Source organism: Pavona decussata, unplaced genomic scaffold (genome assembly GCF_977016875.1).
Source record: "Pavona decussata unplaced genomic scaffold, jaPavDecu1.1 SCAFFOLD_149, whole genome shotgun sequence".
Classification (NCBI taxonomy): domain Eukaryota; kingdom Metazoa; phylum Cnidaria; class Anthozoa; order Scleractinia; family Agariciidae; genus Pavona; species Pavona decussata.
Window position 1 is genome coordinate 33,892 of NW_028145561.1, and position 63,609 is coordinate 97,500.

At 39.8% G+C, this 63,609-nt stretch overlaps 3 protein-coding genes and 1 long non-coding RNA gene across 5 annotated transcripts; 1 reads left to right on the forward strand and 3 right to left on the reverse strand.

Annotated features, from left to right (window-relative positions):
* Window positions 1-3,046: 3,046 nt before the first annotated feature.
* Window positions 3,047-16,472, reverse strand: LOC146466217 (uncharacterized). Of its 2 annotated transcripts, none has more exons than XR_014868079.1 (3): window positions 16,334-16,472; window positions 15,431-15,572; window positions 3,047-3,561 (listed from the first exon to the last, which is right to left on the reverse strand). It is a non-coding gene; the product is annotated as an uncharacterized LOC146466217 (long non-coding RNA). The 2 variants fall into 2 exon arrangements; XR_014868080.1 differs by lacking the exon at window positions 3,047-3,561 and adding an exon at window positions 13,225-14,343.
* On the forward strand, window positions 9,722-45,762 carry LOC146466218 (uncharacterized). Its single transcript, XM_085127607.1, has 6 exons — window positions 9,722-9,845; window positions 11,155-11,491; window positions 42,394-42,590; window positions 42,897-42,944; window positions 44,788-44,910; window positions 45,670-45,762. Exons 1-5 carry the CDS (start codon window positions 9,831-9,833, stop codon window positions 44,908-44,910), a joined length of 720 nt encoding a protein of 239 aa, XP_084983733.1. The 5' UTR covers window positions 9,722-9,830; the 3' UTR covers window positions 45,670-45,762.
* Window positions 37,187-42,475, reverse strand: LOC146466219 (NADH dehydrogenase [ubiquinone] 1 alpha subcomplex subunit 7-like). The gene is made up of 4 exons (XM_085127608.1): window positions 42,385-42,475; window positions 42,260-42,306; window positions 39,864-40,010; window positions 37,187-37,574 (listed from the first exon to the last, which is right to left on the reverse strand). The coding sequence occupies exons 1-4, from the start codon at window positions 42,433-42,435 to the stop codon at window positions 37,508-37,510; spliced, it is 312 nt and encodes a 103-aa protein (XP_084983734.1). The 5' UTR covers window positions 42,436-42,475; the 3' UTR covers window positions 37,187-37,507.
* Window positions 45,763-47,344: 1,582 nt separating the features above from the next.
* LOC146466220 (ubiquitin-like-conjugating enzyme ATG10) lies at window positions 47,345-57,481 on the reverse strand. The gene is made up of 6 exons (XM_085127609.1): window positions 57,304-57,481; window positions 56,964-57,089; window positions 54,869-54,992; window positions 50,997-51,094; window positions 49,845-49,936; window positions 47,345-47,619 (listed from the first exon to the last, which is right to left on the reverse strand). The coding sequence occupies exons 1-6, from the start codon at window positions 57,409-57,411 to the stop codon at window positions 47,538-47,540; spliced, it is 630 nt and encodes a 209-aa protein (XP_084983735.1). The 5' UTR covers window positions 57,412-57,481; the 3' UTR covers window positions 47,345-47,537.
* Window positions 57,482-63,609: the final 6,128 nt, after the last annotated feature.

Here is a 63,609-nt window from a genome sequence, read left to right on the forward strand (position 1 = left end):
CCTTCTTTAGAAACGTGGAAATCATGGCCGAGGCCAGAGAAGTTAATCCTGGAAATTCTGGAAACAACGAGGCGGAATACATCATTAATTGCGTAGCTTTTTTCTACGAAGAAGGAAAAGGTGGCGAAAACTACCAGTCGAAATATAAATTCAGATGTCGTGTCAACAGGGAAGAAAGACGGCTTTGTAAGCTAAGGGAGTGCATTTGGTAAGTTTGTAACGTTTACTAACAGGCGCGTATGAGGGGGGTTCGAGGGGTTCGAACGAACCCCCTTTGAAGATCAATAATGGCGAAAGAAAAACTTTTAAATAAAGTTCCTGTGGTCGAAATACATGAACCAAAGAAAAATAGAGATATAAACCCGTTCTTTAGGCCTTATGTCTTATCCTCAGTAAAAATCAGAATTGTTAAGAACCCTTGGAGATTAATTTTAATAACGTTTCATTTTTGCGGTAAAACCGCATCCGCCCGAAAAAGCCATAGAAAAGCATGCTTTGCGATACGTTTTGTTCTCTGAATGCGATTCACTTCAAACTTGATAGTTCAAGCCTTTTTGAGTTTCACGCGCAATTACGTACAAGTTCTCCTGAGAACATTCACTTGTGAATGTGAACGTTCCATAAGCGCAATGTGGAGGTTGAACAACTATGAGGTGTACCATGAGAGAGAGTAGACTGTCCGCCCTGGCTCTAATGCATATCAAATATGATATGCCTGTCAATCTTTACGAGATAGTCAATTTGTTCGAAAGCCTACACCCGAGAATGATGTAGTCTACCAGCTTGTAGCCTCCCACGCAGACGTTCTTAGGGGTTCGTCACGCGTGCAGGAACGCGTGACGAACCCCAAAGAACGTCTGCGTGGGAGGCTAACCAGCTTGGTGTATGACTATCAGCATATCGAATAGCTATCAGAACTTGACAGGGCACGGAATGTACATGGAACTTTCTTGTTTAAGTGGAAACAATTATGCCGTCGAAGTGATGTATATAGCTTAAAAAGCTGCTGTAAAAAAAGTTGTGATTTGCCTAAAATGGGTCTCAAAATGCAGGAAATGAGGTTTCTGGGAACCTAAATTTTCAAAAATTCCCGGGGGAGCATGCCCCCGGACCCCCCTAGTAAGAGCGCGCCTCCGGCGCTCAGGAAGATTTGGGGCTCAACGAACACCCCTATCGAAACCTTAGCTACGCGCCTGACTAAGAGGATGCTCGACGCTCTGGAAATGTTGTTTTATCACTTGGCAGCTTTTCGGGTCAACTTCCCAGTAGTGTTCATGGACCTTCATACAAACGAGCTCTCCCGGTAAGTACAAGAAAACTGATTTACGGGTATCAACAGTATCGACGCGCAGGCATGCATTGACAAGCGTACGTACGCTTTGATGTGTTTATTTTGTGGAAAATTGTTTAGGTATTACGTCAAGTGTAGACGGTAAAATCATGCAGCTAAAAATAACTGTTGCGGTGACGGTGTTTCGTTGACTTTTCTTGCGGTGATGTGGTGTTTGTTAATTTTTTTGCGATGTTGCGGTGTTCAGGGCCCCCCCATGTCCCCCTCCTTGCGTAACGGGGCTAATCAAACCAATATATCGATGCAAAATCTTATACTGATACAAGCTAAGTTTAACTAAGCTATTGGTAACTGGTATGTAAGTTTATTTAGATCTCCTGTGAACTGTTTGGAATTCTGTGAACTAAAACCAGCGGTAATGTAATACTTATATGCGTTTACTAAATTACCTGAAGTTTTCCGAGGCACGATCGACAGCCGGGCCTTGTTGTACTTCTGGTTGTACTTGGTCATCCTCGCTGGATCCAGTCATCGAGTTTTCTAATTGCTGCAATGCATTCCTTGCATTGCGTAAAATCTCTGTAGTTCTGTAGAGAACATTTTTCTCGGTAGGTTGCTCCGATTTCTAAAAGCAGACGACGCGAAAAGCAAGTCATATCACGTGATGTCAACTTCCCGCCTTTTCTCGTAAAAAAAACCGCTGACAATGCTGTTCGCCGGCATCCAGACGTTTAAGACATTGCATCACCGGGTAGGATATGGTTACTTGGGTAGATTATAGATAAGCATTCTCCTTAGCTAGACACCGCAGCAACCGGAAAATCGAAAATGTTCACCAGTCGCGGGTAACGGACATCCGCCGAAGGTGCGTCTTCCACCCACTATGATTCACGAATTCTCTAAAGTGAATGTGTTCGGGATGGGAGTGGCTGGGTTTCTTCGGGGGAAAGCTCACTACATCAGTGCGTGCGAAATTGTGGTACTCTCTGAAGAGTCTTTCCCATTCGAGTAAGTTGGCCTGTTCCAGTTAAGTATTTTTGAGTTGCACTGTCAAAATTTCTTTCGTATTGTTCGCCCTATTTGAAAACTGATGACGAATTTCGTACAATTTGTGCACATTTTAGGCGTTGTAATGGTGTACACAGGCATGTATGTTCCAGTTTATAACTAAATTGTTATGTTGCACTGAGCTGCTACATTATAATTTTTAAAGTTGTGAAATTTGCGTGCAGATAGTTTAATATAACTGACTAAAATTATAACGACTGGTGTTATTCAGAAAAAAAAAAACCATTGTTGTGTATAAAGTTGATATCCACTGCCCAAATTTGAGTCCATTCCATTTATATTTAATGATGAGGCGATCGGGGATCATTTGCGGTCCAATCTGGGGATCATTTCCCGTCCGGGGATCATTGCGGTTCAAATTTGGGGATCATTTCCGGTCCGGGGATCATTTGCAGCCTGTACAACGATCAGTATTTGTTCTTAAATTTATTCAGCGCGTAAAAAGCGCCTTCTTTACTTTTGTGTTGGGTTAATTCCAATCTAAAATACATGACTGCCCTGTGATGAGAATGTGCCTAGGAGCTCTTTTATTACCGGTAGCTCAAACTTTCAGATTGTTCCATTCTGTCCCCATGTGAAGTTCGCGCTTCCGTCGCCGTCGCAGTTGCTCAGAGTCCCTAGTGTTTACCATCGGGCCGGGTTGAGGGGGGGGGGGGGGGGGTGGTTGGCCTCAGGACCAGTGGATGGAGAGGGGTAGGTTAATCTCTTAAACTTGAAGTTGAGTAAATAAGGGCGTTAAATTTGGGTATTTTAGCAGATTGGGGGTTCCAAATAAATTTTAAAGGTAATCCGTTAATAAGGAATTGCGACGAACAGTAGATATGAACTTCACGATTGTCAATTTGCCAGTCCAGGTAACAAACCTTGTTGATTCTTTTAACGCGAGATTCCTCTCTTATCTTGAACACTGAGATTAACCATGAGAACTGGATTCAATTTACATTACGTGGGAGGCTTTTATTGCCTATACTCCACTTGATAAATTGAATGGGAAAATCAAAGCAACAAATCTTTTTAATTCACTCATATCATTTACGGTAACAGTAATTAGACATTTTAAACTATTACAAACTATCTTAGCTACAGAGTATTAGTTCATTGTAATTAATCTCATCAGTTCGAAATTCGATGTAATCTATATAATAGTGTGCCATCGTCTTGTTGTTTTCCACTTTTGATTCAGTGTTGCTGATAGATCTGATCTGCAAAAAGTAAAAAAAAAACTTTGACAATCATATAGAGTGTTTTCACATGACGTCGCAACTGGGGCTATGTTACGTTGGTGGCCCAAAATAAAGAATTGGCGGCCATCTTGGTGTCCCAAACTAAACCTCTGGGAATTGAACTCTATTTTAATGCAAATACTTTCCTTTCCAATATGGCCAGAAGTCACATGAATGAAAACACTCTATAGATTTACCCTCACAATATTACCAGTTCCCTGTCACCTTGATAGCTCGGTTGGTAGAGCACTGCACCGGTATCGCAGGGGTCATGGGTTCGATTCCGGTTCAAAACTGAATTTTTGTTCTGGCTTTCTTTCCGCAACAAGTGCAGTTATATTCACAACTGCGACTGTCTTTCATTCACATAATTCTTTCATGTACAATACCAACATGCAATATGTTCAGATATTTACCCTTGCAGTGCCAAGTTGGTTGTTTTGATTTGTTGGAAGCTGTTTAAGAGCGGCTGTCCGTAAAAAAACAAACAACGCGGCAAGAGTGGAAAATTCGATTTATTTCTTTTTTCATAATGTTAGATAGGCTAGGATATAACTAAAATCACTGTGCAGTTTTTTCGGTGAAATATCCTTTTATTTTAAAGAAAATGCAAACAACGAAAATCCGTTAAAATCGCCATTTGAGGCGCTAAATTATTACACGGATTTGAGAGCCTCGCGTGCAAAAACAATTCATTCTACTATACCGCCTTTAAAACGCTCAAATCTTTTCTTAGAATCTCTAAATATCTGTTGGAATGACTTGGGGAAATATTGCGTTGTTCTGTGTATGCGAAATAATTTAATTTCAAAGGCATACAATTCACTGCAGTAAAAGTACTTCGTGAATAAAACTAATTTTCGCCATGTGCGAAACCTTCAAATCGATTAAGCTTCTGGTGGTTGATGTTAGAAGGATGGTCTAAAGATTCCTGAAAAAAAGTCTTTGGGCAGAGGACTAAGAGCGACGCGAGAGCTTTACAAAGTCCGTAAAAACTGCAAATATTTGACCCTCCGCAGTAAACTTTGAAGTTGCGGGTCAGACAAAATATGAAAGAAATCGAATTTTCCACCCTTGCCGCGAAATTTAAAATTTGTCTGATTTTTACAGACAGGCGCTCTTAAATGGACTCTTGTGACCCATTCATCAGCGAAAAACTCTTTTAACAAGAAGCTGTTTTCATCTTAAACTCGGGCCATATTTGACTGCGTGGTGCGTAAGCCTACAATCTTTTAGCAGTGATAACCTCCAGCATCGCTAATTCCCCCAAAAAGATAGATACAGAGATAAAGTGAGGCAATAAGTAACCACCAGATAGAATTGCATTTCTTGCAGTCAGAATGAAATACAGGGGAAAACGACATTTGTCATACGAATGCTTTTTATAATCCCCGGGCTTTAATCCTTACGTTTTCACCTTTCGTTTAGAGACAAAAATCACTTCTACGGTCCTGATATGTATGTGACGCCGGGTCAATGACGGATCGTAATTCCGGTATGATCTAGGGTAACGTTACGTATCACGCGTACGTCATCCTAGTACGTTTTTCAATGTTTTTAAATGAAATTCAGGGGAAAGCATTTGTTATTTACCTTTCATTTGAAGATAGGAACCGTTTCTACATGATTGTTTTTCTATAGTAAACGTGAGACATCTTTATCTATCTTGGCCTGGGGGTCATAGACTGATTTAGTTGCCAAATTTTCGGTTAAACAAAACTAACCTAAAAAACACTCCGGTTAGCCTAAAGAGCACTCCGGTTAGCCTAAATAGCACTCAGGTTAGCTTAAATAGCTCATCCCCGGTTAGCTTAACGGTTAGCAGTTTATGTTGGGGTTGTTCATGCCTCGCATGTTTTGTTCATGCCTCGCACGTCTGCCTCGCATGCTTCGCATGCCTCGCTGGCTCGCATATTGTATACACTCCTCACGGCCCGAGTGCAAAGAACGCGACCGAGAATTTAAAGAATTTTATAACGCGACAAAAACTTAACTCGTGCCAGCCGAGTCAAAGAACGAGACCGAGAACAATAACTCGTGGCCCGAAGTCTTATCTCTCGGCCCATCGCGACCCCAAAAAGAAAAAAGAATTTGATAATGCTACCGAAACCTTAACTCGTGCCGCCTTACGGCCCGAGTAACAAATGCTAAGTTTACAGCAAGATTGGGCTCCTTGAATAGTTTTCTATTTTTAAAGAAAGTTTTCATTTGGAAAATTGTTTGGAGCCTATGGAGTGGTTGGTTTTTAAAGGCTAAAAAGAGAAAAGCAAATTAAAAGCAAAAAACGAAAACATATTCTCCTTTATCTCGGGAGTCTATCTGGCACCCGTCACGCTACGATTTTAAAAAATTATAATGTTGTTGTAAATGTTTGTACTTGCATTAAAATATAAAACAAGCGAAAAAAGAATACGTGAATGAGCAGGGAACACCGTCAGACGTTTCTCCATCGTATTTTCTCCTTCCATTTTGCGCGAAATCCCTGTTGACTTGGAGGACAGTCTCGGCCTTGAGTGGCTTTCTACGCGGCGCTTTTAGTCACCAAAATAAAGACGTACGAAGACTATATACATCGGTCGAGTTTTCTTTAGGCTATTTCTTTTAATTTCGAACTCCAAAAGACGTGAAATTTTATAATTGAAGAAGGACAGAACCTAACGCGAGCCGTGAGGAGAGTACGCCACATTTGAAAGTTCACGACAGATCGACCAACCGATCGACCGAGTGACATGTACCCCACATTACGATAACTCGTTCATTGCGCATACGCGCGTTCACGAGTTAAAAGCGCTACAGGAAAGTGGTCGCATACAGGTCAGTGTGTACAGAAAACCAACACACACAGATAAATAACTCGATTACAACTCCCACCACCCATCGCAGTACAAGAGGTCAGTCGTTAATACACTCCTTCGCTGGGCCCAAGAAATTCCATCATCAAATGCGGGGCGGTCTAGAGAGAGGACACACGTCAGCAAAGTGCTAAGAGATAACAATTACCCTCTGCGTTTTATTCGGAGCTGCAAGTCCTACCACAGCGCTCTCCGCCGCGATTCAAATACCAACGACGCTTCCAGCGCTAGTGCCCCTTCAACGTCAACATTTGTCGTTCTTCCGTATGTTAGAGGCGTCTCTGAGAGAATTTCGCGAGTACTACGCAACAATGGTGTTAAAGTGGGTTACAAACCTTGCAATGTTTTGCGCACGCGTTTCCCGAGACCAAAGGACAAACCTTCTGCTTTGCAGTGCCGAGGTGTAGTTTACAAAGTCGGCTGCCTTGATTGCAACTTCGTGTACTATGGACAGACTGACAGAGCCTTGGAAACAAGGTTAAAAGAACATAAACGGGAAAATTAGTTTTCATTCGTATGCAAACAAAACTTATTTTGATAAGAATATTTTTGCACTTGGCCTCGTTTTCATAGTGAGGCTCACAGCAAATCGGAAATGGCCTATTTATTAGGAAATTTAATTAAGAGCTACTAAAAACTTGGACGTAGACAGAACTAATTTTCGTTTTCATTTAAGAATTGTTTCATGCTTAGCGTGCGTATATCGAGTTATGGATGCACGCTGGAAGTTTGGAGAGCACGAGAGAAGCGTAAGAGTTGCTCGAGGCGTAGCCGAGAGCAACTCTAGCTTCTTGAGTGCTCTCCAAACTTCCCAAGTGCATCCATAACTCGATATACGCACAGCTAAAAGCATGAACCAATTCTTTTATAACATAGATAACATAGTGAAAATAAAGTAAACGATTCCTGGAAAACAGGTTTTGTTCCTGATAAATTACAAAATTCTCTGAAAATAAAGGTGAAAGTGGTTTCTCATATCGGTTTAATCTTAACGTTTCATTAACTTCGACAAGCTCTTATAAATATACATTTTTACGGTGTTGTGTCTCTGTAAAAAGTTTTTTTATAACATAGCGCGCGCATGCTTCCTTCACCTGACTTGCACACGTCATCGGATGGACGCACGGCCGTGCGTATGTTGAGAAATGTACCATGATGACGCCAATAGAAATTAGATTAGGATGCGCGCGCGCTATGTTATAATTCGAACTATAATAAATGTCTCGTTCCTCCTTCCTATCCCCGATAACGCTTGCTACGAAACCTAGTAGAGCTACAAACATCATCAGCTGATAACATTTAAATTACGAATTGGAGCGTGGCTTGTCCACTGCAGCTGTTAAAGCAGTAGATAGTTAAATAAATTGGAACTGACCACCTGAATCAACAGAAACTGTCCCGGCCATAGAATCAATTAACGTCAATTGGTTGTTATTATTATTGATATTTTTAATGAGAATGTATTTAATGTGAAAAACACAGAAAAATAAAAATTTGCAAACATTCAACTAACGGCAAAACCTTTTAGAACTTTTAAATAAAACTATTTTCAAAAGAATACTTTACCGACAAAAAGCTAAACCAAAACACTTTCAAGGAGAACGCAATTCCTCTTTGGCTGGGTAAACTATTTTCCGTTCAAATTATTGTGTTCATTTCGAAAACAGAATAGGCACCTAAAGCCCACGGAAATTATTTATTTTGTGAATTAATTCTCATCCGGGATAGTTCCAAAAGAACACTTCCTAAGTAACATTGTCTGATTAAATCAGTTATATGTCACCGTTAAGCGGGCCTGATCACACTAGGGCGAACTCAATTGTTGAGAAAAAAAACTTGGGCGAGAAAACAAGTTGGAAGAAAGTTGGAAGGTTCTCATTTTTGGTGCCGGTTGCATTGGACCAAAATGTGTTTCCCCAAATCTGTTGGCTTGATACAAATTTAGTGCCAATCACATAGCACTTTTGTTACTCAGAGAGTTATAACAAATGCAGTTTTTGAAGCTTAACACTGCTAATATTTTTCGTTTCTTTCTTGGTTTCTTTCGTTGTTGTTGTTGTTGTTGTTGTTGTTGTTTTTTTGTGTGCTGTTGTATTCGAAATAAATTATATGAGGGAACGGTCAAGGGCGATTCAAGAAAGTGATTGGTCCGCCTTCCTACCCAATATGAGGAGAAAAGAGTACGCATTTCAGCTAAGGATGAATATGGGCTGAATATGCTTGCGACGATTAACTATTCAACGGTGTGACTAAGCCACGAGGTTAAGCAAAGACACGATCATGTATACAAGACGAAAGTCAACTAGGTTATTTATTTATTTAGTTATTTGTTTATTTAAAAAAACCAAAAACGTGTATCGTTGAGTTACCGCTTTTGTGGTGGGAATTCTCAGGCGAACTTGTACGTAATTGCACGTGAAACTCAAGAAGGCTTGAACTATCAAGTTTGAAGAGAATCTCCTTTCAGAACAATGCCCAATTCAGAGAACAAAACGTATCGCAAAGCATGCTTTTCTATAGCTTTTTCGGGCGGATGCAGTTTTAGCGCAAAAATGAAACGCTATTAAAATTTTGAATCTCCAAGGGTTCTTGACAATTTTTATTTTTACTGAGGATACGACATAAGACCTAAAGAACGGGTTTATATATCTGTTTTTCTTTGGTTGATGTATTTCGACCACAGGAACTTTATTTAAAAGTTTTTCTTCCGCCATTATTGATCTTCAAAGGGGGTTCGTTCGAACCCCTCGAACCCCCCTCTCCTACGCGCCTGTGAGCATTCCTTGTTCCCTTAAAAAATACTATAGTGATCATAGGAGCAGCCAGACCAGGAAAAAGATATTTTTTTTCCTGAAAGTTCAATTCAGACCATTATCATGACAGCTCTTAAGCTCTTCTTTTTCTGTTTGTTCTGATTTGCCTTGCAAAAATGACGGTTTAATAGTTAAGGAAAAATTTGGTTGCGTTGAAGCGGCGCATTAGTTTCTTTAAAGTTTTGGCATAATTGCAAAACAAGTTTGGCACAAAATTTGTAACCTTATGGCCTTAATTCACGGCCATTGGTTATAATTTTATAATGTTGGCTTTCACCTTGTCATAAACTTGCCTAGTGAAAGACGCATTTAAACTATTTTCCTTATGGGCTTTTTCGGCTTTTGTTTGTGAATGTCATTCGAAACCAAATGAAAATGAACATTATTTTTTTAATTGGTATTTAATTATCACACTTCAAGTTGTTTGTTCCATTAACAGTAAATTAAGTTCAGTTTTAAATTGAAGGTTATTAAATTTTGAGTCAATCGACTATAAATTTACTCATTTTAATTTGCTTATTCATATGAAGTTTTTTCTTCGAGCGATTTAGGTCTACTAAACTTCTACATAAGAAACCGAGAGATGTCTGTGACTTTGGTGAGTAAACCTTCAACACTATAATTCGATTTCCTTGTTAAGGAAACTTTGTAAGTCTCTGTTCAATGAAGAACGCAGGATACACAGATTCAGGATCCAGAAATTTGCGAGTCCAAATTTTACCTCAGTTTTACACAGCAGATCACTCACAAAGGAAATTTCATTTCACGCGACATAATAGTACATTATAGGAAATTAATTTCTATACACCGTTACCGTCATTTTGCGTGTCAGAGTAAAATTATTACTCAAACACTGCTCACTTGTGTCAGGTGATAAATACTGCACAAAATTCGTCAGTTTGAATGTCAAATTGTAGGCAACATGATGCGGTGTGCCTTGTTCAATGTCAGAAGCAAGAATTATGGCTGAACCTCAGCAAATTTGAAATAGTTGATAAAACTATTCTTATTTTCTTTATTTCCCATTGACGAAAGACGAGACAAAAGTGTTACATACAGACATGTATCATTAAACACGTTGCATTATCAGTACACAAGGACTACACAAGTTTTTCGACATAGCATTTATAATCAACTTTGCTAAACAATTCTCCAGCGTCTAACTTCTTTTGAATACATTTTTTATTATACAGATAGTATTTGGCACACACAACACAAAAGTTAAGTTTCCTATGAAGTTTGCAAAACTGTGTGATCCGGTCCTGTGGAAAGAGCTTTAACAAAGATAATTTCTGAATCACTCAGTTTGAAGGAAGTGGCATTATCTTCATTGATTGGAAATTTGCATTTTTTTGTCAAAAATTTATTAAAATGTCTACGGCGTTCTTTCTCTTCAAGTTGAGATTCGAAGGGGCAGGAATCTGTCATAAACTCCAACAAAATAATATTTGAAAGCACAAAAGGGCCGTGAAAAGCTTTCTTTTCAATGCCATGATGAAATAGAATCTTTGTGTATATACAAACACTTACTCAAGTTTTACCGATATATAATTTTTGTCTTGCAAGAGATAAACTGTACAAGCCCAAAACCAAACGGAGATATTTTAAACCAAATAATACTAATACGAATAAAAACAGTCATGTGTATTTACCTATTTATCTAGGCCTCTATTTTCTTTATTATTTTCTATTTTCTAATTTATTTATAGTCGCTAATTTGTACGGCTTAACCGAGCGCCAAATTGGTTTTGAGCTTTTCTATTGAGTTAAAGTTGGATTCGCAGACTGCCTTTTTTATGCTCACAAAATGTTTCAACTTTATTTCCCTTACTGATAATGGAACCTATAAAAGTTTAATTTGTCATTTCAAGATTCTCAGTTTAGTTTTCATCGTTTTCTTCCTACAGGTGTTGTGTCTTCTGTGCGGTTTTGTGGCCAATCTTCCAACATCCTTCAGCCTGAATTGTTATACATGCCATGATTATCCAGGCTCTAGCGAGCCCTGCAGCAGTCCGACAGTGGAGCACTGTGAGTCCTACTACGACTCCTGCATGTCCTTTTCTGCCACAGTAGAGTACTATGGAATGACTATCCCAACAACCTATAAGGACTGCATGATGTCTCAGGTATGCAACTCAACCGCACTTTGCCAGCAAATGAAAGACAACCTGCCTGACTCTGCGGTCCTGAAGCATTGTTCCGTAGACTGTTGCCATGGCGACCTTTGTAATGCGCAAGCTGGAGGTAGGCACTTCAATTTACTTCACTTCATTTCAACCCTTTGCTCTGCATTCCATTCCAAGTCCACCCTCACCCCATTGCACACCACTGCATTGCATTCCATTCTGCTTCATTTCTATTTACACCACTCCACGACACTTCGTTCCATTCACCTTCACTCTACCCGCCTCGTTGGCTATCTGTCATCTCATATCCAACGCGCTCGTGAAATAATCGTTTAATGGTCATTGGTGTGACAGAGGGTATTCTTCGCACTTTTTAAAAATAGCTGGATAGCGAACCCACTAGGTTTCCTAACATATGTACACGATTGTTTTGAAAAGGTGGTCGATGAACTTTCAACGCTTTTCGTGAATTGGCTCCGAAACAGGGATTTTTGGCCCCGAGAAAGTTCAGAATGGCACGAAATAGAAAAGAATGGAGAAAAAAAGAAAGGCGTAACTAATTTTATTGTTTTATAGTGGCGACTTTCGCACTCTCAAACAAACATGACTTGAACGTGCCGATAGTACGTGCAAGTACGCTTTCCTTAACATAAGGCATAAAATTAAATTTGCTGTTGCAGTTGTTCAGGACTTTCGGTAATTTTTATTCAAGCCTTTAAGGCTGTATTTTTTTTGTCGAGCCTATCACCGTTTTGAGCGGCAGAATGTCCGTCCTCCACGGAACATGCAACAATTAGCCCATCCCTTCCTGAAATAAGCCGCTTAAACGTTTTGAAGGAATACAAGCACACAAGGAAAATGTTTGGAATCTCACTGCAGGCTACTATCAGAATAATGCTTAATAAATTATTATCTTTTGATAGGTCAAGCCAAGAGGGACACTCTGTTGAAACTGCAGGAAAAGAAGCGTGAAGCCAAAGGTCGTATGCTGATGAGGAAGACTGCAAAAGCGATCAGTGAATACTTGGCCAACATGGCGCTGACAAAAAATTGATTTGATTGGTAAGGATGGCAGAATCGAAAACCTTTATTTCCTTATCAACACAGATTTATAAGAAAGCTAGAGACATTAAAACCCCTTGAGAATCTTCCATGACAAATTTTCGTTGACAAATGATTTCTTCATGTGTACGGATAAGCAAACCTTCTTTGATTAATCCGAAAAAGGGTGCTACCGAGGACAGGTAGGAAACTCTTGCAGGAGATTACCCAGAGTGCATTTGCCGGGGAATATAGCTTTTTCACTTAACGTTGTCGGATCAAAGCTTAAAGCTTAAATACATCTTCGAAGAGGCTGCCACCTCATCCATTTGATATCCTAACATTTCTTTCATCCAAATGGCTCGCCATCGTATATCTTCACTTGATGGACGAGGCATAGCTGATTTTGATGAACGTATTCATAAAAAAAATCGATAGAATCTTGTGATCTTGAGGTCTTGTCTTATAGCTTTATACTTTGATCCGACAACTTGAATTGAAATAGCTGTATATAATTGAATAATGTAGGGAGAAAAGGAATCCAAAGACTCTTGATAGGTTTTCAATGAGGAATTTTCTAAAAATCCTTGGCATCAAATTTCTGGTTCCGTTTACACAGGAAAATTTCGGATTTGACAAATGTTCTTTTACAAATAAAAACTGCGTGGCACTTTTCCAGTAGTTGTCATTGACGCGAAAAGAACACATTTTAACAGAGATTTGCTCGCGAATTTGGGACTTAATTCTATACAAAGATTAAGATTGTTTTAATAACAAGTGTCTGCAATTCGTATCCTTTTTTCTTCCGCAGGCGAGATTCTGAAACAATCTGCAATGGACTAGACCAGAAATGATAGAGTTGGGACAAAGGCGTTAGAATGAACTGCTTTTTCTGCCCAAAACTTATAACATTTGGGATTTAGATATTGAACTAGAAGTACGAGTAAGGGAAACTAAATAAAATGATTTTATTCAAAACGTTTCATTCTTTAGCTGTGCTATACATTTGCTGTAGTCTAATTGATGCACCCATCCGATCAGTATTTGTTCGGCGCTTAAAATGCGCCTTCTTTGCTTTTGGCTAAAACTATAGTCGTGTCCTCGCTTCCGTTGATGCCTTGGTTTTCCCTTAGCCGGAAGTAAGTCGTTCAGAGAATGTGTTGGATTGTTTCTAATCTAAAATACATGACTGCTCTTTGATGTGAGTGTGCCTTCAGTTACTAGGAGCTCTTTTATTACCGGTAGCTCAAACTGTCAGATTGCTACACTCTATCCTCATGTGACGTTCGCGCTTCCGTCGCCGTCGCAGTTGCTCAGAGTCCCTGTGTTTGATATCGGGGTGGGAGTGGGGGGGGGGGGGGGGGGGGCGGGGTTGGCCTCAGGTTTATCGGATGGGAAGAGGAGGAGGTTAATGTCTTGAACTTGAAGTTGAGTAAAAAGAGCGTTAAATTTGGGTATTTTAGCAGATTCAGGGTTTCAAATAAATTTTAAAGGTAATCCGTTAATAAGGAATTAGGACGAACAGTAGATATGAACTTCACGATTGTCAATTTGTCAGTCCAGCTAACAAACCTTGTTGATTTTTTTAACGCGAGATCCCTCTCTTATCTAGAACATTGAGATTAAACATGAGAACTGGATTCAATGTAATGTGATTATAAAAACTACATTACGTGGGATGCTTTTATTGCCTATACTCCACTTGATAAATTGAATGGGAAAATTAAAGAAACAAATCTTTTTAATTCACTCATATCATTTACGGTAACAGTAATTAGACATTTTAAACTATTACACACTATCTTAGCTACAGAGTATTAGTTCATTGTAATTAATCTCATCAGTTCGAAATTCGATGTAATCTATATAATAGTGTGCCATCGTCTTGTTGTTTTCCACTTTTGATTCAATGTTGCTGATAGATCTGATCTGCAAAAAGCAAAAAAAAACTTTGACAATCATATAGAGTGTTTTCACATGACGTCGCAACGGCCATGTTGGTGGCCCAAAATAAAGAAATGGCGGCCATGTTGGTGTCCCAAACTAAACCTCTGGGAATTGAACTCTATTTTAATGCAAATACTTTCCTTTGTGTCAGTAAATCAATTTGGCCAGTAGTCACATGAATGAAAACACTCTATAGATTTATCCTCACAATATTACCAGTTCCCTGTCGCCTTGATAGCTCGGTTGGTAGAGCACTGCACCGGTATCGCAGGGCTCATGGATTCGATTCCGGTTTAAAACTGAATTTTTGTTCTGGCTTTCTTTTCGCAACAAGTGCAGTTATATTCACAACTGCGACGGTCTGCCATTTACATAATTCTTTCACCTACAGTCCCAACATGCAATATGTTCAGATATTTACCCTCGCAGTACCAAGTTGGTTGTTTTGATTTGTTGGAAGCTATTTAAGAGCGGCTGTCTGTAAGAATCAAACATATCGCAGCAAGAGTGGAAAATTCGATTTCTTTCATATTCTAATGTTAGATAGGCTAGGATATAATTAAAATCACTGTGCAGTTTTTTCGGTGAAATATCCTTTTGTTTCAAAGAAAAATGCAAATAACGAAAATCCGTTTTAATCTCTCCAAAAGACCTGAATGTTTATAATATAAGAAGGAGGGAACCTAAAGCGAGCCATGAGGAGAGTGCGCCACATTAGAAAGTTTACCACGGATCGACCGACCGATCGACCGAGTGACATTTACCCCACATTACGATAACTCGTTCATTGCGCATGCGCACATTCACGAGTTAAAAGCGCCAGAGGAAAGTGAGAACATATGTTTTAAGATGTCTTTTATTTTACCCAGATCGGTTATTTTTACGAGTAAATGCAAAATAAAACCGGTATTAATACGGACTGGTTTACTCGGTTGATCAGCTGCAAACGTCTGGGAGACTTTAATTACTCACGTTAGCGAGGAAACAGCCCTTGTACCTGTGCGTTTATTAATAACCACAAAACATACCGGCAATAAGCTATTGTTGTATTTGATTGAGTCATTCTTACCAATCACTTTAACGCTTTTCAGGCGCCATGTTGAGAAGGTTTTCCCTGATGGTTGCAAATGTCTCCCTCATTTGATAAGATCCACTGGCTGCACGCTTGTTCCTTGGTGCAAGTTTGAACAGAATGCTCCTCTTGTATCGCCCTGCCAATCAGAATAGTAATCATAAAAATTGGGTTAGGGAACAAAGTTCAAAGCTACCTAGCTTAATAGGCTCAAATATAAACTACCTTTATCTACAAATAGTCAAATTCTCCAACTCATGAACACAGGTTAAAGCAGTTTCACCGACTGGGCAATGTTTCTTATCATAGGAATGCCAGCTGGCCCTTAATAGCCTTTTGAAGGTTCATGGTTCCTCATAAAAACATTTCTGTTTCCCCCACAGAAAGGTGGCAGAAAAATATTATAACACAAGACCGTAAAATGGTTTTATGTACTTCTGACCCAATTTCATATGAGAGCGTGGGGTGAACAAGAATGCTGACCCATGCAAACTTTCCGAGGCAGGTGGATGATTCTGTCGTATAATCTTTTGGGCAGCTAACGTGACGTACTGCGTGAACCATTCTATTCTCAGACAGGCCCAAGCAAAAAATTTGGATGGCTAGTCCTCGAAATCGCAATGCATTGTAAAATGCTTCTTGGTCGCTTCTTTTGCCATTGAGCCCTTTCCTGGCCCAGAGTAACAAGACCTTTATCGATTCCTTTTGACACACGTGGAAGCTGTTAAAAGATTTCACGGAAGTAAAAGTACAGTTCAGCCTCGAGTTTTGCAAAGGTTGATAAAGATCTTGTCATCTTGCCGCTACACAGAAAGCGCCTGCTAGATCACATGCAGCTCATTTTAATTCCAGATAAATTAATAACTATGACAAAAAATGTGGTTTTGGATCCTATAGTACCTCCTCTTCCTTGACCATTACACAAATTTCCATGACAACAGCTCACTGAACATTTTTCCATGTCAACGTTGGCTGTAGCCAAGCTTTTCTTCACTATTTCACAAGCAAAACTCGAGTTGCACTAATACTGAGATACTGCACAGTTCCTCAAGTTCATGGTGTAACGCATTCCTTGCACCTTTGCTGTGACCTCTGTAGACATGCAAGAGTCATAGTTGCTGTCACACTGATTCACAGAAGGATTGCTGCAGGGTTGGCTTGAACCTGGATAATCTTGGCATGAATAGCAGCTGAGAGCTGTTTAAAGATGGATGAGAGGAAAAGATATAAAAAAAACTACCAAGAATATCACTACAACAAAACTTTTTTTACGAGATTTACTATGCGCCTCGCCCCAGGCGATTCTGAATGCATAAATTATCATAATTAAATGTTGCTGTTATGTGTGCTCAAAATGGCGAGCTTACTGAAACATGGTGTCAAGAAGTGCTAGCGATTCTCGTTGAGTAGAAGCCTCCTCGAGTTTCGTCAATGACCCACACGCCTGAAAACAAAAATCCGAGCCTCCAGTAAACAGGCAAGCGAGCTGACAAGCCTAGATGGTTTGGTAAATCCAAGATTCGAAAGGATTAGAGGATGGCTTCGAACAACTTTCCTACTCCAGCGCCGTTGGAAATGACAGGCGACCTGGCACACAACTGGTCGTTCTTCCGTTCCCAGTATGAGAATTATGAGATTGCCACCGGTTTGGTTAAAAAAGACGAAGCCATACTAGTTGCTACGCTATTGTCAGTCGTGGGGAAAGAGTGTTTCCGAGTCTTAAACAACTCGAAATGGCAGATGACGACAGACAGAAAATCGAAGCGATTCTCACAGCCTTGTAGACACATTTTGAACCGAGCCGAAATTTCATTTACGAACGTTTCAAGTCTAACACCCGTGAGCAAAGCAAAAGTGAAACAGTCGCGCAGTATATTACGAAGCTTCGATAGCTGGCATCAAAGTGTGAGTTTGGCACTCTTGAGAACGACTTGATTCGGGAAAGGCTGGTGTTAGGCACTGTAGACGCGAGCGCGCGGGCCAGGATGCTACGAGAGCCCAAGTTAGATCTGCAGAAAGCAATCGACATGTGTAGGAACAGCGAAATACGAATCAACAGCTGCGAAACTTGCGAAAAAGAATCGGCGGTAAATTATGTCAAACATGGCAAAACAAAGGAAAAGTCGAAAACACCGCCTGCAATGCCTTCTGGGGCCGAAGAAGAAAAAAGAAAAACGCTTTTGCGTCCATGAAAATACTCTGGTGAAAGCATCCGCGGAACCGGAAGCAGTGCCCAGCGTTTGGTGTAACTTGCTCAAACTGCCAGAAGATGCATCACTTTGCTAAAGTCTGCCAACAAGGCAAGAAACCCAGCAATGTAAACATGCTAGATCATGATTCTTCATCAGATGAGTCTGTCTTTATTGTGGAACACACTGTGGGCACAGTGAAAGCAATCGGTGAAAAATGGTATGCAACTTTCCATTTGAGCATTGGTGGGGAAACTCCACGCTCTGTATCATGCCAAATGGACAGTAACTCTACCTGCAACCTTATTAGCCATGCTGAGTACTGCAGGATCGCTCAAGATGGAGATCCCACGCTGCAGAAATCCGATGCCAAACTACGAGTGTATGATGGTTCAGTGATGTTTCCCTTGGGAACCTGTAAGCTTCACTGCCGTCGACAAGGAACAGATTACATGCTCGACTTTCAAGTAGTTGTTGACCAGAAGCCTCTGCTATCATCCACAACCTGTGAACAACGTTAACTTGGACTGCTAACGGTCAACCTAAGTGAGAGAGTCCATGCAGTGAAGGAAGCAGAGCCCCAAGTAAACCCAGCTGAAGCACAATTGCCACAAAGCCCCTTACCTCTTGAGTACATAGCTGAAAACTACACTGACGTTTTGACTGGACTAGGCTGTCTACCAGGTGAATATCATATTGAAGTTGACAAAAGCATCAAACCAGTCCAGCACCAACCCCGCAGAGTAGCGGTGCCCCTTAAGTCAGAATTGAAGAAGATTGAAGAACTTGAGCAGGCAAGTGTTAGCTAAAGTTACCGCACCTACTGATTGGATCAGTAGTATGGTGGTGGTACGGAAACCATCAGGTAAGATGAGAGTCTGCATAGACCCCAAAGATCTTAATCAGGAACTGAAGCGTCCTCACTACCCTATACCTACCATTGATGAGGTAATACCGCGTCTTTTAAATGCCAAAGTGTTTCAGTGTTAGATGCAAAGGATGGGTTTTGGCAGGTGAAACTGGAAGTAGAAAGCAGCTAGCTCACGACTTTCTGAACCCCTTTGGGAGGTATCGTTGGCTGAGGATGCCTTTCGGCCTATTCACAGCGCTTGAAGAATTCCAGCGGCGGCAGCATGAGGTGCTTGAAGGTCTGCCGGTCAGCAAACACCAAAGAGCAAGTAGTTATTGACCATGAACGCAACTTAATTGGTGTACTGGAAAGAACCCGGAAGTGCAACCTGAAGCTAAACAAGCAGAAACTGAAGTTACGCATGACTAAGGTACGTTATATGGTGCACTTGCTTCCCATGGTCTACGCCTAGATTCTCAGAAAGTAAAAGCAGTTATTGACATGCCTTAACCCGATGGAGTACAGGCTGTTCAGCGCTTCCTTGGCTTTGTTAACTATTTAGCCAAATTCCTGCCTCGTATCTCCGATGTGAGTGAGCCTCTCCGCCGTCTTACCGACAAGGATGCTGTCTGCAGCATAATGAGGCCATTGAAACCATTAAGAAGTTGGTAACAGACCACCTTGTTCTCTGTTATTATGATGTGAAAGAAGAAGTACCCATAGAGTGTGATGCTAGTGAAGTTGTGCTTGGTGCAATATTACTTCAAAACGGACAGCCCGTAGCTTTTGCCTCCAGGTCCCTGACACCAATAGAGCGCCGTTATGCCCAGATCGAGAAAGAGTGCCTGGCGATTGTGTTCTCTTGTGAACGTTTTTACCATTACATCCATGGCAGAACGAGCGTCAATGTCAGAACAGACCATAAACCACTAAAAATCATCTTCATGAAGTCCCTGCTCACCGCACCCCGTCAACTTAAACGGATGTCGTTGCGCTTACAGAAGTACAACCTCAATGTAACCTACAAGAAGGGCAAGGAAATGTACCTGGCCAATACGATTTCCAGGGCAGCTCTGCCTCAGACATAAACAAACCAAGCTTCACATGGTGGCCAGATCTTCAACATCTCTGAGCAGTCTGCATTTGAGGAGGAGCTCGAAAGCGTCGATCAAACAGATTTCCTGAATGTCACTGACGGCAGACTGAGACAGATCCAACAGCACACAGTGTAAGACACAGCCCTACAAGTCCTGAAGTCCACAGTTCTCTCTGGCTGACCAGAAACTAAAGAGGAAGTCCCAGTGATCATCAGAGAGTACTGGGCATACCGGGACGAACTGTCAGCCCAAAATGGAGTTTTGTTCAAGGGGTCAAGAGTCATTATCCCCAATTCCATGCGCCCAGAGATGTTAGTTCGCAAACACTCAAGCCACCTTGGAGCAGAGTCATGCTTGCGCAAAGCCAGAGACGTCTTCTACTGGCCTAATATGTCCAATGAAATACGAGACATGGTTGGACAGTGTAGTGCATGCAATGAGTACCACCAGTCGCAGTGTAAAGAACCACACATGACCCATGAGGTCCCAGAATGCCCGTGGAGCCGTGTGGCTATGGACATTTTCACCTTGAATGGAGAAGACTATCCTAATTACGGTTGACTTTTACTCTGATTTCTGCATGGGAGGTTGACACTTTGCCAGACATGACAGCAGAGACAATTATAGAACGTTTCAAGGCACATTTCAGTCGCTATGGAGTGGCAGAAGCTGTAATCAGCGACAACGGCAAACAATTTACCAGCGAACAATTCACAAACTTTGCCCGTGACTGGGAGTTTGAACATATTACGACATCACCTTATCACACTCAATCAAATGGCAAAGTGGAGTCAGCCGTCAAGATTGCCAAAAAGATCATCAAGAAAGCTACGCGCAGTGGCCAGGATGTTTGGAAAGCGATCTTTGATTGGCGAAATACCCCCACAGAAAGCATGGGTAGCAGCCCCGTACAACGCTTGATGTGTCGTCGTACTCGCACTCTCCTACCAACTGCAAACCGCCTTCTGAAACCTCAAGCTGTGGAAGGAGTAACAGAAAAAATCAAGCAGCGGCGTCAGAAAGCGAAATACTACTATGATGGAGGCTCAAAGGAGCTGCCAGAACTGAAGATTGGTCAGAATGTGCGAGTGAAACCATCACCATCACAGGGCGACAAGAGGTGGCAGTTGAGTACCGCGGTCCTACATTGTAAATGTCAGAGGGCGCGAATACAGACGAAATCAGAAGTTCCTTAGAACCACCCAGGAACAGGTCCAGGAGAAGCCCAGTATCATGGAACAGGAGCCAGGAGCAGAGCTGAAAGAGGCCCCCCAGCCACTGCCAATTTCAGGGGAAACTGGACCACGAACTCAGAAGGAACCTGATAAAACGGAACTGAGGCAGACCAGAACGCGAATCGTTAGACCATCTGACCGCTACAGAGACTTTGTTTTCTAAGAAACGTTTAGAGCTAAGAAACGCAAGACCAGGACACAACTTTCCTGGACTTTTGAGATCCTTTATTAAGACTTCCAAGTTTTGAATTTTAACAGGTTGAAATTTCAATTGGTAGGATCTCTTGAACACTTAGTTGTTACAGTTCTATTGTTTTGTTGAAAGGGGAGATTTTACGAGATTTACTATGCGCCTCGCCACAGGTCATTCTGTACGCATAACTTGTCATAATTAACTGTTGTTGTTGTGTGTGCTCAAAATGGTGTGCTTACTGAAACAACTATTACAAATGGATAAAATTGCGTATCTTACCGACTCCTTACCTTTAGGTTCTGGCTTAGTCACGGGGTTATCTGTAGGAACCGGTACATCTGTTGAATATCCTGCAGTTACTGGATCAAGGTAGGAAGGTACAAAAAGGAGAGAAGAGGAAAAGGAAAAAAGAAATGAAAAAAATTATCTTGTTTGAATTTGGAATATCTTACTAAGCCCAATCAACATGAACGTGGATAAAGCTTATTTTCAGCAAGCAACCATATGAAGATCCCACAAAGGCATTGAAGCGGTTTCCAGTTGCTAAGAGAAATGTCGGACGATCGAGAAAACTCTGGCATAGATTGGGATAGGTGCCAATATTAAGGGAAAGAGCTGGGAGGAAGTTCGCGAAGTGGCAACCAACAGAGCGCGGAGTGGAAAAGACTTGCTTAAGCCCTGTGCCCCACTTAAGAATGGGTAGGATTATGATAACTGAACGCAATTAGAAAAAACCGTTTTGGATGCAGCATTACCTCCTTTGCCATTGCAAAAATTTTCATAACAACAGCTCACTGAATGTTCCTCCATGTCCACATTGGCTGCAGCCAAACTTTTCTTCATTACTTCACAAGCAAAGCTCGAGTTGCACTGATACTGAGATATCGAGCAGTTCCTCAAGTTCATTGTGTAACGCATTCCTAGCACCTTTGCTTTGACCACTGTAGACATGCAAGAGTCATAGTAGCTGTCAAACTGATTCACGGAAGGATTGCTGCAGGGTTGGTTTGAGCCTGGGTAATCTTGACATGATTAGCAGCTGAGAGCTGTTGAAAGATTGACGAGAAGAAAAGATATAAAAAAGTTACCAGTTATGGTACTATAACAAAAATTTCTAATAAAATTATGAATATGAGGTAGGGTATCTAATTACCTTTACGGCCTGGCTTATTCAATGGATAATCTGTTGGAACCATTTCATCAGTGGAATATCCTACAGTTCCTGGTTCATCTGTGAGGCAGACAATTCATTATCAGAAATGTTTCAGAAAACAAATATCCATTATCAGATTGATAAGGCTGTTAAAGTTTAAAGATAAGCAAAGGAAAGAAAATGAAAAGAACCAAAAAGGAAAGCAAGAAAGGAAAAAAATGATTAACTTCCCAGGATTTAAATTAATAATTATAAGTTAATATAAGAGCACAATTAGGAAAAAATGCTTTTGCATGTAACATTACCTCCTTTGCCTTGCCCATTACACAGATTTCCACGACAACAGCTCACTGAACATTCTTCCACGTCCACATTGGCTGCAGCCAAGCTTCTCTTTTTCATTCCACAAGCAAAGCTTGAATTGCACTGGTACTGAGATACCGAGCAGTTCCTCAAGTTCATGGTGTAATGCATTCCTAGCACCTTTGCTTTGACCTCTGTAGACATGCAAGAGTCATAGTAGCTGTCACACTGATTCACAGAAGGATTGCTGCAGGGTTGGCTTGAACCTGGATAATCTTGACACGAATAGCAGCTGAGAGCTGTTGGAAGGAGGACAAGAGTGAAATATATGACATCATCACAAGAACATTACAATAAATGAATTAAAATTGTGTATCTTACCTTTAGGGCCTGGCTTAATTGTGGGAACAAATCCATCTGTGGAAGATCCTGCAGTTCCTGGTTCACCTGTGGCATAAATATTAAACAAAGGATTTAACTTGTCTCCAAAGAAGGCAACAAACTATAATATTTATTTTTATCTTTAGAATATACCTTTTTGCCTTAAGTGCACCTGCATAACACTAGAAACAAAATCCCTTACAAGAGATAAAAAAGTATTCTTCGTGAAAAACGAATTTCAGTAAGCTCGTGTCCATTTTGATTATTGGTTTGACAAGGATGTTGCAAATACATTAATTTTTTTTATATACACAAAACAAAACAAAAGGAAAGAAGAGAACACAAAACGAAAAGAGGGAAAAGAAAAGAAAGGACAGGACAGGAAAGAAACATAATAATTAAGTTTTAGAATCTGAAATAAATAACCGACGGAAAAATTCGGAAAAAATGGTTTTGTATGCTAGTTACGCTATAATACCTCCTCCACCTTGCCAATTACACAGATTTCCGTTACAACAGCCCACTGAACATTCCTCCATGTCCACATTGGCTGTAGCCAAGCTTTTATTATCATTCCACAAGCAAAGCTTGAATTGCCCTGGTACTGAGATATCGAGGAGTTCCTCAAGTTCATGGTGTAACGCATTCCTAACACCTTTGCTTTGACCACTGTAGACATGCAAGAGTCATGAATAGTTACTGTCACACTGATTCACAGAAGGATTGCTGCAGGGTTGGCTTGAACCTGGATAATCTTGACATGAAGAGCAGCTTAGAGCTGTTGGAAGAAATTAGAGAAAAGCGAAAGGTATAACTAGTAAATGCCACTACAACAAAATTTTAGTAAATAGCCAATAAATGAATAAAATTGCGTATCTTACCTTTAGGGCCTGGCTTATTTGTGGGGTTATCTGTAGGAACTGCTCCATCTGTGGAATATCCTGCAGTTCCTTGTTCAGCTGTGAGATAGACAGTACAAAGAGGATAAGGTGCTTCCAAAGAAAGGAAACAAACTAAAATATTTATCTTAAACATTATACATACCTTTTTTTCCTTAAGGGCACCGACATCCTTATAACAGATAAAAATGCACTCTTAATGAAAATGTTTCAGAAAACAAGTATCGACTAGCTACTAGTAGGAGGAAAGCAAACAAAAGCAAAATAAAGAAAAGGAAAGGAAAGGGAAAAAGGATTTGATTTTAACTACAGAACAATAACATTAGGACAAATGCCATTGGATGCTACGGTACCTCCTCCACCTTGAGCGTTACACAGATTTCCATGGCAACAGCTCACTGAACATTCCTCCATGTCCACATTGGCTGTAGCCAAGCTTCTCTTTATCATTCCACAAGCAACGGTTGAATTGCACTCGTACTGAGATATTGAGCAGTTCTTCATATTCATGGAGTAACGCATTCCTTGCACCTTTGCTGTGACCTCTGTAGACATAAGAGAGTCATAGTTGCTGTCACACTCGTTCACAGAAGGATTGCTGCAGGGTTGGCTTGAACCTGGATAATCTTGGCATGAATAGCAGCTGACAGCCGTTGGAAGGTGGGCAATGTAAAAGATATAAAAGATAGCTAGTAATGCAATGCAAAAAATAATTATGGGCGTGTTACCTTTTGTACCTGGGTTATTGGTGGGATAATGTCCATCTGTAGAAACTCCTGCAGTTCCTGGTTTTGCCAAGGGATTGAAAGGACAATGAACATTATTTTAATGTTACGTCGTAATGCGCAGCTACGTGATCTTGAAATATAAACAAAAAAAAACCAGGTTATAGCTACAGTTGTATATCCATTAAATCCATTATCAGTTTTACAAAGATTTTAAGCACAAAACTGTGCAGGTGTACCCAAATATTCACAGTGCTACAACAAAACAGCCTGCTTAGTGATCAAGGCAAAGGTAGAAAAGTTTGAAAGAAATATGCAAGGAGGAACACAAAATTGCATCTGCAGGAAATTAGTGAAGAAGTGTTAAATTTATGGTAAGGGGGGGGGGGGGTGAGGAAGAGTGCGGGAGTGCAATGGAGTAAAATGAGATGACGTAGTACTAGAGTGCAGTGCGGTCAGTGGAGTGAAATGCAGTGAAGTGTTGCAAAGTAACGAAGTGAAGCAAAGTAAAGCAAAAGTAGGCATAGAGAAGTGCTGTAGAGTAAAGGAAAGGAAAAGAGAGGGAAGGAAAAAAAAGGTAGGAAATTGATTAGTAAAAAAAGAAGAAAAAGGAAAAGAAGTAAATTAAAAGGAAAAAGAAAGGTGAATGTAAGGAATGAAAAGGAAAGGAATAAAAAAGAGATGAAAAGAAATAGCAAAAGATAGAGATCAAAAAAAAAGGAAAAGGAGAGGGGAGAGGAAAACATGTGGAAGAAAACGAAAGGTAAAGAAAAAAACACGCAATGGAAGAGAGGAAAATAAAAGGAAAAGAATAGGAAAGGAAAGAAAAATAAGAAGAGGGAAATAGAAGAAAAGGAAAAGAACGAAAAGGGAAAGGAGAAGGGAGGGGGAAACAAGAGGAAAGAAACGAAAAGTAAAGGAAAAGAAAAACGCAATGGAAGAGAGGAAAATAAAAGGAAAGGAATAGGAAAGGAAAGAAAAATAAGAAGAGGGAAATAGAGGAAAAGGAAAGAACGAAAAGGGAAAGGAAAAATAAATGAAAGAAATGATAAAGGGGGAAAATTAAAAGAAGGAAACAGAAGGAAAAGGAAAGGAAGGAAAGGAAGGAAAGGGAAAGAAAAGAAAAGAGAAAGGGGAAAGGAGACGTGAGGGAAAGAAAGAAAAATTACGCAACGAAAAGAGGGAAAAGAAAGGTTAAGAAACGAAAAAGGAAAGGGTGGAAAACTAAAGGAATAGAAAAGGAGGAGGGAAAAGGGGAGAAAAACCGAAAACGGGGGGCAGGAGAAGTGGTGAAAGGAAAAAGAAAGGAGGAAAAGGCAAGAAACAACGGGAAAAGAAAGCATCGAAAGGAAAATAATAGGAAATAAGAGGAAGACAAAGGTAATGGAAAGGAAACGGGAAATGGAAGAAGAAGGTAAAGGTAACGAAAGGGGGTGTAAGGTAAAACAAAACAAGTACCTCCTCCACTTTGATCATTACACAGATCACCTTGGCAACAGCTCACTGAACATGCGCCTATTTCCATATTAACTGCAGCCATTGTGGTATTCAGTTGTTCGCAAATCAAGTTTGAATTGCAGAGCTGAGATATCGTGCAGCCTTTTACAGTTGATGTAAAGCGTTTCCCATGGTTCTCTATTGTGGTGTCTGCAGACATGCAGGAGTCGTAATAGAGAAGGCAGTGATGTACAGAAGGATTACTGCAGGGCTGGGTCGAACCTGGATAGTCTTGACACGAGTAACAACTCAGGCTGAAAGCTGGTGGAAGGTTTTCCATAAAACCGCAAAGAAAACACAACGCCTGAAGCAGGACAACAACAAAGCAAAGTTTAACTTAAAATCTGCTTCCCTGTATAACGGCTTTCATATAACTGATGACTTTGCGAGAAATGAGCGTGTAGCAACCACATCTGGAAACCGGGTTCAAAGGGCATTCAAACTAATGTTGTTATTATGAAAGCCACTCGTAGTGAAAATGAAATATTTTCTTTTTGTAGACCTATGCTTTTAAGACTGGACGATTTAAAAGGGGCCTTACTAAAAAACAGAAATGGAAACGGAATGTAACAAAATGTACCAGTATCTACCGGAATGGACCAGAGTGACCCCAGAATATACCGAAATAATAACTGAATGGAACGGTACCATTCGGTTTATATTCCTGGTCACTCCGGTACATTCCCGTGTTTCGCCTGTAACGCCCCCCCCCCCCCCCTCCAAAAAAAAAGCATGGCGTCAACTACTGTAAGTAACGGACTGTTTTTGCAATCTCCGACCTAACAGAACCGAAACTTACTTGAAAAAACCCGTTCCATTCGCGACAAACCGAAATAACACAATCACCTTACCTCGGAGAAAATGGATGCGAAATTAAAATGCAAAGCAATTTACCGATTGGGCAGTAGCAGGCAAGTCAAAAGTTTAAAGAAAATGACAAAACCTTTTAGTTTACAAAACATGTTTCGACAGAGACTTCAGGTTTAGCTCGGTGTAAAAACCTGTCAAGTTTTTCCTTGTTTTATTACTTTTATTTCGTTCTTTCTATTGTTTTGACTTTTTGTTTTCTTTGTTCTACATCACTCGTGGATGAGCCGAGACTTCTGTCATCTTCAGTTAGTTAATATACAAAGCGTTGAAAATTGAATTTATAACAAGTAGACAAAAATGCTAATTATGACAAACAGTGACAACAAAATAAACATGAGACGTGACAATGTGAGAATTATAAGGATAGTTTCAGATTTACACGGTGTAATTGTTGATTCAAGGACGGTTGTTCTCTTTGAATATGAAACGCCTCTTTTATCTTGAGTTGGAAAATGATAAAGGCGTGATCTTAAATATGGAAACAATCTAATGACAATAAGGCACGACAATGTTCAGAATTCTGTAGATGTTTGAAAATGTGAGAGGTCCTATCACTGGCTAAGTGCTCACGTGCGCGTGTGGAAAAATACCGGACTGTTTCGCCGACGTAACAGGCATTACAGCCCGCACATGCAAACTTATACACCGCACGGATCCCGTCAGCGACACGGTCTTTCACACCAAACATATTACCGATCTTAAAAGAAGAAAAAACTAGCTTGCAGATATCTAAATCATTGCAAAAGCGCTTAATAAAAAGACGAATCCTTTTCTGAGTGACGAAAGAGCAATGGCCTATACAAGGCAGCTTAAGTAAAATGTCAGTAGGCGAAGTGGTAGAGGGGGGGGGGGGGGAACCCCGAGAACACTGATTATTTTGGGTCCCAGTAATATAACGGTTTAGAATCCTTTCAATTTTCCGATTGTTCCAATTTCGGAACGTTAGGAAAACCTCGTCACGTATACCGTAATATACCCATAATTCCGACATTTTATTCCGGAAAATTACTCAGTGTTCTATTCGATTCCTTGTCCGGAATTTCAAGAATGTTTGATCAAATGGAAAGCGCCCAAAAGTGATTTTAAAAATCTTATCACGTGCTAGAAAGAGCACCTTCAAATTGGGAAATAGCCACATTTGAATCACATCTTTTTAAATAACGAAGATGGATATTTGAGTCGTTAATTCTGTAGACCTCAAAAGTCCACGAGTAGACTCTCATTTTTCTCAGCGAGTTAAACACGCCGGCGAGTGCGAAAATCTCTCCCCCGCGCTAACGTGTTTCACCTTGCACTACTGCTGCTGAGAAAAATCACAGAAAGACAAAGGCAAAAAGAGGACAAAAGAATCTCAAAATTGGCCATTCAAATTTTTAGGTCTCTTTCCCGCAGTGTCAATGGACTTTTGTTACTCGACCCTGGTAAGTTCCAAAGGTAGGAAGGTAGGAAACGGCTCTGGAATGAATCAGTATACATGTACTAAAAAAGAAATGTGCTCTGACAAAGTGGATTAAAGGAAAGAATAAGAAGTCTTTTCTCACCCAAATCAAAAGCATCTTCAGGTTCATTTGAAGCAGGGAAGCAGGGAGACACCTGATTCGCTCTATAATTGACAACTACAGGCAAGGCAATTTATAGTCAGTTCAAGAGGGGATTGTAACGGACTGGCCGTAAGGAGATTTCTTTAGCTAATGATGACAATTTTATTCATCGATACAATTAGATTCTTCCCAGTTAACGTTAAACAAAGAAAGTTGATCCTTTCCTGAACGTCGTGATACATGAATTTTCAATGAATTTTAAAGAACAGATACAAAACGTATTGTTGCATATGAGCAGTGTTATGATTGAGATTGTACCCCACACGAGCAAGTACAATTTCGTGAAAAAAAAAAATCACATTCACACAAAATATAAGTATTACTAATAACGAAACAGTGATCCAAGCTGTGAACAATCAGTCCTCCGAGGAAATTAATTCTTTTCTGCTTGCAAAAGATTACCGTGTCTCGCGCTCGAATTCCTGTTTGATCCCCAGACGGGCATTTTAATTCGACTCGTTTAAATCAATCAGTAGAAGCAAAATTCTACTCTGAGCATTGCACGCATGCACCGCATATAACCTTCATGACCTGAATCACGGAAAGTATGAATCTGCGGTCTTGTGACTTAAACGGAAAATGCGTCCGCATAGATTTATCAACTCGTCATTGCACTTGGTACTGAACACTCCTATTGTATTTTTTTTCTCACCAAGATCAAGAGATATATCGTCTCTTGCTAGCCTTAATCATAATTCAGGTTCTGATAATATCATACAAAGTTTCATTTCCAAGCCCTCAACACAAAGTACTTTAAAGTACTTTCCCCAGAATATCAAGTGGCAAGTGTTAAGGGAAGATACAGCAAATAACGAAGCTTGCTCTGATTATGCTAGGGAGAAAGTACCTGAGACGTCCGAGTAACCAACCTTAATGCACAAAGCTTACAAGGCGGCAAGCGAATCGTCCAAAATTTTGACAACAAATTTGCTCCTCACTGAAATTAATTGATGCAAATCGAGGAAGATATAAAGATATTTTTTTAAAGTTTCCTTTCTCTGCCCAAATTATATTAGTGTTTTCTCAGTCTGGTGTCTAATCATCCTGTGGTTCTGTGAAGTACTGTAGCCATTATCTATCTCAAAGAGACCTCACTGTGATCTCGTTTTCCTACTTACAAATGCGGACGGATAGTTCATGGCAATATAATATCAGAAGACTTCATTTTGAGAAACGTCTAGTCTTTCTGATAAAGAACCTAACGGAATGCCGGATTCATAGCTCGATCGTGCGTTACACGCACTAAAGCCTTTTGCAGGCACCTTTCATGCATGCCACTTATGTAAGGTGAAACCCCCCTCTGAGAGTATTTTGGTAGCCTCTCTTTTAAACCTCACGGCGTCTTCCTCTGTGTCCCCCCCCCCCCCCCCCCCTTGAATGTCATCGACATATGTATCTTCTAAAAGTGTTTGCACTGTGGCGGTAAATTCTTCTTGGTACATTGTGTTGTGCTTCTCAAGCGTCGCCCCCAGTATTTATGGACTTGACGTAGCTCCAAATATCACCCGCGTGAAACGATACTCGATGATGTTTCGGTCATACCGAAAGACCTGCAGTGTGTCTCTATATTGTTCGTGCAATCGAATTTGAAGGAACGCTTTCTGAATGTCTCCGGTGACGCAATGCTTCCGCATCTGGTTCCGTAGAAGGATGTCAGTTGCTGTAGTGGCGGTCCCGTCTCTAAGCAGTCATTGGGGGAGGGGGTCTGAGCGTTGGCTCTTGATGAACAGTCGTAGACAATCATCTCTTGTCGCTTCTTCACTTAAGGTTAGTCAGTCGGCCGCACTGTTTCTTTAAAGCATGAATATTTGGCTTCGGTAGGTAGGTCAACACATCCTTTTCGGCGTTAACACATTCCGCGACGTCAAGGGAAAATCCTTCCACTGCTAGTCACTCTACGGTGATGTTGTAAACCTCAACGTTTCCCCTCAATGTTCCAAATATCTGCTTGATGTAGCGTTGTTCTTTCCTTACAGGCTTCAGGTTGAGTCGTGTAATGACATCTGTGCATTAGTAAGGGCTTCCGGCACATGAGTCGAACATCATGCGTACCGTCTCCTCTCCCAAGTTTGCTAGTACGGTTGGCTGTAAGTGTGGAATGTTGTGAGCTATGTAACTTCTCCTTCGTAGTTTTCCAGTAGAACAGTTCGGATGAAACACGTTGTCAATGGTTAAAGCAGTTGCGTTCTCTGACTTTGTCTGGTTTAATGGACCCAGAATATTACATTGGCGACGAAGAACGGATAAAAACATGGCATTGATCGGGAAAATTGAGGAATACAACGAGAACGACAGCTGGATCGAGTACACCGAACAATCTGAGCATTATTTCGCGGCGAATGAAATTACGGACAACAACAAGAAGCGAGCGGTACTGCTAAGCGCATGTGGAGCGAAAACTTACAAGTAAATCAGGAATTTGGGGAATCCAAGTAAGCCGACTGACAAGTAGTTTACAGAATTAGTCAACCTAGTGAAGAATCATCTAAATACAAGACCCTCTTCAATCGTCTATCGGTTCAAATTCACAGCCGTTTTCGCCAGCCTGGAGAAACAATACACCTATATGTCGCCGAACTGAGAAATTTATCGGAGCACTGCGACCAACTGGAGAAAATGCTTCGTGATCGACTGGTTTGCGGTGTGAGTGATGAACGCATACAGCGGAGATTGCTGGCGGAAAGTCAGCTGGAATTCAAGAAGGAAATGGAATAAGCCACTGCGATGGAAACTGCCGACAGGAATACACGTGATCTGAAGCACGGGTATCTGAACGAAAAACCGAAAGAACCACAAGTTAACCACGTGACCAAGGAGCCACCGAAACAAAACAGCCGCCAAGGAACCCGAGGCAATCAAAAGAATGCAGACGTTGCGGAGGCCAGTTTCATGATGCCGATAAGTGCAGGTTTAAAGAAGAAGAGTGATACAGATGCCGTAAGAAGGGTCACAAAGGAAACAAGTGTCGCAGTAAACGTAAAACGAGTTTTCAAATCAGCAACGTAACAGATCTGCAAACACACGTCCCCTGGGGACATCAGAAGAGGCGGATGAAGAATGCAAAGAACACACGATGTTTCACTGGAGAGAAAGAACCATATCGAGTCGACCTACAACTAAACAAAGTTCAGACAAGCATGGAAGTGGACACCGGCGCTGCAGCAAGATCATTAATAAAGAAACCTATAAGAGAATCATTGATGGAAATTCTGCGAAGAATCGACCGTAGATGGGAACCGCTAAAGTGAAGCTCCGAACGTACCTTAGGAACTGTGAACGTTTTGTGAAGTATGAGAAGTAAGAAGTGGGACTGCAAACACTCGTCGTGGACGGATCATGGCCTAACTTACTGGGAAGGGACTCGTTGAGAGTTCTGAGACTCAACTGGAAGAAGCTGTTCAAAAGGCAAGTTGACGAAAACAAACAAGAGTCTTTACTTGGAAGTTCAATCGACCAGTACTCGGAAGTGTTTCGAAAAGGACTTGGAACATTCACAGGCCCGCGGATAAAGATCCATGTGGAAACAAAGGCAAAACTGATGTTCTTGAAGGTGAGACCAGTGCCATACGCCATGACAGAGTAGATTGTCAATCAAGTGTCTAAGCTAAACAGTTATCCTATCCCGGAGATTGAAGATCGCTTTGCAACTCTAGGAGGAGGTGAAAACTTCACTAAACTGGACATGAGTCAGCCCTATCAGCAAATACTTCTGGATGAAGAGACCAAACAGTACACTACCATCACCACACACAAAGGATTTTTCCAGTACAACCGTCTGCCCTACGGAATATCGTCAGCACCAGGAATATTTCAGCGGAACATGGAGAATCTACTGCGGAACATTCCTTTTGTAATCGTCCGGGTGGATGACATCTGACCCAGAGCCTGTTACGAAGATCACTTAAACAAGCTTGAATAAGTCTTGAAACGACTAGCAAGCGCAGGTTTACGACTGTAAAAACAAACTGTGTGTTCATGGAACCTCAAGTAACCTACCTGGGTCACAAGGTCAGCAAAGAAGGCATTCATCCGTTTCAAGACAAGGTCGATGCTATTACCAATACACCAGCGCCTACGGATGTGTCAGAGCTCAAATCGTACCTGGGCATGATTAACTACTACCAGAAATTTCTGTCCAACTTGTCAAGTGTGTTGGCTCCACTACATGCGTTGCTACGTGATGAGCCTCATTTGCATTGGGGGTAAAGAGCAGATGCACGCTTTCCAGAAGTCGTGGGAATTATATTCCTGGAGTCCCTTAGACTCCTGGCTCACTACGACAGTCAGAAGCACCTAACCTTGGCATTGCGATGCATCACAACATGGGAGCCGTTCTTTCTCATCAAATGGATGATGGCTTAGAGTATCCAATCGCTTATGCTTCCAGGATCCTGTCCCCGGCAGAAAGAAATTACTCCAACTTGGAAAGAGAAGCACTATAGCCCTGGTATTCGGGGTGAAGAAATTTCGCCAGTACATTTATGGTAGACATTTTACCTTGATGGCTGACCACAAACTGTTGGAATCAATGTTTAATGAGAAGGAGGCCACACCTACTATGGAAACAGCGAGGATTCAGCGTTGGGCCTCAACACTGCTATGGGGCAGTCGAGTGGTGGTACCCCCTGAAGAAAGAGAAAGAGTGGTGGAGGAGTTACACGAGACACACCCTGGAATTTGCCGTTTGAAGGCGTTGGCGAGAAGTTATGTGTGGTGGCCGAAAATGGATGCAGACGTGGAGCAGAAAGTGCGTTAGTGCAATCCTTGCTTGGAAAACAGGAATTCACCGCCAGTAGCTCCTTTATATCCCTGGGAATGGCCTCTTAAACCCTGCGTTCGACTTCACCTAAACTATGCAGGTCCGTTTCTTTGAAAAATGTTCCTCATCATGATAGATGCTCACTCCAAGTGGATGGAGGGCGTTTCAATGAACACGTCGACATCAATTGCGACCATTGAGAAATTGAGAATCGCTTTTGCAACACATGGACGGCCGGAAATCGTTGTCACAGACAATGGCAGCAACTTCAAGAGCGAAGAGTTAGAAGATTTCTTCAACCAAAATGGAATCCGTCACATCAGAACTGCGCCCCATCACCCTACATCAAATGGACTGGCTGAGAGGGCCGTGCAAACATTCAAGGAGGGAATGAAGAAAATGAGTGGTGGAAGTGTGGAGATGCGAGTTTCGCGATTTCTATCCCGTTACAGAATCACCCCTCAGACTTCAACAGGAGTTTCACCAGCAGAATTACTCCTAGGGAGGAAACCCAGATTGAGAATAGACCTAGTCTGCTCAGAAATTGGAAGGAAAGTACGTCAAAGCCAGACTGCTCAGAAACAGGCACATGAGTGGCATGCTAAGAAACGCACCATGCTGGAAGGAGAAACAGTTTACGCAAGCAACTTCAGAAGAGGACCAAAGTGGCTACCTGGAGTTTTGAAACAGTCGACTAATCCAACTTCGTTTGTAGTTCAACTGGAAGATGGACGACTGTTGAGACGAGACCGAGACCATCTCATGCAGCGGTCCAGTGTTCTCCAAGCGTCTATTGCTAATCAAGTCCCAGTTGACCTGATTCCAGCATCGGTGGAAGCTGAAAAGCCAGAATTGCAGGTAAAAGAAACCCCGACCAGTAGTCAAGACACCCCAACAGCACCAATTGAGCCTGTGCAGTCTGCTCCCCAAGGTAGCTCAAGGTGTCCCAGAAAAACGCTACCCCTACTAGGAGCATACACGCCTCTCCATACTTGGCTGATTTTGTTACTAAGTGACTCGTTAGGTTATTAGGACTGAGACACTTAAGAACTACAAGCTACGTTTGATGTTGATTTTTTGTTATAGTTGTCATGACTTAGTGGGGGAGTGTGGAATGTTGTGAGCCGTGTAACCGCTCCTTCACTAGTTTCCCAGTAGAACAGTTCGGATGAAACACGTTGACCATGGTTAGAATTAAAGCAGCTGCGTTCTCTAACTTTGGCTGGTTTAATGGGCCCAGAATATTACAGTAAGGTGCTAGTGTGGCTTATGAGCCCACTCATGCTATTTTCTACTCTTGTGTTGTGGAACTGTTGAAGTGTCGATTTCTCCCTATTGCATATGGAAGTGTGATGTTTCCCATTACAGTTCTACATCCCCTCGACCAGCACTGTGATGCCGCGTGCCCCATAAGTACAATCTGTTCCTCTGTAATATCGTCATTCTCGCAGCTGAGTCAAGTACTTTCTTGCAGTTGAGGCTATAATGCTTTTCAGAATTGCAATACACACAGTCCAGAGCGGGAAGAAGCGATAACAAAAACGTAGCCGTAACTAGTCAAAAGACAAATAGCCTTGATACTGGACACACAACAATTTCCTACGAAAATAAATAGCCGGCCGGACCCGGAAATATACAAACTGCAGGATAAAGATTATTACACAGTTCAAATCCTAACTAGAGAGGCTGTACTGTCACCGGACGCACTGAAACAAGCCAAACCAAACCCAAATAAAATGCCTCAACCTCAGCGGGCCCTGTCGAAGACTGAAAACGTGGCTTCGGTCGGACAATGACAAGCAACGTTCAGCAATCTGACAGTACTTAACATCCACAAACAGATAAAGACAAACTTTGTCTCAACTGTTGCCAATTAATTTGTAGCTGGCGCTCAAAAAATCATGAATTGAGAACGAAGGATTGCATTCGGCGCTCTAGTGAGTTAAGGTGGCTCACTCGATCATCCCGAATTTGAACGGCTGATGATTCACTGTCGGGAAAAAGAACCTCAAGATATCCCCTCACCCACTAGAGATTGATTTGAAACGATTGTGTGGAAGAGATTAAGCTGAGATGAAAATTTCTTTTAAGTTAAGAGGTGTTATTCCCCAAAGGTGTCACTACCCTTGTCTTTCAGCTTGCATATCACGACTTCACTGGGGTGCACACGCTGGCCTTTTGCCTCACCCGCTTCGTCGACTGTTGATTTTTGACGGCAGACCCATTGCTGAAAGTTGACTATAACATCAGTCAGTCTGATTGGATACCTGCCATACCAACCATCCCTCTATCTAGCCATCAAGTAGCCAGGAGTTGACAGCCAACTACGTTAGAACCTCCATATAGTGCGACCATCTCCCATAAGCGACCACTTATCCAAAACACTAAATTTTTGCCAGTCAAAGCCCTATAGATGGTTTCTTTTGCCGCCATGCTGGTGGACAAAACAAAAGAAAATTTGCTCACATAGTTTGCATAAAAATGGTAGTTAACTCCCCGAGGAGAAAAATCTTATTGTTCCTGTCCACCAACATGGCCGCCATGACGTCACATGCAAACCATTAATAGTCTAGTTGGAACCTCTCGTAAGCAACCGCGGGCACTTTTTGAGGTGACGGCATTATAATTCTTCATTGTTTTTAAAGAGACCACTTCACACATGATCTGATCTCCATGTCCGCTGTATGTAATACGCTACTCAGAACTTATGAGAAACTTTTAGTGACAACCTAGCGCTGCTCGTACGCGTATTGTAACCAGGAAAAAATGTATAGTATGTATGCAATAAACTCTCTTCAAAAACTCATTAATAATTCATAAGCCCATTGACCTATCAAATGGTCGATAATACATCACGTGCAGCGACTTAATATCGATAAACCTCCTCCTGATTAGTATGCGGTGTTTTTCTTGTATGCTAATTTCCAACGTTCACAAAAGCATAATTGTTATGAACTCTACTGACACACGCTTTTCCAGGAATGTTTTTGAAGCCGTTCAAAAAGCTCGCAGCACGTGTTTTATCAGGTCTAAAATCACTCGGCTGCGCCTCGTGGTTTTAAACCCGATAAAACACTCCTGCTCGTTTTTTAAACATTGCTTCGAATAAGCAGATGCGTCAGACCTGTTCCTTGAAAGGAACCCCTTTGGTTCGAATCTTGGAAGTGACCACCTCCCATAAACGACCATGAAATCTTGGCATTTTGGGTGGTCGCGTACGGGAAGTTCGACTGTACTAACCACTGCTGCCATGACTATTAAGTACTATCAGTTATTTTGTCGTACGTACTGGGTACAGCATTTACTTAGATAATTTCTCATACGCTACAAGCAGTCCCTTAATTTTCTTAGGCATAGTAAAGCGAGTGAACCACGCAAGCGGGCACAAGAATCGCTGGCTTAACTATGCCTATAGAAAACTCTTGTAGGCTAAATTTTTCAAGGCATTCATTACAAACTGAGCTGCTTTGAATGGGCCTTGAATAAAAAATCACAGACTCGAAAGCAAATCGTACCCACAGAAGCTGTCATATTCTTAAAATAATAAGATCTTCTCCACAAAAGCCCAAAGCATTTGATGAGGGGTTTATTCAAGTAAATACCACTTGTAAAAGTGGGAATGCAGCACCTGGTAGGCAGAGAAAATAAGGGAACAGAGGCGTTGGCTAGGATATGTGAATTTCACTTAATTTATTGTTAAACATCGTCTAAATGGAAGACGGTTTCCCGAGACGTCCGCAAACGGTCAATGTGACGTCACCGTAAGTTATCGGAGCGTGCCATTGTCGCATTGTGTTTGTTCAGTATGACTTTCCTAAGTGGCATTTATAGGCGTCTAGATACGTTAGTGAACGTCCCAAGAAACACACTTCCGTTTTCACGACGTCTAAAAATAACTTAAGTGAAATTCACATATCCCAAGGGCTATACTGGGGGTCTTCCTCTCTGTCCCCTTATTTTCTCTTGTTGGTAGCTGATAGACCTAAGTTAAAGGATTGAAATTTGATGTTTAGTAAAGTAAAATGTTTATTTTTCAGTCACATAATTGATTATTTACAAGTATAAGAAAACGAATTTGAACAAGATGTACAAGTAACTTTAAGAGAAACCTTCATTACCCACAAAATAAACAATTTTTCAGTGCAATGACTGAACCGTTCTTGCATTGTCGTTTACATGTATACCTCCAAATTAAGTTATTAAACTGATCAAAACCATTATTATCATACAACCTTAGGACAATTTGTTCAAAAGATTATTCAGTGCCTTGGTCAGGAAATTCATATACAAAAGGTTTTAGTCATTTGCTCTTCAGCCAATGGTTACTGATCAACCGGCAGGTAAGCTTTTCCTGGAGTCTTTGCAGTTAGCAACTTCGCTTCATCTTCACTATAAAGTAATAACGTCATAATAAGCTATTAGCTGGCTTGAATTAGTGAATAGGGACTTTAAGATTTGACCATGAGTACGACTTTTCAAATCTAGTTTGCGTAACTTAGACAACTGCTTGTCACACCAATCTTATTTTCAGGGTCTCCTTTTCTGCTGGTTAACAACAGGAAGGAACGAGAGTTCTTGGGATGTGAATGATTTGAAATTTGAATGTCGCACTCATATTCTGATCTAAAGGTCCCTTATGGCAATAACCCACAGAGATCTGTTGATTGCTGCTGAGGGATAACAGAAGTTTAAGTAAAAAGGGGCCAAGCTTGGCCATTCTCATCTTCAGCTGTCAATCACCCACAAGAGAGTAAAACCCTGACATACATGAGCCTTTTCTATGAAGACAGCTAATGAAATTTGTCTAATTTTCGGGGTAGGGTCCTGTTTAAAGAGTTATAAACCTGCACCTTCTATTCCTGTGATAAAATTTGGTTTTTGTTATCACATTTCAAACAATTCATAGATTTATCCCAAAGAATGTTCAAGTGAACAGTGTGGTAACCATACATATCTAAATGCGCTTTTCATAAATGAAACAAGTGAAATAGAGGAGGGCTAATATGCCTTATTTTGAAGTGCAATCTATTGATGGGTATTTTATCCCGTCACACAGAGAATTTAGCAAAATAACTTCTTGAGATTTTTAAATAGTATTCTAAATTGCACTTTACCCTACAGTGTGACCATAGCCACTCCCACATAGTACAACTTTGATTAAAGCTCAGATAAAAAAAAAAAATAAAAATAAATAAATATATCAATGACTTGAGTGAGAAATAAGGTGAAAGAGTTAGCAGGAAGGACACTGCATTGGGAAATTTTTGTTTGTGCCCCATGCAGCCTGATGATGATGATGATGATGACTAGAACAAGGATGACAGTAAAACAAATGATTGTGACTTAGACCACGTTCACACTAGGCCGAATCATGTTTAAATTGATCATGTTTGAAACATGTTTGACTAAAACAAGTGTTCATACCTGATGACTGAACCCGCGAAACTAGATCGAAACATACTTACAATAACCAACATCGAAACCACGTCGCGAGGTAGTTTCGATCGTGGTTTTTGTAAAAAAACTTCAAGATGGCGGACGGTAACGTTTCTTTGGTCGCTGGGAAAACTTGGGGCTTTGTTGAGATGAAAACACTCATCAATCTTTGGGCAGAAGAAGGTATTCAACGCCAGCTCGCATCCATAGGTTGTAAGAAAACCATTTGGGAAGGCATAGCCATAAAACTTCAAGAAAGCGGCTACAGTTGAAGCGGCAACCAGTGCAAGACCAGGATGCACAACTTGCAGTAGAAATACAAGAACGTTAACACATTGAACAATACCTCGGGTCAAGGAAAAAACTCTTTCCCCTTCTATGAGGAAATAGATAAATTGCTAGGTCACAAACCCAGAATAAATCCACTGTCAACACTGTTGTCAGTTGCGGGTGGATTGTCAAGCAGTAGTGACAACACGTTGGATGCACTGGAAACCGAATCTGTGTTGTCAAGTGTCGACGGCTTGGATTAGGAGAGTTTTTTGTGTGAGGCCGTCACTGCAGAAAACGTCTCTGTCAATGGTAGCGAGGACAACGATGCACCTACCCTACCTACTTCTGAAAAGAAGTCAGAACCAGAGCAAAAGTCGAAGAACAAAGTAGGCAAGAAAAGAAAACAGCCAAAGTCAACATCTACTGCCAAAATGGAAAGTTTCATGGCGTGAGAAATTTTTTGAAATTCAGCAAGAGTCCGAGAGACGATTCCTGGAGTCTGAAGAACGAAGACGTAAACAAGAAGCCGAACAAGAAGAGAAAAGACGATGGTTTGAAGCAGAACAGGATGAGAAACGAGAAAACTTTCTTCTGTGTGTTTTACAAACCATTGCACAAGGCGCCGGTGGCAGCAAAAATTAAAGTAAACACTCAGTTCCGTTCTAGTTTCTTTAATGGCCTTTAAATAAATTATTGTTATGTTCCCTCTGACTTCAAATAATAGCTTTTTTTCTGTTGTGTTAAGTTTAAACCGGCAGAAGTGAATAGCCGGCTCAAATATTGACAAGACTTCCAGTGGGAACAATTTTTTTGAGAACAAGTTTGGGAAAAACTTCCTTCGTCTAAAGCTGTTCAAATTAAACTTAATTCCCTCAAGTGTGAACGCAGTCTTATTTATTGGACAGGTTCTATAGTACTTGGTAAAAGATTGATACTACTTCATATGAGAACCACCAAAACATCACTTACCCTGTCTCTGATGCTCCCTGTAATAGCTTTTGTTGACCATACAGAATAACAGGAGGCTTTGCAGCTCGCCGCAAATCTCGATCACAGTAATAATTGTGACTTAGTTTGTGAGCTGGGCCATCAGGAATGAAGGGGTCTGGCTGTGTTCTAAAGAAACACTGTATTAACAACATATTTATTCATGATAAAGGTATTTTTTTCAGTTAGTGACGCAGGTATACTCGGAAAAAGGAAACACAAGTTCAGAGTATGCCTGTGTCACTAGCTAAAAAAAAACCTCTATCATTAAGTGATCTGTCACAAATCAAACTCAAACCTTCACGTTAACTTGCTGTTCAAGTGAAAACTTATCTAATAATTACTGGTAGCCAGCGAATTTGACGACATGCTAACTCGACCAAAGAGAAGTTAACTTGCCTACTCTACAATGACAGGTGCAGCCTAGCACAGCTTGTAACTCACAGAAAGCATCAATGTAAGTATGACTGTACTGCATTCAAAATGGTCCATTCCCTGCAGGTGAGTTTGTTGTTGGCGGATTTTGCATGTGGCCAAATTCACCATAATTTGTCTAATATATGAACTAGAATATAATGTCTTTATATAAGGGGATGAGAAATTTAAAATTAGTGGGCTAACTGCTTGGGGCTAAATGGCTAGAAGAGGTTACATGTTAAAATGAACAGATATATAGCAGTTTATTTCTGATATGTTACATCTGTTCAGTTAGATACATGTACATGTACTTGTACATGTACAGTAGAACCTCTCTTTAGGGACACCTCTTTAATACGGACACCTCTCTATCACGGACAGTTCACTTGGTCCCTGAGAGACCGAAATCCATATAAAGCCTACCTCTCTAAAACGGACACCTCTATAATGCGGACACTCATCCCTGTCCCCTTGGTGTCTGTAATAAAGAGGTTCAACTGTACATGTATTGTACCCCTATAGTACTTTGAAAGAACAACAGACAAACTTGCTAAGTTTCCAACAAATGCATTCATCTCAAAGGTAGATTTGCTCCTTCACTTGAACAGAGAATTGAAAAAAGAATTGTTCTGGGTTAAGCTAAGTTAACATACCTGAATATGTTGAGCCAGTCTGATGTTTCATTCATTTACCCAGAAGTTTTAACAAATCAAATTTGTTGATATTGAGTGTATTTGTTTAATATTTAAGCAAAGGTGGGACCAACTTAACTACCATATTGTTGCTATGGGAACCAGGGTGCATTCTGCGTCAACCTCACGCCGAAGGTACGCCAAGGACGTCTTAATTCCACGCCAAGCGGCCAACTTGACATTTGACAAGCGAACAAGCGGTCACAAATTACTCTTGATTCATACGTGGGAGACTTGGAATAAAGCGGCCGGGATACCGGGATTGGTAAATCAAGAAATCATCAACGAAAAATGTAAAATTTGCACTTGGCACTATTTCACTATTTTTTCAAATTCACCTGGTAATACTGGTAAATTGGGGCTTAAGTAAACTCATTCCCAGACCCTTTGCTTGGCTCCCATCCTCGGCATCTTGATCAATGTGACCAGCGGAATTACTTTCCAAGATGGCGCCTTGGTTGGCACGCCGGCAGTTTTGTGCGGGAGATTAGCGTGGCAAAATCACGCTCTGGAACCTGGTCACTTGGGTAAATCACGTCATGCAGGTAACTAAATCACTTTGGCACCGACATGTTTGGGGTCTGTTCGAGTAAATTTATTTTTTAGCTGTTTTGAGGATTGTACTGCTTACTACAGTCTATACAGGTGGGCTTATATTATGCAAAAGCCTTTATACAATATTCCTATAGTTTTCGCCACAAGATATACGCCAGCTGTACGCCAACGACTTCGATCGTACGCCAGTACGCCGAGCGCTCTTCAAACCCACGCCAAAGATCTTCGGCGTATCCTACATGAAATGCAGCCTGGTATGGAAAGCAATTCCTAATCATCATATCTTGGAAAACCCTCACTTCCACAGACCATCTTCCACAGACCGTCTTCCATTAGACCATCTTCCATTAGACCATCATTTTGTTTTAAAGAGGTTTTGAAGATAATTTTTCAAGTCACAACGATAGTTGGCAAGTCTTGTGATCAGAGCAGAAAATAGGCCTTAATGTGCAAAACGTGGCGTATTACATTTTCAAAATTTGAAGTTTTATAGATATTATGACGTCATTTAACAGCGCATATATTTATCCGTTTTTCTTCAGTAGCAGTTCTATTATTACGTCAAGTTATAAAGAAGGCTGTTTACATGACGAAAATCCATCTGCTCACCCTCATAGATTTCACCAATTATAAATGGCCACAAAACAGTGCAAAACAAAGAATCACCTTATATTAAGTTAAATATTAAGCTTATCTAAAGTTTGAATTTCATACCTTGCAGCTTGGTCACCAGGATAACGCAGAGGAACTTTGAGCTTTTTCTGCCAAAAGAAATATAAAATATAGTTCAAAGTGTATCTTTGAACAGCAATTATTTCAAACAATTTGTTCTTCCTTACTCCCATAAGAAAATTGCGAAAAACTTGGACTGCCTTTGTGGCGGACGCCATCTTGGGGAAATTCACTCAACTCGTCCCCAGTCTATTTCTGTTCCCCTATGTCCCAGAGTTCTGCACGAACCGAACTTGCGTGCTTTGACCACGTGGGTCGCCCTCTTTTGATCCGCCATTTTAACAAGATGGACAAACCTGTGAAACTTGCCAAGGTATTTTGAAATTTCTCTCTCGGAGATGAAAGTTCTAGTGTTTTAGCGATACTGAACTGTTCCATAGCTTTATCGCAACATTTAAGATCCTGTTATTGACCGTTTTGGGTCTTTCATTAGCGAAAAATTCGTGTCGCGAACTGCTGTTTATAGCAATACACAAGCTTATGCTTTAGCTTTGATAGCAAAAAGCTTATAACAAGAAGTACTTTATGCTCAGGATTACAACATGCTACGTTATTAATCGCCAAGTCGATTGAAGAGGGCTCAAAGATTTTTAAACAATGCTTTCTGTTGTGGTCTTAGGTAACCAAGTGTTTGGGAAGAACTGGCTCTCAGGGTCAATGTACTCAGGTAAGATGTATTATCAACACAGCCTAAGGCCTGTCAGCTTACACTCTACAGCCTGGCTGTCATGAATCTTGGATTTGGTTGTCATTTTTAGTCATTTATTTTGGGCCTAACTTCCACATTTTGGCCATGTCTGCCCTACTCCTGGTGGTTTCCTTTCTTCATTCTCCTCTCAAAAATCGCACTGTAAAGCGATGACAACGAGCTGAGAGTGTTGAGAAGAAAACCTCTGCTATAGACCCTATGCAAAAATGGGTGACATTTTATATTCTTTTGTCTGTATTCAAATCAGCCTCACTAGCCTCTTTCAAGGTGAAATATTCTTTTGATTTTTGAACTCAAGAATGTGGCTAGTAAGGGTAATTTGAATGCAAACAGAAGAATATTAAAATGTCTGCCATTTTTGCATTGGGTTTATTGATCATATCGAATCCAACTTTCATGTCAATGCTAAACCTAACCCTTGAACTCTAAGTCAGTGGATAGTTTGACAACTACACAAATCAATTTGATTGGTTCTTATTTTTGCCTCCACCAAGGAGATGGTGTTACATTTGTTACAAATTGGCATTTGGTAATTGAAACAGTAGTCAACCGACTGATATATTTCACCATAAACATACATGTCATATACAATTGAAGTTCTATTCCAGTGGGTTTTACATAGAAGGACTCGAAAATCATCTCCAGGGCCCAGTTATTCAAAGCCCGATTAAGCTAATCCCGGATTAACGTGAACTTTGATGCGAGTTTAATATACCTGCCAACTTTTTCTGAGTCAAACGCATGAGATTTTTGTCTCATCATGACCGGGATTTCCGAAAACGTCCGAGTCACCTCTGAAGATTGCTGACGATTGTCCGAAGACTTCCGAACCGTGCCGAAAATAAACGACGATATTCCGACGACCTTTGAACACTTACGATTCAGACGGATTGTAGACATTTGAAAGCTTTTGCGATTGTTATAAAGAGCAAAGAAATAATACATAACAAAGCTGAAATGAAACAAAGTTTTTTTTGGAACAACTCGTCTGGATTTGTGAGTGAGGCGTGAGAAATTGTCCTTGATGCGTGAGATCGATGTCTCTAGCCCCCAGGCATGAGACTTGCGCATAATGTGTGAGAGTTGGCAGGTATACTTTAATTAAAACCAATAAAGATTCTCCCAAAAGATTTTTGTCCCTCAGTTTTGCCTTAGACTTTTCTTAACCGTTAGCTTGAAATTAGCCTTTTAAACAATTTAAAATTTAATCGGCTTTTGAACAACCTGGCCCAGAACTACAATAAATGACTCATAAATAAATCACCTTTATTTACCCTCAGCAGTATTTATAGCACAAGTGCTAGTGGGGTCGGTTTGGTCTTGGGTCAAAAGAATGTACATGTAAAATTAGTTATTCTTTTAACTGGCCACTACAAATTCATATTTAATTTTTCAACTGCCACCTGATACGGTAGACGCCTGTTTTCTTGAACAGTCAATGGAAGCAAAAGTTTGTTTAAGAAAGGCAGTAGTTAAATGCTCTAAGCAGTTGGGGACAGAGACCCAAGAGATACATGTGCAAGTTGGCACCAACCAGGTAGATCAAGTTGTACATTCAACTCCATCCCCAGGTCAACCTAAATGGGCAAAATTAACAGCTGGCCCCTGCTAGTAGGGCAAGCCAAACAAGGCATAGGCGACAAATCCAACAGCCCAGTGTCCCTGTCCAAGGAGAATTATTTGAGCTGAGACAAAGTTCTTTACACACATCCAGAATGATCTTACCTGTTAAAAGGTTTCCATAAGAAATGACCTGCCTTGTTTAAGACTTAAACATCTTTAAATGTTTGACACTTTTTAGGTACGAGTAGAGTTTCTTGATGACACAAACAGATCCATCATACGTAATGTGAAAGGTCCAGTCCGTGAGGGAGACATCTTGACATTACTAGAATCTGAGCGAGAAGCTAGGAGGCTAAGATAGGTGAGTGTTTGCGGTAATGATCTTAAACTAACAGTAGCTCTGTTTGAAATTTAATTTCTGCTGGTTTTTAATGCCTGATTGTCTTTTTCCATTTTGAAATACTTCAAGTCAGAGTCAAGTTACACCGCGACATACATATACTCCTTTACCTTGCTCATTTTTCTCACAAATTTCAAGTAAACTGTATCCTCAAAATTTTAAAATGAATGTGCTGTGAAGTTTTACTGCAATACAATAGTCTTAGAAATATCTCATTTCTTGGATTAGTAGATAACTTGTATTTCAGTTTAGTGGTGTATGTGTTAGTTAATGTGTGTTTGTATAACTGTGCACATTATCAGATATAATGTAGATTTGTAATGGTAGAGCGGTTTCCAATTGAGTGTCGTAAAACCAAAACCAAAGTTATTACTCTGGCCAATGGCAACAGATGTAAACAACACAACGAGGCAATCAGAATTTGAAGCAAATACATGTAACTGGCGTCAACCACGGGAAAGTGCTGGAAAACGCATGCAGCGAAAACACGATTGGTTTTGGTCTGGGTTCCCATTGGTTGAGAAAGTGGCGCAAGTTTTGTTGACCAATCACAGAGTGAAGTAATGCAAAACCAAAGCAAATACAAAATTACTTTCGACACCCAATTGAAAACCGCTGTAACTTACTGGTAATACTGCGGGGTGTTTAGATTTGTGGTCGACTCTATTCAGATTGTTCCTTTTGTTGGTACTTCAAGGTAACAATCACTTTATTTTGCAGATGACAGCTGAAAGAAAGAAGCAGAATCAGGGGATCCTTGTGCTATAGGAGAAACATGTTTTGAACTATAATAAAGACCTGTCTTTGGTGTCATGTTTTGAGTTTTTTTCTTGAAGCTAGTCTTGTAAAACAAAGGGTTTTTATTGAAGTACCCTCATGATGATGTAACAATGGTTTGTAATACCCGCACTTTATGAGTCTCATTCTCACCCCAGACCGAGCTTGATTTTTCTCTTTGCCCTATACCCACTAAGGCTGTTCACAGGCAACAAATGGTACCAGAAAACACCTTTCAATGAACAAAAGACAATTCAAACTAAAACGAACTCATTACGGTCATCATAAAATGACTGAGAAGCATAGGAATGAACTGCTGGTTAGCTTTCATTGGAATCAATAACACATTTAGTTCATTTTACAAAAAAACAGTTTTTTTTTTGTGCAAACTCGTGTCAATGAGAATGATGTACAAGACTCCTATCAGGAGTTGAACCTAAGACCTTCCGATGTTCAGATGCTCTACCACTGAGCTACAGGAGACTCATACTGCTAGGATTTGAATGTCAATCTGTGGCATGTGCACAATGGCCAACATTCGATTATGTTGGATGACTTTTAGTCAAGCATCAAACATTGTTATACGGAAAATGTTGGATGTGTCATTCCCCCACATTAAGCCACTTGTGACATACAGCCAGTCAACACTTGTGTGATGAAGACAGTATAGAGGTCACAACATCAGCCACATAAAAGTGAGACAAATGACCAACTACTAAAGCAACCATTTTGGACCCCAATAGCCAATACATTAACCCAACTAAATCCATTTGTTCAATCTGGCTGCCATTTAGGGTATGGAGCATTTAGGGCATGGAGGAAATGCAGTATGGAAATCCAATGAAATTATTTACATATGAACCAATTTCTGAAGAAATTTTAGTACTAACATCTCCCTCTACCATGGAGAGGATAGAGTTCAGCTACTCTTAACACAGCCCACAAATGAAGCTGCCCTTGATCACTGCTCCCAGTCACAATGGCAATTACTAGAACCTGGGACCCTGAGCAGTATAATTTGCCTTGAGTATGTAATTTGATTGATTTTCTGACAAAGGCTAGCAGTTGAAATGCCAGCTAAATCACCTTTATCATTATATCATCAACTCAATTACAAAACCAAAATATTTTTTCACTTCCCGTCCCCCCCCCACAACACACCACTTCCAATTTGTTTTCACTCTACCCACCCCCACCCTGACACACCACTTCCAGGGTTACAACCCCATTAAATACCCCCAGCAGGGTATATTTATTTGTTGTTATTTTTTGGAAAAACAAGAATATTGTCTGAGCAAACAGCAGATCGAAAAAAAGCAGCAGATCGAATAGCTATCAGAACTTGACAGGGCGCGGAATGTACATTGAACTTTCTTGTTTAAGTTGAAACAATTATGCCGTAGAAATGATGTATATAGCTTTGCCTAAAATGGGTCTCAAAATGCAGGAAATGAGGTTTCTGGGAACCTAGATTTTCAAAAATTTCCGGGGCAGCATGCCCGGACCCCCCTAGTAAGAGCGCCTCCGGCGCTCAGCAAGATTTGGGGCTCAACGAACACCCCTATCTAACCCTTACCTACGCGCCTGGCTGTGAAGCTTTCATGACACCGAGACATAATAAATTTGAAATTATTTATTTCACCTTGAAATAAGTATTATATTGCCATTCATTAGCTTTTTTATATCACTTATTTACATAATTACACTGAAAATCATTCCATAATAATTTACTCCTTGGATTTGGACTGAATTTCCTAATGAGCTTGTACTAATGAAAAATAAATCATCATGTACAACGAGAATTGCATAATTTACATTGAATATGTTGTAGAAATATTGAGGCCTACAACTGGTCCCACAGTGCTAAGCCATGTTACAAGGTAGTTGACAGGTCTGTAGATAAAGAAAAATGGAAATGAAATTACTTGATATGCTGTTTGCATATTTTGACCCAAACAATAATTATTATTGAAGGGTTTCCTGCAAAATCTTTACATACAGACTTGTTTTGACTTGAGAATTTCATTCTGTGAATGTCATTGTTTTGCTGGGGTTTCTTTTTTTTTTTGGGGGGGGGGGGGGAGGGGCCCGATGTTTTGGCCCGCATTTTTCTCAAAAACGAAGCAAAAACAGCGAGCAAAAAATAATAATCATCATCACAGAACGATATTCCTCATGTCAACACAGTCAGTATGTAAAGATTTAGTGAGATCCTGCAAGAAAATAACAATTTTACCAAAAAAGTGATATATGCCCCTTTCACGGAAAGCCCTTCGATAATTGCTGTATAAGCGACTAAAACAACTGATACTCAACTAATACTCAGCAGACTGGTTATTTTACACTTAAAATAAACAGGAATCAGTTGCCTCGTTCTTTAACAGTTTAGATATGGGAGATAGGGAGTAGGGATGGCGCAGTGGTGAGAGTACTTGCCTCCCACCAATGTGGCACAGTTTCAATTTTCGGATTCAGTGTCATATGTGGGTTGAGTTTGTTGTTGGTTCTCACTCTGTTTTCCCCCTCTCCTCAAAAACCAATATTTGCAAATTCAAATTCGATTTGGAGAGTCAGCCCCTGTAATGTAAAGTGCATTTGATCATCTTGTCATGGAATTTATGTGTGCTATACAAATTTACAATTTTTTTTTGCTAAACAGGCTTTACACTGCCTACAGTTAGAAGGACATGAATGAAAGTACAAACACAAGTTTGATTTCTTCCTTGTCCAACATGTATAAAATAGTTACTTTATTCAGGAGATATCAATGAGTGCCTTTGCTCAGCTATTGTCCCATCAGGACAGTTCTGATCTGACCCTTGCTCCATCTCCCAAAGTACACCACACTAATCTAGAGAAAACATTTCTGGGTGTACTCCCACATATAAAAGTGAGGGGTGCTACTATTGTCTTGTCGATATGCGAGAGCAAAAATAACCTCTGAGTGGTAAAAATGAAGTTGAGTCATTCCCACCAATGGTTTCATGCATCTGGTATCTTTTATGCAGTTGGTTTTGTATGGGAGTCCGCCCCCACAACTGGGTTATACAAAACCAAGTTACGTGTACCCATTTTCCGACTGCAGATACCAGGGTCCAGTTACTGAAAGCACATTATAATAAAAATTGTTCATAGAAATTTTTTGTAACCATTTCCTGCATCCTGGATGATTTCTTTGCATTCTCTTTGTGTTTTCTATACTTTATATTAATTAGTATTCAAACAAGCTAAGTAATCTATGATTGCATGAGAAAATCTTCTGGAACACAGGGAATGGTTTATGGAAAACTTGCACTTACCATAATTGAAGGGTTCGGAGCATTATTTAGACCTAGCTATATGCATAAGTTTTCAGTTCGCTTTTGTTGTTTTAGCTCAAAATGACCAGAGTTTTTGCACATGGCCTTCATGATTTCCTTAAGAAAACTTTTATCTGCTGCTTTGTGCTTCATTTTGTGATAAAAATGGAAATCTTGCCAATAATCACAGGTTTTCAATGCAAAGGAAATGTAAAGCAGCATCTAAAACATTACAGCAACATTTCCTGAAGGAATTCAAGGCCACAAGCAAAAACTCTGGTGAATCCGAACTAAAACAACAAAAATCTATCTCAAATGCATTTAGGTTGGTTGTAATGCTCTGAGCCCTTGAATTGTAATTGATTACTGTATAAAGAAACTTGTGCAAGATTTTCAAAACCAAACCCATTAATTGTGACTTTATCACTCATGTTTTCCCATGCTTGATGTTGCTTACATGTATTTTTTTTATTATTCTAATTGGTTCATTGCACTGTTTGTGCCTGCTGCCATGGGCCAGAGTAACTACTTTCAATTGGTTTTACAACACTCAAATTATAATAAAACTTTATTGTCAACTATACTACATAGCCAAACAAGTTACAAACAAAGGTGAAGTATCCAAATGTTACTAAACCTGCAAACAAGCTCTCCAATTGGGGTCTCATGTGAAACGTACTTGAGGCGCAAGCGGCGAGTGAAGTGAATCACCTATGCCCCAATCCTCTCATGGCAAGCTTCGCTCACCGCTCACACTATATTGCGTCTGACCTAATAGGGGGCTTACTTGCAGGCTAGACATTACTGTAAGGTACTCACGTGTCTGAGGTAATGCTTAATGCTCTCTTCATCATATCTGCAGTGTGGCAAGGGTGAAGCTGATAAAATGGAACTCCAAGATAAGGATGCTCCTACATTACACAAAAACAAAACAATAATCACATAACATATGAAGGGCAATTTAAAAGAAATAAACTAAGGGAAGAAAAAATTGATTACAAGGGCTGGTCAATGGGCCATAACTAAATGGGAGATCAAATTATTTTAATCAGGTATTTGAATTTGTGCAGCAAAAAATACTAAAAACTTACAGCATTTTTTGTACACAGTGCACCCACTCATACCAACAGTACTTACTCACCCCAACTAGAAAAATGTTAGTTTAATAATACGTGTACATCAAGATGACAATAACTATAATTAACAATTCTTTCTCTAAACAAAATAATGAAAATAGGCTACCTGTAATAACAATTATTAATTAAACATGCATTCCTTTAGATTCAAATATTGAATTGTCTCATGTAAGTGGTAAAAAAATGTTGCCGTCAAGTCATTTTGCTGTTGAACATTTAACATAAAACATTCTTCATTTAAAATGGAAGAAAGGAGAACAAGATCCTTATTGGGGTTAACATTCACTCTTTTTATTTTCCCATCTAAAGGATGTAAAAATCTACCCGGAAAAAAAATTGCATGGCAAACACTTGTAAAAAAAAAAACCTTTTGGGTTTGACATGTGTGAGAGCCGACCCATTCATCCCTGATGTGGCATTAAACACTTCTGTAAGACGTGTATATTATTGTAAATAATTTTTTGGGTTTGTTGTAATTAAAAAATACTTCAAACTGTAACTACCACAACCTAAATTGAATGCAAAAACAAAAAACAAGGAAAAGACAAACAAACAAGAAAACAACTTTCTATGTTGCCACATTACCACATTACATTCCTTCAATGGTGTTGATTACTTTTGAGTTAATTTTTATGGATTTGTGAGAATTGGATGTATTGAGAATCAATAAAATATTAATAGACCTTAAAAGTATGCAAAAATGGCTGACATTTTACTATTCTTTTGCCTGCATTCAAATTAGCCCTACTAGCCTTGTTCAAGGTAAACTATTCTTTTGAATTTAGAACTCAAGAACGAGGTTGGACAGGCTAATTTGTCTATTTTTTTTACTCACCTGTTGTGTTAGAAATGTCCACTTTTCATATTCAAGTCTTGCACGATAAACATCTGGTACATTTTCCCATACTTCTTCCAAACTAATTAGCCTACCATCTATACAAAATAATAATACAGCTTATAATAACAATATATATCAAAATTATATGAAAGTGAAACCTTAATGTAATTTTAATTATCTTAAATTAATATAATTTAATTGTTGTAAAATGCTACAACCGTTTTTTTGGCGAAATAGTGCTACTGGTATATATAAGTGTATTGATATACGAAACTCATATATAAGTTGAACAGATTAATAAATGACAGACCACCACAAAGCTAAGTTACACATTTTTGAAAAAAAAATCCTGGAAAAATCCAGGCTTGAACAGGATTCAAACTCATGACCTCTGCCAATCCTGGTATATTAAAATAACATAATTTATTTGAATATAATTATATTTAATAATAATAATTATTATAATAATAATAATAATAATTTAATACTTTTATCGCGCAGATTAACAAATAATTTGATCAAAATGCACATTACAATATGAATAAATCTGAAATAAGAATGAGATAAGTAAAGGACACAAAATACAACTTAAGGGGCACAAACATGCTCTCATTGCCCAAAGTAAGAAGCACCAAGCATGGTCTTAGGTCTTTTCGGTACTTTGCTGCAAAGACATGGAATGCACTGCCGGACTCGATTCGCACCATGGCTGGCACAAGGGAGTTTTTAAGAAGTATTCGTCATGCAGCATTTTAAAATTGCTATTATCACGGTTAGCTTTTTAAATTGTACATTTTAATTTGTAATTACACATGTGTTGATAGATGAATGATTATATTTCCTAGATATTTTAGATTTTTAAATTTTAAGATTTTAGATTGTTATCTAATTTTTATCTTTCTGTTTGTTTTTGTAATTTTATCTGTTTATTTGTGGGCTTCCTGTAAAGTAGCTTTTAGCTAAGTGGAGTGCCACATAAAATAAAGTTCTTATCTTATCTTATCTTATAATAATATTATATTGTAAAAGAAATCATAAAAGGGCAAAAGTAAAGAAACATTTCAGTTTGAGATATTTAGGACTTGCGAACATATACTGTATATTTGCTGAATAAGGAATCAAGGTTAATGGAAATTCTGAAAACATCTGCACCTTTTTTGGCAGGGGTGGGGGGGGGGGTGGGGGGAGGTACATACTCAGGTACATTAATGACAGGGATGTGCTACTAAGACTCAATTTTTTGGCAAAAGTTAAGCAAAGTGACCCACCCATTAGGCTAAAAGTACATATAGATGCAAAACCAGTCCAACAACCCTGATGTCACCCACTTTTTCTTTAAAAGTCCTTTCTTCTCCAGTTCATGTGTCCGACTCTATATAATTCATTCCTTGTGTATCTGACCAAACTTTAGGCAGACTTTCAGTCATAATTTCTTTGAAAGTAAGGAGTGATACATTTTTGTTTGAGGAACAAGCACAGACAAGATCCTTCTCTATTGTGTTACATTACAGAATGAAGGCTCTATTATACTGAGGGTCCCCAATAGGTGTTTTGGGATCTGAGATTTGGCTTTTTTAAAGGTAGGGATTCGGGATTTTAGCGGAAAAGAGGGACGATATTCAGGATTAGAATTAGGGACGGGATGCGGGATTTGACGACTTTACGAAGCGAGATGCGGGAAATGTTACTCTAAAGAAACGAGATCTGGGAAGTCTGGTGTCAAAAATGTACTAACAATGAAAATCTAGTTGTCATCATCCTGGATGAGAAAATAAATTTACAGAAGAAAAAAAAAAAAGGAAAAAGAACAAGCTCTAAAAGGAAATTGCTAACTGACTTATTGACTGACGTGATTTGTGGAAAACTTTGAAAATGTCTAAGTAAATGAATGGTGTTATCGTTATGGTGGAAAGAAATAGAAGAAATAATCTTACAGCTAATTTCTCGGTGACCAAAGACCAGTGCAAAGATCAGTGCTCAGATTTGCAGTGGGAATTTACATCCAATTGAAAATGCCCTTTTTTGTTGAGCTAAGGGGCTTGAAAAAAAATTATGATCTGAGTGGGATCAGGATTGGGCTAAAACAGTGGTTGGCATTACGGGATTGAGGGAAAAGTTTGTCCAGGATGGCGGGATTGAAGAAACCTATTGTGGACCCTCTATACTCTTTTGTAGCTATAAAAAAATGAAAATATCACAGACCTAATGCACAAGTTTAAGGATGGTGCCTATTTTTGTTACTTACTGCGCATGCATACACTCTATACATCTTGAGTGATACTTGGGTTCCTATAGGTGGTGCCCACTTATACAGGCTGACATATTTACGGAGAAAGCAGAACTAAATAGCAAGTACTCTTGGTACGTGGTCATGGTATGGTATATTTAACAATTATTCCACGAGTGTGCGTTGGGGGTAACCATGCATTTTTCAGAGATATTTTGGGGAAAAAAAAAAACAAAAAGAAATGGTAGAAATTTATCCACATTTTTCAATAATATTATATTACATGATGACCCTGGAAGCTAGTTACACCGTTACAAGTTTTCTGTGAGTGAATTGTGTGTTCTCTCTTGTAATTGACAGTGTTGGTTTTTTAGCTTTATTTTAGGTAGTAGTGTCTTTTTTTCCTCCTGTAATTGCAAAATATTGCATTCTTGAATATTTAATAATCATTCAAATTAAGAAAGAAACTTCAAATGAAACAAAATGTTATAGATGTTATAATAATTATTATGCCAATACAAGAAAAAGGCTAAAGACAGGAGCATAAATGTACACTATCACGCCATAGTGTGAATGGAATCAGATTGCAATAAGTTAAGTTTGGTTAATTGAGTGCCTGAACTTTTTCACATTTAATTGTCTACTTTATTGACAAGCAGTACTGATACAGCAATGCTTCAAAGAGGCAGTCCAAGCTGGACCTGCACTTTGGAACAGAGATGTAATACGTAAGTGCTAGTTTGCATAAAGATAAAGACTTTGATTCACAATGATGACCACCGATTTAGCACAACACCATGCCATTTTTTTTGAAGAGTAAGTTTCACATGAAAATTGGTAAAGATGATTTTTAACACAACAGTGTTACATGGAAAGTTGATGCTGGGTACAGTAACATGGGCGCACAGACAATTTTCACTGCATTAAAAAACTTGAAACATGCTGGCAATGCAATAATTGCACTGATTTTACACCACATATATATCAACTTTGTATACAAGTGTTTGCATGCAACATTGTAGACTAGTGCTCAAAAGCATCATTGCAAATAAAAAACTACACTATTTAATTGTTTTGCAATGTAAATGGTCGCTGCACAATTTATGTTGTATGTAGCATCCACTTATTAGCCAAATAACCTGCATTGATACATGATCACATGAAAAATGATTAATTTATAAACCGATTAAAACTGGACATTTAGTTTCACATGCCATTTTGAAGTACTCACAATGATTTTGTGAAGACACCAAAACATGGCTTGTTACATTTTATCACTTACATTCTTATTCTAAGTTTACTTCAAAATTACCAAAGCGAGTCTTTGGTTAGAACATCCAACTAGATCACGGAGGGTTGTGGGTTTAAATCCCATCTGGAGCTCTGATTTTTTCTGAATTTCCCATGATGCAAAAACTTATCATGATGTTACTTCAAAATTGTCTCTAATTGAAAAAAACTGTAGTTTTTAGGCTCGTCAGGCAACGCTCCTCCCCACAAACGGTAAGCACTCATTCCAAGGGCAGTTTGAGGTATGGAAACAAGTCATTTGTGGGGAGGGGTGTTGCATGACGAGCCTAAAAACGGCTGCGTAGGAGACTAAAAAAACTGTTGAGCTCGTTTAATTTAGACAAGGACATACCTTCTTTGCTGGCAGTAAAATACAAAACAGGTACACTGTAACTGGGGCTGTACACAACATGATACTCATACTTTAAGAATTCCTTGTTTAAGCCTGGCCGTAAGTGAGCTGACACTGCACAACCCTGGAAAATGAACACAAATTACACAAATTATCATATGGTTCCCGAGACTGAGGAGGTGTTATAATTTGAAGTAAGCACTATAACTAACTAAAACTAATTCTTATTCTTTCTAACCACCACTCAAATTACTCAATTAATGTTTGCAAGTCAGCATCTTAATTGCCTTATGTAACATTGGCTAAATCTGCAAACACCTCACTCCAGATGACTGTCTGTGAAAGACTTCTACATGCATTCATTACCTCCAGTTTGGACAGTTGCAATTCTGTACTGATTGGCCTATCTAGAAGTACTGAACTGGACGAACTACAGCATATTCAAAATTGTGCCACTAGGATTTTAACAAGAACTAAAAAGCATGGATTCATCACTCCTGTATGATGCAAACTCCACTGGCTACCTATCCACTCTAGAGTAAAATACCAAATACTTCTTATAACTTACAAAGCTTTAAATGGACTTGCACCTAGCTACTTATATTTCTGAAGTGCTAAAGTATTACCAGCCGTCTATGGACACTTAGATCGACAAGCTTAAACCTACTACAAATACCTAATGGTGATAGGGTGTTTTCTGTTTGTGTGCCTAGCTATAGGCTATGGAATAAGCTGCCACTTGAAATAAGAAGCTCAGACGTGTACTCCAGCTGGTTTTAAATCCAAACTTAAGACTTTTCTTTTCCACATATATCCTAAGTATAGATTGTAATTTTTATATGAACATTTTTAATAGTTTAAATCGTTCAAATATTATTATTGCACATTATACATATTTCATTTTCAATTCCATAGTTGGAAGAGCATTTGAGACTTTGTGGGATGCTCCTAATACCTTATTATTATAATTATTGTCATTATTATGATATTGATCTGTAACAGTTTTTTTTCATTTGGTCACAGGGACTTATGAGAAACATACGTTGTCCCTCCAATTCAAACCAGTTGAATTTTTTTGACAAAAATGGGTAGTGCAAATAATGGAACAAGTCCTGCAGTCTTGTCCCTCATGTGTGCTGAGCTTTATACTCATAACTGGATGGATTTTCAATGCATTCATTTAATAATCAACATGCAACCTCCCTCCTCTGCAGAAGCTCCTTCATAAACGAGGAGCGAAAAGGAAATAGGAAGGAAAATGGAAATTGAGTAAAAGGGGGCGATTTGTCTCCGCTTGAGCCTGAAAAACCCCTCTGCAGAGGAAAGAGCCATGCAACTGAATGCCACTGAACATTCTACTGTATTTGACTGCTAAAAATAATAATTGTTTGTGAGTGTTTCATTGGGTTCATTCTATCAACCTTTCAAATTCGCTTGATTGGTCAAAAAATCGGGTTCGTAAATTATGGAAATTAATGCATCAGTCTCTCCCTGCACCCCCCCTCCTTCCCTGGAGCACTAGCTGGGCACTTTGCAATATTGTCTGTCCCAGGGATCAGGCATTAGTCTATCCCCAGGCACAGTCAATACTGATGCCTCATTTCAATGATAAGTTCATTAGCAAAGACAATAAATTCTAATGATCAAGTACAAATGAGGAGGGCTTAAATGAGGTAGTAGATCCGCAGAATGAATGGTTTCTTCCACAAATTATACACACTGACAAATGGGAATCAAGTTAACCAAGACTTACATGTAGCTTGGTGTGAAAATTTTTTTTGTTAGAATAATGTTAAGCCCAGAAGCCAAGACATTTTAACTGTTCCATGGCACATTTGCCAGTTTATTTTCCCGAAATGTAAGTAACAATACCCGGGGGTCGGCCAGGGGGATGGGGGATGGGAATTCTTGGAATAATATAACTCCTACCTTATTATTATTATTATTATTATTATTATTATTATTATTATTATTATTATTATTATTATTATTATTAGTATTATTATTATTGTTATTATTATTATTATTATTATTATTATTATTATTCATAAAGAAACTTTAAAAAGATAAGATGTGCAATAAAATACAGTCTTACATCATCCTCTTCTTCAACGCCCCAGCTTTTTTCCTCTGTTGGGTTCCTTGTCTCATCTTCACTTCTTTCATGGTGGTTTAACAGCTTAACTTGCTGTTTGATTAGATACTTCACTTTTCGTTTTCCCTACAAGAGGAATAAAATGAAAGCAAGAAATAGTTAGCTTACAACAGAGGGCAGGCCGCAAAAAAGTTAACTCCCGTTTACCATTGAATATTTAGAGTTCCGTCTGGGGTAATGTGCAAGCCTAAATCTACCCTAAGACTGTAAGCATACTTGGAATCTGCAGGACTCAACATTGAAAATCAATTTACACCGCTCGATATTTCCAAAGCCACACCTTTGAAAACTGCACGTTCCAAGAGTCTTGGGTAACCTTCGTTCTTTCAGTGAAGTTAAGCAGCTCATTTTCAAATTCTTGGTAAGATAAGGTGCCGGTTTTCCACATGCATACATGTAAAATAACTCCACTTTCCACTGGCCACAACAGTCTCACTCAGCTCCTGATACAAAATGTGACAGGCGTCAACAGGCGTCAACGAATAATTCCGTGAAAAACTGGTGACAACTAACCGGTTGGGGGAAGGATGTACATTCCCTAGGGAGACTTTGATAATACGAATTCTTGCATCATGATAAATCAGTTTGCCGAAAAAAGTAAAGTCTCGCACGTGCATCTCTACAACAAGATGACAGGAAGTAAAAACTATTTATATTACAGTCTATTTGGGTCTATTTGCGCGTCGTGAAGGATTCCCGCATTTAAGTTTTGTACGACGACGCTATAGCTTCACTGATTTCTGCAGAGCTAGAGAGACACCCTATCCTTACTTACATTTTGACAAACGCTAAAATTGATACTTCACGCACGAAGTAAATGGTTTTGAAAACAAATTAGTCACAGTGTTTTAAATCAGTATGTCTTGACACTAAAATTCGTTCCATGATTGTTCCAAGGTGCACCTGTTCCGACAGCAAGGTGTACGGTATGCCAAAAATAGCACATACAAGTTGTGCGCTTATTGTTGATACAAGAATGAATTTTCCGTAATCTGGTGATGTATTTCGCAACCTTGTTAGTCTATGTAAATTGATTTGTTGTTCTCGTTGGATCGAATAAATAATTTCCAACTCTTTTCATGAGTGTTCTCGTGAAATAAAACAATATATTGTACAGATATCTTAACTGGGAATAAATAGCGACTGTTGAATCGGCTGTTTCGAGTTTCTTTCACGATTTAAAACACCGTGACCTTCACCCAAGGACGACGGGAAATGACGTCACAAAAAGGGTTGGCCTTTTATTGTTAAAGCGACGATATAACTGACAAGCGCTTACAACAAACATCTGCCGCGTAAACAATGACATAGTAACTTGGCTGAGACGGAAAATAACTCTACCACACATGAAATGTTTGACACGAAGATAAAACGCATATTAAAAGAAGCCTCAAGTATTTTTTGTTGTTGTTTAAAAATTTCAGCTGTGTGTGTTGTCTGCCAAAACTAAGCACGTGAGCCGTTGTAATGATCATTGAAATGAAATGTAAGCATAGGGGAAGTGGATCAACTGTGCGTGAGCTTCGGCGTTTAAAAAAACCTAGGACAGAGAATTGAGAACAAGCGAAACAGCAAAAGATTTATTTAAATTTTCTCTTATCCGATCATCAGCCCTATGATCTCAGTGCTAGTGGATAAAGAACAATTGTTTTATATTCTGTAGAAAAACACATTGAGCACCCCACAAGTAATAGCACGCATTTTTTTCAAACCTTTGCGTTATCGATATCGTGTTCTCCTTAATGCCAAACGTAATCTGAATTTCAATTCTCGCTTTTCACAGCAATCTTGTCAATTTACATGTAATGTTCTGGACTCGATTCAGGCGAACGACTTTGAATAAATCGAATTAATTTATAGGATAAAGCCGACGCGCGCGCAAGCACAGTCAGGTAAGGACTAAATCGAGTGCGAAGTCATAGGTATAACTTTTCTTAACTCCAGAAGCAAGAATAACAATAAAGAGTGATTATCATAAGATAGGCCTCTTAAAAATAATTTTTGCGTGCGTGAGCAACCACAAAATATCGACGAAACGTGGACGCGAGTGTGTTGAGTGCAAAGTCTTGTGCGACCTTCGGAAAGATTGGATAAGACTGGACTCGTGCATAAGAACACTGGAAAATGAGGTTATTTTGCGAATAAAGAGCAGTGCATTTTCTCGACTGAGGTCATTAAGAAGGGTTGATGGCCGTGTTTTTAGCTATTTTTCACTGGCTGGGAATAAAAATTACGGAAATGGAAGAATTGAATTGTGGAAACAAAATGCTTCTAATTTCTTACCAATCCAGGGTTCCGGTTATGTCAGAAACTGCAGCTGTCTCACAGAAAAACGAAATTTATCTGGTTTTCCTAACGTCCGAGGTCATGAGTTTTGGTTTCCTAGAATGAAAGAACCAAAATAGTCGACAACCTCAGCGTGACAGGCCACGATCCACGTAACTCAACAAGTGAATAGGGTAGTACTACGGTTACAAAGAAATACTTTTTGTCACGAGCAAATTCCTATTCTAATTCTCAGTCACGTGATCGTTGTCTTCCATATCATACTTATTTCTAGTGTCCATTCCTATAAAACGCGTTCCTCTACCTCTGATCATTTTTATACAAAGGAATCTCGCATTAATGCCACACGAAATGCATTCTCGCGTGTTGGGGTCAAGATTTGGAACGGGATACCTGCAACTCTAAAAAAAAGTACAAAAAAATCTTTTAAAGAATCCCTAAAAGGAAAGTTATTTGATACACTTGAAACTGTAGGCTCCTATATTGAATTGGAAACGATAATTTACCAAATGAAAAACTGATCATCCATGTCCTTCTCTTTGCCAGTATAATCTGATTCTCCTTTTTCCCTTTTCATCTCTTATTGTAATATTAATGATAATAAAAAATTACATATAATTTACTTTAACTTTGATGCATAGCCTTATCTAAATCTGCGTTATTATTTAAAGTTAAGTTTTTCGTTTTCCAGCATGTTTGTAATTTATTGTAATTTTTTTTTTGTCTTGTCCCGCCCCGACTAGCTTTGTGGCTATTTGCGGGACAAGCCCTTTATATAATCTGAATCTGTAAATAAATTGTTGTTGTTGTTGTTGTTTACTGCGATGTCACCTGTTTGGCCAAAAAGATATTTGTATCAATGGCAACGTTACAAAAGTGGTCCAGTATTGTTGATAGTGAAACATCTAGCGTACAGAAGCAAGAGAGGAATCCTCTCTTGACAGCAGATAGTCAAGGTGAAAATTAGTTTTCAACTTGAAAATATTGTCCAATTGTTTCAAGTTCTTCCCTGGTATTTTGGAAAAATCATTAAAAACTAGTAGCTACTAGTCATTATTTATTCTTTCGCCGAGAAATTACTTAATATTTTCCTCCTGGCACTCTAATAGTAATTTCATTTTTGGAGCAAACGAACCTTGTAATTTCACTGATTTTCGGATTTCACCCGATTTGACTGAGTTCATAATCGTTCATATAAAAGTTCTTTTCTTTTCAATACTGATCTCCTTCTGAAAATGGTGTATTGTTCAGTGAGTGACACAGGTATAATCGGAAAAAGGAAATCCGAGTGCTCCTATCAAGGGTTCACCCTAAGACATTCCGATTACAAGTTCGGATGCTCTACCACTGAGCTACAGGAGACTCGTGGGAGCTAAGGCCATTGAAATAAGTTCATGGGACAAACATCCTGCATACAGCTAAGATTTGGATTTCGATGCGTGGCATATACGCAATGGAATAAATGTGATGGTATATTTTTATCCTTCTCTTCTTTGCTAGGCTTATGTTTCGTTTCAAATGAAAGTACTGACTTGGTCCTGTTAAAGATCTCCCGCACAATGTGAAAAAATGACCGTGCATGAATGCTGTCGGTACACCCAAATTTTTAAGGATTTAAAATACTTCAGTGGACCAATAAAATCAGCACCATATACAGCTACAGGTGTATTGTAAGAAGCTAAAGGCCCTGAATAATATAGTATCAGGTTTGATTACTGATCCTTGCTTCAACAGATTAACCTCAGTTTGGCATTTTAACAACCAAGTAAATTGGGAAATCTGCCGACGGTCTTCGTTTAATTACTTTTCTAGTGCGAGCTAAACGAGTGTAAAGTTTTTACAAGCTACCCACCCGTTCATTTCAGAATTTCGGATTTAGTCGCATAGAAAATCTGTAGTTTTCTTCAGCAAATCCAGTTAAATTTGATCAACAGTGGAAAAGTAATTCCTCAGTTTCGTTTCCGAAGGGACAAAATATGCCGAAAAAGGGCCAGCCAGCATTTTCGTTAAACCAACAACAGCTAGTAAATTCGTGAAATAAAATCCCGTTCCGTATAACTTTCTGTTACTTGCATTTTCAGCTTAACAATCCGAAAGGGTCCATCTGTATTAACTTTAACAAATATCTCTTAAAGGGTACCAAACGATCTCGGGAACATAGGAGAAAACAGTTGAGGTGTTTTGCTTAAAAGTTCTTGTTGGGTTCCCCTCTAGTGGTTTTAATCCGCTTGGGTTAAGAATCTGAACTGAATTGCACAATCTATCATAGCCTGCGTGGCAGGCGCTAGAATGGGAAAGGGACAAGAGAAATAGGCACGCGCGCTACGCGCGAGGGAGCACCCCTTTTGCGCGTCGTGCGCCCGCCTGATTTCCCTTCTCCCTTCCCCTTTCTAGCGCCTGCCACGCAGCCGGGCTAAATCTACCATTGCGACAGCTCGTGCTGAACAGCTTTCCATCATTTCCGTATATATCTGATATTGATGTTGTTATCATTGGTTCAGATTGTACCTATTAGCATGGCAGCAAACATCATACTCATGCTCAAGAGTTGGTGTAGGAACAAGAACACTGCCTTGCTTGACTTTGTTTGTGACTGGGAAGGCATCAGACGTCAATTTTCCGTTAACCAGTACGCAGCCATCTGGATGCCGCAGTCATGAATACCATGAACTTTTTTTGGACAGCCAAATTTCACCATCATCTTCTACGGCCCATCTTTAAAGTTGTGTATCGAGTCGGTTGCTGTTGTTGGTATTTCTCCTAAAGATTACTTGAAGCAAAGATCGTATCTACTGTGAAACTCACTGGCTCAGCCTGTGCTAACTGAAGCCGCAATATCTCTCTGGAGGTAGATTCGCTCCTGCCCAACTGAGACGATCATTGGATCAGGCGACTGAGCACACTTAGCCTGTTTCAGGTTCTCAGCCAAAAGCGACCCTGCGAACGGTTAAAATCATAAAAGAAACACGAAAGCCTGTAAAACGTACGTCAACCAGCCGAGAGAAGGAAAGAGAAGGAACCCGTGTCAGTGGGCATTTCTTTGACAAACCTGTTGCGCTTTCTGATTCTGGTCGTTCGTCGGCTCCACTATATGAGAAACGGGAACAGGCTAGGGCAAAACGTGAGCTAGTACCTTGCTAGCGATTGACGGGAAATAGGGATTCTCCTTTAGTTGTCAAATGACTGAAGATTGTCCTTGCGCTTGTAGGGGTTGAGTAATGGAAGCAACTTCAAACTCCTGTGGAACCTCACCTTTGTTCAATATTGACCAAGGATGGTAAGGAAGACCCAGTGGTGAGAGCACTTGCCTCCCACCAGTGAGGCTCGGGTTCAAATTCCCGGGCTCGGTGTCATATGTGGGTTGAGTTTGTTATTGGTTCTCGTCTTTACTCCGAGAGGTTTTTCTCCGGTACTCCGGTTTTCCCCTCTCCTCAAAAACCAACTCGCAATCGGATTGGCTATGGTCTAATTTTTTGCCGGATAGACTGCCTGCTCGCTTTTGGTTCCTATCGGCTGCCCGAAATTAATCTGCAGCCCGATTGATTCCCTGAATTCTTGCACTTTGGGTTGAATGTTCAATCGCTTCACCGCCGTTGGTTTCTACTGAAGAAATGCACGGTGTGCAATAGCTTTCTCCTCCTTCTCCATCTCCTCTTCCTCCTTCTTCTTTTTCCTCCTCCTCATCCTCCTCCTTCTTCTCCTGTCACAAAGTAGTAAATAGGGTAAATAGTGGTGTTCCAAGCGAATCGACAGAGGTGAACAATAGCAGATGTGTAGATGGAGTGGAACTCTTGGAGAGGCTATTCTAGCACCTTTGGACCTTCAAAAACGTGTCCGATTCCGCTTACGAAAGGGGTCCGCCTACAGAAGGTTAAACATGCAAAGTGGAGAAATCGCCCGGACCGAAGTTTGGTGTACACTTACGGGAGGTGTCTGTAAGTGGACGTTCGACTCAGAAGTTAATACAATTTACATTAACACCACATACATAACAATGTACAAAATTACCAGCTAAAGAGGATGGAACTGAATTCATTGGGTTCCGAAGAAGTTCGGTAGGGTTATTTGGAACAGGCCCCTCGTCGTAATCCGATAATTACCGCGTATACGTTGGGCGTATGTTGGAAATTATTTGGCAATTAACCATGCGCTAGTCCATCAATGCTCTTAAACAATAGCATAGTAGAAAAACTTTTGGCCACTTATAAGTCTGCCCTTTGCCGTAGTGCCAGCCTTGCATTCAGTTTTGTAATAGCATACTGTTACACTTGTCGAAATCTCCACGACTTTGGGGGCAAGG

Excerpts from the sequence above, each read along its gene's own strand:
- LOC146466218 (XM_085127607.1), top strand. Across the intron at positions 11,492-42,393 it reads TTGTAATGCGCAAGCTGGAG|AAAATTGCGAAAAACTTGGA; the intron begins GTAGGCACTTCA and ends TACTCCCATAAG. Across the intron at positions 42,591-42,896 it reads AACCTGTGAAACTTGCCAAG|GTAACCAAGTGTTTGGGAAG; the intron begins GTATTTTGAAAT and ends TTGTGGTCTTAG.
- LOC146466219 (XM_085127608.1), bottom strand. The coding sequence starts at position 42,435 with ATGGCGTCCGCCACAAAGGCAGTCCAAGTTTTTCGCAATTTTCTTATG. Across the intron at positions 40,011-42,259 it reads CCTGGTGACCAAGCTGCAAG|AACACAGCCAGACCCCTTCA; the intron begins GTATGAAATTCA and ends GTGTTTCTTTAG. Across the intron at positions 37,575-39,863 it reads CAGGGAGCATCAGAGACAGG|TGAAGATGAAGCGAAGTTGC; the intron begins GTAAGTGATGTT and ends ATTACTTTATAG.
- LOC146466220 (XM_085127609.1), bottom strand. The coding sequence starts at position 57,411 with ATGTGGAAAACCGGCACCTTATCTTACCAAGAATTTGAAAATGAGCTG. Across the intron at positions 57,090-57,303 it reads GGAACGTGCAGTTTTCAAAG|GGAAAACGAAAAGTGAAGTA; the intron begins GTGTGGCTTTGG and ends TTCCTCTTGTAG. Across the intron at positions 51,095-54,868 it reads TTTTACTGCCAGCAAAGAAG|ATGGTAGGCTAATTAGTTTG; the intron begins GTATGTCCTTGT and ends TATTTTGTATAG.